General features: G+C 45.8%; 4 protein-coding genes across 4 annotated transcripts; 2 read left to right on the forward strand and 2 right to left on the reverse strand.

The window, feature by feature from the left end:
* The first annotated feature begins 16,273 nt into the window (after window positions 1–16,273).
* On the forward strand, window positions 16,274–17,889 carry LOC120688551 (probable membrane metalloprotease ARASP2, chloroplastic). Its single transcript, XM_039970910.1, has one exon. The coding sequence runs from the start codon at window positions 16,351–16,353 to the stop codon at window positions 17,611–17,613; it is 1,263 nt and encodes a 420-aa protein (XP_039826844.1). The 5' UTR covers window positions 16,274–16,350; the 3' UTR covers window positions 17,614–17,889.
* Window positions 17,890–31,263: 13,374 nt separating this feature from the next.
* On the forward strand, window positions 31,264–32,972 carry LOC120688553 (cytochrome P450 94C1-like). Its single transcript, XM_039970911.1, has one exon. The coding sequence runs from the start codon at window positions 31,289–31,291 to the stop codon at window positions 32,885–32,887; it is 1,599 nt and encodes a 532-aa protein (XP_039826845.1). The 5' UTR covers window positions 31,264–31,288; the 3' UTR covers window positions 32,888–32,972.
* Window positions 32,973–44,711: 11,739 nt separating this feature from the next.
* LOC120688554 (myb-related protein P-like) lies at window positions 44,712–47,699 on the reverse strand. Its single transcript, XM_039970912.1, has 3 exons — window positions 47,093–47,699; window positions 46,255–46,990; window positions 44,712–45,323 (listed from the first exon to the last, which is right to left on the reverse strand). Exons 1-3 carry the CDS (start codon window positions 47,462–47,464, stop codon window positions 45,037–45,039), a joined length of 1,395 nt encoding a protein of 464 aa, XP_039826846.1. The 5' UTR covers window positions 47,465–47,699; the 3' UTR covers window positions 44,712–45,036.
* Window positions 47,700–50,871: 3,172 nt separating this feature from the next.
* Window positions 50,872–55,314, reverse strand: LOC120688809. Its single transcript, XM_039971181.1, has 8 exons — window positions 55,135–55,314; window positions 54,870–54,995; window positions 54,708–54,785; window positions 52,822–52,947; window positions 52,619–52,720; window positions 52,387–52,533; window positions 51,685–51,781; window positions 50,872–51,053 (listed from the first exon to the last, which is right to left on the reverse strand). The coding sequence occupies exons 1-8, from the start codon at window positions 55,312–55,314 to the stop codon at window positions 50,872–50,874; spliced, it is 1,038 nt and encodes a 345-aa protein (XP_039827115.1).
* Between the last annotated feature and the right edge of the window lie 5,634 nt (window positions 55,315–60,948).

A 60,948-nucleotide genomic window follows, 5' to 3' on the forward strand; every position in this document is an offset into this window, starting at 1 on the left:
CAAGTGGATAAGTATAAGTGCCACTCCGATGGCTCTCTTGCCCGTGACAAGGCGCGTTGGGTGGTCCACAGCTTCTCCTAGCGCTTCGTCATCGACTACAGCGAGACATTCAGCTCGGTTGAAAAACCAGCCACGATCTGCTCATCCTCAGCATTGTTGCCTCCCGCTCGTGGCCCATCCACCAGCTGGACGTGAAGAACATGTTTCTTCATGGGCACCTCGATGAGACCGTCTATTGCCAGTAGCCACTCGGCTTCGTCGACCCCGCCACTTCTGATTATGTCTGCCTACTACAGAAGTCACTCTACGGCCTCAAGCAGGCCCCTTGAGCTTGGTACCAGTGCAACGTACATCCGCCAGGTCAGCTTCATCACCTCGATATCTGACACCTCTCCCTTTATTTACAAAGAAGGCACAAGCACCGCTTACCTGCTGTTGTACGTCAACAACATCATCCTCACCGCTTCATCGACAGTTCTGCACTAGCAAATCATCGAGCGATTCCACTCACTACAAAAAATGTCGTAATCCATGACGATCAAAACTTGTCATGTATTGAGCATCATAGATTACACCTCGTGACATTTTAATGAAATCGTCACAGATTAACTCAATCCATGACGTTTTGAAAATGTCATAAAATAGCCTCAAGCCCGCGCATCCCAGCCCAAGCCCATTATTTATAACGATAAATAAACTTCACTGATTCAACTGCCACATCTCACATAGATGACATAGTGTTGTCGGTCAAAACCCACCGGCGAGCAGCGACAGGCAACACGAAGAGCCGGGAGGTCGCCGGGGTGCTGGCAGGCACTGCTCCCTCGTCGACGGCCCACAATTCCAGCAATGCGCCACGGCTTGTGAAGACGCAGGGCGTGCCACCTGACCTATACCCGATCAGGAAGGTGCGGATGTGCTTGTAATGATTTGCATGCATACACAAACACGTGGCAATATAAGTCCAAGCCGTGGTCGGCTCCCCGGGACGACTCTTGCATCAGCTTTAAAGAGCCGATCGAGTCCCGGTGTCATATGGGATCTGTTTGCATCCGGATATTGATGATTAAAGCGAATAACTGTAAAGCTGATTCAATTAAATCTAATTGATCTAATCCACAACGGTAAATGCTTCACTGCTAGATCGGAACATCCTACACGTGACTGGGCCTAATAAACGTAACAGATAACTAAACCATAACCAAAACAGAGGCCTAAGAACTAGCAAGAGCCGATTCCCGGATCAATTCCCTGTTGAGACTAAAGCAAAGCATCTAACACGCCACCGGATCGTCCAACCCGTTTGCAAGGCCTAACCTAGCAGATATTATGCCAACTCTTAAGAACAAGAGCAAACCGTAACAGATCAGATCTACTAAACATGAAAGAAGAAGGGTGTCGTCTTTGTGCAACTAATCCTATATGACAAGAACTAGCATAAGATTGAAACGTGACTGCACAGAGACAACATGATATTCGTAGATGATAAACAACAAGGCACGATAGATCTACTAAAAGCCATGCTACGAACATCAAGATAACTAGCATTACTCGCCATCAAAAACGCTTCAATACGAGTAATACCAAGGTAAAAGCAAGAACAACGCTGCCCTGATCGCGAGAAGCGATCAGGGCAGCATGGCGTTTACTTGGATGAAACCCTAGGATTAGGGGTGGCGATGCGCTGAGATTGTTGTTTGCGAGACGTGATGACGCTCCTTTTTTCATGAATAACATAGGGTACATATTTATAGTCCGGAGACTTGGGAAACAATCTAAACTAATCTTGTCCCGATCGGACTCTATCTCTAATCTTAAACTAAATCTAAGATACATGGCCCATGTGACCCAGGTGCTCACGCAGGAGCCAATTTACAAGTCTTCTTCAATCTTCTGCTTTAAGCCCATCTTGCTTTCGGCCCATAAATTAATCCTGTTAATTTATGGCGATAACACATGCCCCCTGGTTTTGGCAATGATAGTTCCAAAACCAATCCATCGCTCCATCTTCCCGTTAATGCTTATTAAACACACAGCAACCACCAAGGAAGACGCAACGTCTCTGCATATGGCTCCTCGTAGAACGTGAAAACTGCCGATCTGTCTTCCATCTTTTCAGTATTTAATCTCGCCCCGAATCAGCTCTTCTTCACAGTGAACTCCTTCTTCCTCCCAAAGCCAGTAGCACAGAAAAAACCCCAATCCTTCACCAGCCATGGCCATCTCTTCTTCCTCCGACTCCAACTCCTTCGGAGACTCTCCCTCCTCCTCTTCTCCTTCTTCTTCCCCCCTCCCTGCTTCTTCCAACGACTCCATTCCGGAGAGTCGGGAGCCGACGCCGGAGTGGGACCCAACTGCAGCACATGAAGCGCTGGCTCCTCTGCACTGGGATGCAGAGGAGTTCAACTTCGGGGTCGTCTCCGAGGAGGACAAGCCCATGACTGTAGGAGAAGACCTCCGGCTCTTGTTCCAGGAGGAGTCGGAGAACAGCGAAGAGGAAGACCCTTCTTCAGACGGAGTCGATTCCTCCTCGGAAGAGGAGATCGACTCCCCTTCTGACGACGACGAGCCGGTGGGCGGAAATCCCTTTCAGTTCCTCGGGTCCTCCGAAGAGGACAGCGAGGAGGAGAAGAGCGGCGGCGGCGACGGCTGGAGCGACTTCGGGTCCGAAGGCGGCAGCAGCGCCTTCAGCAGCGATGACGACGACGACGACAGCGACGACGACGGCAGCGGGGATGCGCCAGCCCAAAGCCCCAAGCGCCGTAGGTACTAGGTACCTATGAACAGTAGCAGTAGCATTGTAGGGGTAGGATCACAAAGCCGAAGGATTATTTTCTTTGTAAAATCGGCTTTCCTTGTAATGAAATTTCCTTTAATGAAATCGAATTTCCCTTCAATTCCATGTGTCTTCGTTTACTTTCCAAAAAGTCGATGGCAACGCATCAGACCTCTATAAATATCCAAGAGTCGACGGAATTCAAACTAAAAGCAACCCGCACAAGAGTAGAGTATTACTTCCACCTTGAATCGAACTCTTGAATCCGAGCATAATTCGAAAACCAAGCTCCACAAATTTGAGCAAGAACTCTCCAAGCAGCCGGAACTCGAATCAGAGCCTACAGTAATCAAACTCTAAGTCAATAGATCTGGACCATGGCAGATTCTGCAGCTCAGACGACAAACTCTGCAATTGATGATGCGGCAATCTACGGCCTGAAGGTAATATTCGGCCTAATCCTTTAGTTTTCTTCAGCTTACTAAGCTTCTGAAACTAAAACTCTGAAACATGACACCATACACATACTTCTGAATTTCTGAACTTCAGGTGTCAGACATCCTTCTATTTGTCTAATTCTAACTCACTCTGTTTGCAGCAACAAGATGGTCCAAAACCTATGACCAACAACGGAGAGCCATTCCACTTTCTTCCAACTGCTCCTAATGTACTCTTCTGCAAAGGATCACCAACAATGAAGAAAGTGATAATGACTGTTCAGCCAGACTTACTTCAGTCGGCTTTCAAACGAAGACTTCTGCAAGCGTTGCCCCCCGAGTCTTGACCAAGAAAAGGAAAATGATCGCAAGGCGAGTGATCAAGAAACCAGCACCAGCTTCTCCGAGTCCATCAGAGTCCAACACTAACCAGGTAACTCATCTTTCTAAAACTTCTTCTTCATTTCATATATATGTACTCTAGTTGACTGTAATTCTATTCCCAGGATGCAGCTGAAGACATCTCCAATGCAGAAAGCCCAGTACAACATGAGATAACTGCAACTCTGACAAGGGCAAACGAGGAACAAGCCGATACGGTTGATGTTCTTGACATCAACACCAGCTCTAACAGGACGGTTGCTTCTGAACCGCCCAACACTTCTTCAGAACAGGTAACATTACAAAACCAATTCTGAACCAGCCGATAGCTCCATAGATGCATCCTGCTCTAACTCCAGATATGTCCATAGGATTTTGACATTTCAGGTTTACTTTCCTTTGACCCGGCATTAATGGGTCTGACTGTCCCTGGAGCAGAGACATCATCTTTGCAGCAATCGGCTAACTTGGCACATCAGCTTCAACTCATCAAGGATCTACTATCTGCTCCGATCACTGCTCTGGTTGATGATTCCAGCAAGATAAAGAACATCTTCGAGCAAATAGAAACCCAACTCCCGGAGCCGTTGCAAATCAAGCTCTGGCCAGCCAGCAACCTTCCATTCTTTCGGATAGAAGTGAATAAAGCACAACAACGGATGGAAGCACGTCGCTCTCAAGCTTCTCTGAAAGCTGACATTACCCAAAAGTGCAAGGCCCTTAACCAGAAGAAGGCAACTCTAGATATCAAAGCTGACGTGTCTGCCAACATGAACCGACTCGACCTCCTGAAGAAAGAACTGGCGGAACTCGAAAAAAAGGTCCGTACCACCAAGAAGCTCATCCAGGCCGAAGAAACTTCCATCGCAAACTCCGAACAAGAGACCCAGGAAATAGCCGAGTAGATACAAGCAGAGTTTGCAGAGATAAGCACCTTGAGTCGGTAGATAGTAACAGGCGATGACAAGGATGACGAAGCAATCATAGCACGAGCAGACGCCGTCCGCACAGAAGCCATCCATGTCATAGAAGATTTCCTGAACCAGTAGATAGACTCAAGATACAATTAGTACTGCTTGTTAACCTGAAACTTGTAACTGTTTTAAAAACATCTTAAGTCGATGGTTAGACATCGGCTGTCTTGCTTTTATATATATTTTATTGGCCAACTCAACGTGTTGGCCCCTTCTCTCCCTTTTTTTTACTGGCCAACTCAACGTGTTGGCCTGTCATCATTTTTTTTACTGGCCAACTCAACGTGTTGGCCTATCATGATTTTTTTACCGGCCAACTCAACGTGTTGGCCTATCTCTTTTCTTTACCTCTTTTTTTTACTGGCCAACTCAATGTGTTGGCCTGTCATGATTTTTTTTGCGGCCAACTCAACGTGTTGGCCTATTACACTGCAGCCAGATGGATCTCATCGGCTTTTGTCACTCGCTCTCCCACATGCTCGGGAAATACTTCTTGAGGTGTTGGCCATTGACAGCGACAGTGATGTAGACGCGGCCCGATCTTCCGAGAGGTAGGGTAGATTCGATTGATGGAGTACGTGACGTTGGCGATCCGACTTCTAATCAGACACGAATTCGAAGCCTACAACCGTTACACCACCGCTCCGCTGGTTATCAACCAAGCACAACTTGATTGACCTCGTCGAGAAGGCTTTTCCTGCAAGCGAATCGAAGAACACTAGCAAGAAAGGATAAACACGCAATCTAAAATTGCAGATGTGAATGAAGCGAAAATCAAAGTGGGGTTCAAGAACTCGATTCCAAAGGGCTAATCGACACAGTGGAGGAGATCAAGAATGGGGGCCCTGGATCAATGTATAAGGACTTGTCGCCACAGATACAACGATGCAATGTCTGTTCCTCAAAGGAAAACTCAAGACTAAACAAAACCCAAGTCTAAAAGGCGGCATCTACTGAGTTTATATCCTAAGGGAGGTGCTAGGGTTGCTGGTAGAGGCCAAGGGGGCGTCCACCACTTGGGCCAACATGGTACACGAGCGAACAGCCCAAAAGATGGCGGCGCAGCGCCCTGACAGATTCTGGATGTCATATTGTTTCGGCGATTCCTGGCGACTCCGATTGAATTTGGGCCTCAAACTAGTGCCATTGGAAGATCCATGAAATTATCTTTCCATCCATATAAAGACCATCCAAAACGGACTCCGTATTCAGCCTGGGCGTTGATTTTGGTGCGGCCTGTTCCTGGACTCCGAAGAAGACTCAAACTCGACTTGGATTGGGCCTCCAACTCGGCTTGGCTGCCCTTGCTGGTCCACCACGCCTCCAAACTCCTCCCCAACATCCTCTTCATCATCTCCATGGTTTCTAACAATAATTAAATCATTAGGTAGTAATTTATTCTCAAATCCAGATGACGAATTTATTTGGAACGAGCTCACCTTATAATCAATGGTCATATCCGAAGGTGTCGTGCTCTCATCAGACAGGAAACTTGACACCGTCCAATTCCTCGAGCATGTATGCATTCCCAGGCAAAACCTGATCAACCTTGTATGGCCCGTGCCAAGTTGGAGACCATTTACCAAACATTTTATCTTTAGTTCCCAATGGCAATACTGCCTCCCAAACCAAGTCTCCAACCTGAAAATTCTTAGGCTTGACCCTCTTGTTGTATGCATGAGCAACTTTAGCCTTATTTTTTTTGATCTTCTCCAGCGACCAAAGCCTTAGCTCTGTCAGGTCCTCCACGTTGTCATTCATCAAGGCTGCATACTGTTCAGTTGTCAGATCATTCTGGAACTCGACACGCTTTGATCCGGCCGTGATCTCCCATGGTAACACAGCGTCTTGGCCGTAGACTAGATGGTACGGCGACGTCTTGGTGGACCCATGACATGAAATACGATATGCCCACAAAGCTTCTGATAACACCTCATGCCAGCGCCTAGGATATTCATCGATCTTTCTCTTTATGAGCTTGATGAGGCTCTGGTTGGATGCTTCAGCCTGTCCATTAGCTTGGGCATAATATGGAGATGATCTGATCAGCTTAATTCCCATGTCATCGGCAAACTTCCTGAATTCCTCTGATATAAAAACCGATCCTCCATCGGTCGTAATGGTCTGAGGAATTCCAAATCTGTGAATGATATGCTCTTTGACAAAGCCGATCACATCTTTCGACGCTACTGACCTCATGGGCACTGCTTCTACCCATTTTGTGAAATAATCTGTAGCAGCTAGAACCCATTGGTGTCCCTTGCTAGACGACGGGTTGATCTGACCAATCATGTCCATGGACCAACCTTTGAATGGCCACGGTTTGATGATAGGATTCATCACTGATGCTGGCACTATCTGAATTTTGCCAAACCTCTGACATGCCTGACATCCTTTGTAATACTTGAAGCAATTTTCAAGCATAGTGGGCAAGTAATAACCCGATCGTCTAATCAGCCACTTCATCTTATGAGCCGATTGATGAGTACCGCAGGCTCCTTCATGAACCTCATGCAAGAGCCGATTTGACTCTGAAGGTCCCAGACATTTAAGTAGTAGTCCTTCCAAGGTCCTGTAGAACATGTCATCCCCTATCAGAACATACTTCATGGCCTTGAGTCTTATCCTTCTGGGTGCCCCCCGAGCCGAATCCTTCAAGTAATTGAAGATATCGGCTCTCCAGTCTCCGGGTTCTAGAAACTGAACCTCCACGTCAACTCCATTGGCTGTTTCCCTGTACCCGGAAGCCATCTGTGCCAGATCATTGGCTTCATTGTTCAGAGTTCTGCGTATCCAGTGGAAATTGATGTACCTGAATTGTGACATCAACTCACGACACTGCATCCATATCGGAAATAGAGCCTCGCTCTCACATCTATATTCTTCCGTGAGCTGAGAAATCACCAACTTTGAATCTCCAAAAATTTCCACCGCTTCTGCACCAGCTTCGAGGAGCAGTTCCATCCCTTTGCGAACGACTTCATATTCCACCAAATTATTGGTGCACGGGGCAGTCATCCTGATGGAAAAAGAGTAAGTCGCCCCTCGAGGTGACACCAACAGAATTCCCACACCGCATCCATCATCACAAGCCGATCCGTCGAAAAACATAGCCCAAGCACGAATAAATAATGCAGCAATATCCATGCTGATCCTGTCTGCAACAAGATCCGCCAGTGCCTGTCCTTTAACTGCTTTTGCAGGCTGATACCGAATATCGAACTCTGACAACGCAAACATCCATTTCCCAAGCCGGCCTTTCAGGACAGGAGCCGACAGCATATGCTTTATGACATCCGATTTGCATATGACAATTGTTTTCGCCGAGAGCAAAATATGACGAAGCTTCATACATGTAAAGAATAAGCAAAGGCAAAGCTTCTCAATTTCAGGGTACCTGGTCTCGGTGTCTAACATGCGCCTGCTGAGGTAGAAAACCACCCTCTCCTGGCCGTCGTGCTTCTGGACTAACACCGAAGCAATGGAAGCGTCACCCACGGATAGGTACACGTAGAACGACCTATCTTGCTGAGGAGGAACCAACACTGGAGGCTTGGACAAATATTCTTTAATTTCATCGAAAGCTTGCTGCTATTCTGCCCCCCAGCGAAACTCATCATCGGATTTGATCTTTACTAAACCCATGAACAGTTCAATACGCCCAGACAGATTAGAAATAAATCGTCTGACAAAGTTAATTTTACCGATGAGCTTCTGCAACTCTTTCTTCGTAGTTGGTGGCTTCATCGTCTTCATAGCTTCTTGACTTTTCAGGCCGATCTCGATTCCCCGTTCATGCACCAAGAATCCCAGAAATTGACCGGCCGATACTCCAAAGGCGCACTTCTTTGGGTTCATTTTAAGCCCAAACCTTCGAGTCCGCTCTAAAACTTGACGCAGATCTTCTAGATGTCCCCCAGCTGATTTGGACTTGACCACGACATCATCAATATAGACCTCTACCAATTTACCGATGAGATCATGAAAAATGTAATTCATAGCACGTTGGTACGTTGCACTGCCATTTTTCAGTCCAAAGGTCATCAACAAATATTCGAACAAGCTGACCGTGCCTGGTACTCTGAACGCGGTCTTGTTCACGTCTTCTGGGGCCATGAAGATCTGGTTGTAGCCGGCATTACCGTCCATAAAACTCATCATCTTGTGTCCGATAGCTGCGTTGATCAATGTCTCTGCAACAGGCATCGGGTACTCGTCCTTTGGTGTCGCTCTGTTGAGATCTCTAAAATCGACGCAGACACGTCATCGGCCATTCTTCTTTTGCACCGGTACCACACTGGAGATCCATTCTGCATACCGGCATGGCCTGATGAACCCAGCATCCAACATCTTCTCCACCTCTTTCTTGACTTCTTCTAGGACTTCGGCCTTCATCTGACGTGCTCGTTGCTGAAATGGCCGAAACCCTTTCTTAAGCGGGAGCCGATGCTCGACGATGCTTCTATCCAGACCGGGCATCTCGGTGTAGTCCCATGCAAAACAGTCTCGGTACTCTTTCAGTAGTGCAATCATCTCCTCTCGCAAGGCCGAATCCAACTTCTTGCTGATAAATGTCGGCCGTGGCTTATCCCCAGGACCGATGTCAACCTCTTCCAAATCATCAGCTGACGTGAACCCGTATCCGAGTTTGCCGTCATCTGAAAAACCAGCAGCGAACGCAAGCGAGTCTTCGTTATCCACAAGATCAGCGGCAAACACAGGGAGATGACAGGAAAAATTATTTGGCCAACCGCACGGGCTGGCCGCCTCTATAATTCCATTATCATTCGAAACCAAATAGTCGATGAGTGGCCAACTGCCAGAGCAGGCCATCGTGTGTACATGATGTAACAATTCCGAACCCACACAGGATTTTTCTATTTTTTGGGGCCGATCGCTGGGACCGGCCTCTCTATCTCTATTACATCCCGTAGCATGCCAGGATGCGTCTACTCTATTAGGCCAGTGGATAAGACCAGCCTCAGTCCGTTTTTTGTCGCCTCGATCCGATCACAGTCTTCCAGGGCGATCCCTGAGATCGGCTCCTGCCCTTCCGCATCCCAGGCGTTCATGTCTGCGAGCGAGACCTCGCTAGAGTCATCTGCACTGACCACCTCCACTTCATCGCCATCCCATTGGATGAGATACTGATGCATTGTAGAAGGGATACAACAGTTGGCGTGAATCCAATCCCTCCCAAGCAATACCGTATATGTACTTTTGCTGTTGACGATGAAGAACGAAGTTGGGATCGTCTTGCGGTCCACTGTCAACTCCACATTAAGGACCCCATTGCCTCTGATGGTTGTCCGTTGAAGTCATTGAGCATCACATTGGTCTTGATCAGATCGGCAGAAGAACGACCCAATCGGCGCAGCCCAGAATATGGCATCAGGTTGACTGCGGCACCAGTGTCGACCAACATCCTGTTCATAGGCTTGCCATTGATGAAGCCCTTGAGATACAATCCCTTTAGGTGCTTGTAGCTTTTCTCCTTGGGCTTCTCGAAGATGATCGGCTATGGGCCCAGATCCAGCTGTGCGATAGCCGATTCTTCCGGTTGGGGTGCCCGAAACTCTGATGGGAGCACGAACACCATGTTCACATCAGCCGATGGCTTCTCGTCGGCTTTTGTTTGCTTGGGGCGCCACTCTTTTCTCGGAGGGTGCCTTTCCTCCCTTTGCGGTTGCCTGACTTGCTCCGCGAGATCCGGACGCGTTTTCCTCAGCACGTCGAGGTACTTTGCTTCTGCCTCTTCCAGATTGCGCAAGCGCTGCAATCTGCGCTTCTGCGAGCGATTAAGCCCATCAGGACACCACCGTGGACGATGATACCTGTCTTCTTCTTCTTCTTGCTTGGAATCACCCCTGGTTGGCCTCCTCACACGGTCATCATGACGTGTTCCGGGCCCTAAGCGCCGGAACACTGATGTCTCGTCCTGCTGGTGTCCTCGAGGCCTGCACTCCAAGTAATCATCTATAGTAGGCAATCGGCTAATGCCGGAATTCCAACAATACCTGAAGAACGGGCAATGCCAGTGGTCGCGTATAGCCTGGCGTCTCCCCAGTGTCCTTCCTGAGCGGTGCTCGTACTCGTCTTCTTCCGATTCGTATCGGCAGCGCAACTTGTACTAGTATTGGTACTTTTCCAGAAGCTGATTAGAAGCTGGAAGCTGATTGCGGATGTGATGCACCTGCTCTTTAGTCACATACCGTTGTTCCAGCTCACGTTCATCCTGCGGCCGTTTGCCAGAAGTGGCCTCTCTCCTCTACTTGTCATGGCGGCGCATGGGTCCCACCATGTTGATCTGGAATGCCAAATCCTGGCCCTTGGATCCGAAATCTGACAGCTCCACCATATTAGCTTGTGGGAAGGGCTTTGTGTCAACCTTCATCGTGTGTTGAGCCAGGATTAACCGGCCTTGCTCGATAGCCGATTGTATCTGACGACGTAGCTCCTTGCATTCACCCGTGGAATGAGTGAACGAGTGGTGCCATTTGCAGTACAGTCTTCCCTGCAGCTCTTGTGCTGTCGGTAACTTGTGATTCTCTGGGAGCTTCAGCTGTTTTTCTTTGAGGAGCAGATCAAATATCTGCTCTGCCTTGGTCACGTCGAAGTCGAAGCCCTTCACAAGCCCCTGCTGTTTGACCCACTTGCACGGGACAGGGTTTACCCCCCGAGTCCACTCTGCCACGGCCACTTCTTGCTCCTCGCCAGAGTCATCAGATTCATCCGCCTGGGCCATGTTCACATGGCGCTTGAACTTGTCCTGGTACAGCTCAGGATGATAAAGCTCATATGCCGTAAGCTTCTGCACCAGGTGCGCCAGAGATGTGAACTCCAACTAAAAAGCCGCATCCTTGATCGGCTTAGCGAGTCCCAGGACAGCCAGATCGACTGCCTCCTTCTCTGTGATGCGCGACGAGTAGCATCAGTTCTTTACTTCTCTGAAGCGCTGTATATACTCTACACAGTCTCTCCTCGCTTTTGCCTGACCTGGGCGAGGTCGGCAATTCCAGCTTCAGCAGCCTCTAAGTGATACTGGGTATGGAATTGATCTTCCAGCTGCCTCCAGTTCGAATCGAATCTGGAGCCAACAACGCGTACCATCCAAAAGCTGGGCCAGTAAGAGATTGGCCGAAGAACCGGACCCTCAGCGGATCCGATACTGAGATCATCCCAAGCTGTGTTAAGTATCGGCTCACGTACTCGATGGAGCTGGCTCCTTCTAACCCGTTGAACTTGGTGAACTCAGGAAGCCGATACTTGGGTGGCAGTGGGATCAAGTCATAGTCACTTGGATACGGCTTGGAATAGCCGATCGTTTTCCTTTTGGGCAGGATGCCCAACTGGTCTCTCAGTATTGCACTGACCTGCTCCACACTAAGAACTCCTGGGGCCGATGGCTCAGCACTCGGCCCAGTAGCGTACTTTGCCAGCCACGCTTGTTTCTCCGCGTCTGCTCCAGAAGCTCCTGGGTTTACCATCTGCACCGAGCGTGTTGGATTGACGCTGTCAGGGATGTAGGCGCACGTGTAGCCGTGCGGAATCTCCTTGGGTGGCTCGGTGAGGAATTGACCTTCTCCAGGATCGCCGCTGATCTTGTGGACGACGTAGATCGGCGAATTTTGTGGTTTTGGAGCCGCAAATGAGAACGGCAATACTAGTCTAGAATGCAGTGCAGCTTCCTCTGTGTGACTCCCCAGAGTTGGCCCCGATGGAGAGTACTGGTTCTTGATTATCTCCTGGATGACGCGATGCGCCATGCGCTCGAGTTCATTCATCAGGCTCTGAGAGTGCCGATGAAGCGCATGGGCCACCATGTAGTTCATCTCCTGACGCAGGGCTCTGGTGCGCTCTTCTGATGGCACAAACAGATCTACATTGTCGAGAGCGCCTTCTGGTGAGAACCACTTCCACCTGATGCCATGGTTGCGGGTCCTCTCAAAAGAGCCGATGAGATCGGCTTCCAGCAGAGCTTTGATCTCATCATACTTCTTCTTGTGTTCAGGAGAGAGCTCTTCATACGTGACGGGCTTGGGAGCGGGTTCTTGATCTTGAGCTCCAGTCATTGTTGCAGTGGACGTTGTTGCCGAGAAGGGTCCCACCGGGCGTGCCAGAATGTGTTGTCGGTCGAAACCCACCGGCGAGCAGCGACAGGCAACACGAAGAGCCGGGAGATCGCCGGGGCGCTGGCAGGCATTGCTCCCTCGTCGACGGCCCGCAATTCCAGCAATGCGCCGCGGCTTGTGAAGACGCAGGGCGTGCCACCTGACCGTTACCCGATCAGGAAGGTGCGGATGTGCTTGTAATGATTTGCATGCAAACACAAACACGTGGCAATATAAGTCTGAGCCGTGGTCGGCTCCCCGGGAAGACTCTTGCATCGGCTTTAAAGAGCCGATCGAGTCCCGGTGTCATATGGGATCTGTTTGCATCCGGATATTGATGATTAAAGCGAATAACTATAAAGCTGCTTCAATTAAATCTAATTGATCTAATCCACAACGGTAAAGGCTTCACTGCTAGATCGGAACATCCTACACGTGACTGGGCCTAATAAACGTAACAGATAACTAAACCATAACCAAAACAGAGGCCTAAGAACTAGCAAGAGCCGATTCCCGGATCAATTCCCTGTTGAGACTAAAGCAAAGCATCTAACACGCCACCGGATCGTCCAACCCGTTTGCAAGGCCTAACCTAGCAGATATTACGCCAACTCTTAAGAACAAGAGCAAACCGTAACAGATCAGATCTACTAAACATGAAAGAAGCAGGGTGTCGTCTCTGTGCAACTAATCCTATATGACAAGAACTAGCATAAGATTGAAACGTGACTGCACAGAGACAATATGATATTCGTAGATGATAAATAACAAGGTACGATAGATCTACTAAAAGCCATGCTACGAACATCAAGATAACTAGCATTACTCACCATAAAAAACGCTTCAGTACGAGTAATACCAAGGTAAAAGCAAGAACAACGCTGCCCTGATCGCGAGAAGCGATCAGGGCAGCATGACGTTTATTTGGATGAAACCCTAGGATTAGGGGTGGCGATGCGCCGAGATTGTTGTTTGCGAGACGTGATGACGCTCCTTTTTTCATGAATAACATAGGGTACATATTTATAGTCCGGAGACTTGGGAAACAATCTAAACTAATCTTGTCCCGATCGGACTCTATCTCTAATCTTAAACTAAATCTAAGATACATGGCCCATGTGACCCAGGTGCTCACGCAGGAGCCGATTTACAAGTCTTCTTCAATTTTCTGCTTTAAGCTCATTTTGCTTTCGGCCCATAAATTAATCCTGTTAATTTATGGCGATAACACATAGAGGATGACGTGGTTGATGACGCAGATGGCAATGTTGACGTGTCTGGTGACGTGGCCAATGACATGGCTGCTAACATGTCGATGATGTGCATTGAGGGGATGATGTGTACGTTGACATGGCCGATGATGTGGCTCCTGACATGGCAATGATGTGGAAAGTGGTGATGACGTGGTAGATGATGTCACCACCGCAACCCATTTGTGGACGGTAAATTCAGTAATACTACACAACAGCCCATATAAAAAATTAGCCCACCAGTTTTCCTAGCCCATATATCAAAACAACACAATAGTTCCATCCCAGAAATCACATCAAACAAAAAATAAAAAACATTTTCAAGACAACGCATCAATTGCTTAATTAGTAAAGTGATTACTAATTAATTACAACAGTACATAATAATTATATTTACATATTGAACAAATATTAGGCAGGCACAAAACGACACGTTTGTTGCACTTTGTAGGCTAGCAGCAAATTTTTTCCACTCCAAGTGATCCGGTAGGTAAACTAAATCTAATTAGTACATGGGAAACATATAAGCATCGCTAAATAATAATAAGGTATAGTAGATTTCAGATTACATAGGACCACACTGGTTTATAAACATTTTGTAGTTTGCAGCATTTTATAAACAATTCAGAGGGATCTATTGCGCTTTAATATCTAGGCCTGCTAATGGGGACATACCCGCCCATTCCCCGCCCCTACCCGCAGCAGTACAATTAATTTTTGCCAACCCGCCCCAACCCAAATATTTAACTAATCAACCCGCTCCAATCCGCCACACCAATGGTGGGTTATGCAATTTCCTCACCAAACTGATCGATGTAACCACATATGCTGTTGTCCTCTCTGATCCCCAAGCGAAACCGCACCACGGCGATGGAATCCGACTTCGGCGTGGCCATGTGACGGTGCCGTTCCCGGCGACCGAGACCTTGGGCATGATGATGGGGATGTGGGTGGTGTAGATGGCGCCGACGACGCCGGGGATCCCCGAGTCGGCCTGGAAGCGGGCCTTGAAACCGGCGGCGGCGGCGTCGGGACAGCGGAGGAAGCGGCGGTGTCGCCTTCTTGGCTTCTTGCGGAGCAGGCGATCTGTTTCTACCCCACCCCGCCCCAACCCGTGAATACAGCCCACCCCGCCCCAACCCGTTGGCCTCTAAACCCATTACTACCTACACAAACGGATCCCCATTCAAAAAGCCGCCCCAAAATCTCCATCTGACCCCGCCCCACTAGCAGGCCTATTAATATCAGTCAAGGTGCAGATGCTTCACTAATCAGGGGATGCAAGGAGAAGAGATCCTCCTGGGGGAGCTTGGCCGCCGCCGGTTGATTTACTGTTCTTGTATTAAAGGTTACCAAGCTATCGACTGGTTGAGCTTGCAGGCATACGTTGCACTCTTTGCGTATACTGATGTGCCCAAGTTTTCATGCCTTTCCAAGAGAAGAGTAATTTTGCTTGATGCCGTATGTAACTGGAACGATTTTGTATAAGACCACGATGCAATGCTGCCAGTGACCTTGTTGTGCAATTCAGGCTGTGTTTAGTTTGTGAAATTTTTTGGATTTTGGTATTGTAGCATTTTTATTATTATTTGGCAATTAATGTCCAATCATGAACTAATTAGGCTTAAAAGATTCATCTCGTTATTTACAGTTGAACTATGTAATTAATTATTTTTGCAATTATATTTAATACTCCATGTATGTGTTTGAAAATTCGATGTAACCGCTACTGTAGCAAAAATTTTAGGAACTAAACGGAGCCTCAGGTTGATGTTACCGGCCCAAGAAAACCATTCTTCCAATGTAAGGCCCTGTTTAGATCACAACCCGTAAACCCGTAAACGCAAAAAAAACGTCACATCGAATATTTCGACACATACATTGAGTACTAAATGAAGTCTATTTACAAAATTTTTTGCATGAATGGGTTGTAAATCGCGAGACGAATCTAATGAGCCTACTTAATCCATGATTTGCAATAATGATGCTACAGTAACCATCCACTAATTATAAATTAATCATAGATTAATTAGCATCATTAGATTCATCTCGTGATTTACAACCCATCTGTATAAAAAGTTTTGTAAATATACTTCATTTAGTACTTCAAATTAGTAAGATTTCATCACAAATTTTTTTTTTTACAAAACATCTAAACACGGCCTAAATGTTCGACTGCATGGGTGCAGTCAGCAGTTGTTGTGCATAGGATCTGATCAGGTTGGAATTCAGACAGGGAGAGGAGGCAGCTGGGAAGCTCTGAGCTCTGCTCCGCCATCCGCTCGTCGTCCACACCACACAGCCTCACTCTGTCACTCACTGTCAACCAACCCCACAGCCAGCCACACCTCAAACTCCCTCCCTCCCAAGAATGCCAGATTATCCACTGCGGCCTCCTCTTCCTCCTCCTCCCTTCTCATCATGATTACCACCCATCTCCATCCCTCCCCAACCCCCATGCCCCGCTGCCCGTCCCCCCTCCATTCCTACTCCCACCACCACCACCTCGCCGTGCACCTCCCGCTCCCCCGCCGCCACCGCCACCTCGCCAGGCCCGCTGCCGCCGCGCCGGACCTCCTCGCCAGCGTCGAGTCCGTGGCATCCGCGGCCTCCGTCCTCGCCGCCATCGTGCTGGTCCACGAGTCGGGCCACTTCCTCGCCGCGGCGTCGCGGGGCATCCACGTCTCCCAGTTCTCCATCGGCTTCGGCCCGGCGCTCGCCCGATTCCGCCTCGGCCCCGTCGAGTACGCGCTCCGCGCCATCCCGCTCGGCGGCTACGTCGGCTTCCCCGACGACGACCCGGAGTCCGGCTTCGCGCCCGACGACCCCGACCTCCTTCGCAACCGCCCCGTCCCCGACCGCCTCCTCGTCGTCTCTGCCGGCGTCGCCGCCAACCTCGCCTTCGCCTTCCTCATCGTCTACGCGCAGGCGCTCACCGTCGGCGTCCCCGTCCAGGCGCAGCTCCCCGGGGTGCTCGTGCCCGAGGTCCTCCCGGGCTCCGCCGCCGCCCGCGCGGGCCTCCTCCCCGGGGACATCATCCTCGCCGTCCCCGGCGCCGCGCCGGACCCATCCGTGCCCGTCCTCGTCGACCTCATCAAGGCCAGCCCCAGCAAGAAGGTGCCCATCACCGTCTCAAGAACCGCGCCCGGGGCGGTCGACAGGCAGTCCGTTGAGCTCATCGTCGTGCCGGACACAAGCGTCGATGGCACCGGGCGCATCGGCGTGCAGCTGTCGCCCAACTTCCGGGTCACGCGCGTGCGCCCCCAGAACCTGGCGGACGCTACCGTCCTCGCCGTGCGCGAGTTCACGCTTCTGACCGGGACGGTGTTCGACGGGCTCAGGCAGACATTGCTCAACTTCTCGCAGTCGGCAGAGAAGGTGTCCGGCCCTGTGGCCATCATCGCAGTTGGGGCAGAGGTGGCCAGGTCAAGCGCCGACGGTCTTTTTCAGTTTGCAGCAGTTATTAATCTCAACCTTGCGGCAATAAACTTGTTGCCGTTGCCAGCATTGGACGGTGGGACGTTGGCATTGATCCTTCTTGAGGCGGCCCGTGGCGGTCGCAAGATTCCCCGTGAAGTTGAGCAGGGGATCATGTCTTCAGGAATATTGGTGGTGCTGATGATTGGCATCTTCCTCATTGTGCGCGACACGCTCAATCTTGACTTCATCAAGGAGATTTTGTGATACTTGTGATGAAAACCCAATTGATCAATCGCGAGTGTTAAATTTTTGTTGGCATGGAAAAGGTTAGTAGTTGTTATTCTTTTACCCTTGGATGCAATGGATTTAGCAATCTAGCTTGCTATACTGATCATAGGTCATTGTATTGCTGCTTATCTGAATGAAGCTTGTGAAGGTACAGTTAATCACAGTTCAAGGTGAAAAGGAATGCTTTGTTGTTCATATGTAAATTCGTTCTTGCAAGGCTCAAATAAGTTTTGTTAGCTTGGTGTTTTCGAATCAGCTTGCAATCATTGCATTGTTATCGGATCATAACATCAGTGCTGTCAGTATGATTTTCACAGATTATATGCTGTAGGGGGTGATAATCATGATATCTAGTCTCCTATCTTAAAATGCTTTCATTGACTAGGAAGGTTGAATCTGGTCATTGGGACATCAATTTTGCTGAAGATAGTTATTAGAGTATCAATTTGGCTATGCAGTTGAGGACATAGATAAGATAAGATGAAATTTCCCGATACCTATTTTCTTTCTTGAAAGGTGTTTAAGTGGCTCACACTAGTTCAGTCTGATGAATTTGTTCTCTAAAATGTAAGATCATCTAATTATGCACATCTAGTAAGTTCTTTTTTTCCCATAGTCTATGTCAATATACAATATGAAAAATGTACTTTCAATGGGGACTCTGTCCATATGGTTCCTTGTGAAAAATATGATCTGATGCATAATACTGGTCTACTAGTAAGTTTTAAAGTTTCACAGCTCATATGTTAGACATCTATTTGTTTAATTTTTATGAAATCCAAAAGAGGGGTAAATGTGTTTTCTTATTTCCATCCTGTGGATCTAAGTTATGATTCATTATCTAGGCTATTGGTGTGATTGGAGCATACCTCTAATAGTTACATAAAACCGAATCAAGAAGCACAAAACAGAGAAGCACAGAAAAGTGTTACTAATATCTTGTATTCTTGGCAAGAAATGCAATAGCATGGGTTGCATTTTATTGGGCACATTTTATGGGCTTAAAATTTCCATTCTTTATTGAGTATTGTCTCATTTGAAATGTGGAATTTTTCTAATATTTTTGCTACAGTTAAACTGTTTCATATGTTTTTTTATGGGCTGTTTCATATGTTTTAAGTTAAGGTGCTCATCTGAAACTAGCACAAAATTATGTTTAAATAACATTGTCCCTTGTGCTTTGTTTATGAAGTGAGGTGAGGGATCGAAAGGGCGACCAGAGTGGGGGTGAATGGGAGCCGATTGAAAATTCTCGCAATCGGAAAGATCGACTTAGTCCCGAAGTACACTCCCAACCCTAGAATCCTAGGCACAGTGTGGAGTAGCTATGGAGGAGCTATACCAACACATGAAAGCCCTAGGAACAAACAAGATCCAACGCGGAAGCAAACACGAAAAGCAGCGCGAGAAACAGCACACGGTATACACACCGGTTGAACCGACGTGCACTAGGGGCACCTCGTCGGTTTAACCGATGTGCAGAGCCTGCAGCAGTCAAAAGCTAACACCGGTTGAACCGATGCAGAGACTTTAAGAAGCGTCGGTTCAATCGACGTTGAACACCGGATGATCCAATAAATTCAAATTTAAACGCCGTTGTAGTTGTCCAAAGAGACCCAAAAAGGACGTTGTGAGCACCGGTTAAACCGACGCTACGAAACTTCTATACGTCGGTGCAATGGGCCAAATAACAAAAACCCTAACAGTTGAAAAACCTACTCACCGGTTGATCCGACGCAACAACTCACAAGTGTCGGTTTAACCGGTGATAGGAAGAAATCTGACTGTGCCCAGAAACGAAATTATCCAGCCCGCTACCTTTGGAAATCTCGATGATTTGACGATCAATTCAAGTCCAAAGGAGCTCAAATTTTGGAGAGATGAAGATGATGACTTTAAGAACACATCCCCAAAAGATTTCAACGAAGGTCCTCACGGATTAAGAGGAATCAAAGAAAATCGGAGCAAGAGCAGGGTTTTCTCTAGAACGCAAAAGCTATGAATCGAAAGAGCTCGTGAATCCTAGGCGTTTTGCACTAAGTAAAGAGCGATGGATTCACCACAAAGAGCTCAAAGAAGTACTACTATCCCGTGCTTCATGATCACACAAACGAAAACCAAGAATCGTCACAAACAAGGCACAAGACGTACGGAATCGAAACGAAATCAAACCCCCCGAGGGCACAAGGAGGGAAGGACCTCCTTTCCCATGTCAATTCACGTACAAAGTCTCAACAATCCATGGCTAAAAACCTACCCTAGAGAGGAGAAAGGAGGAACCAGGAAGGAAGAGGAGGTGGTGCACAGGAGAGGAGCAGCAACTCGTTCTTGCGCCAGGGGTCCAGGAAAAGAGGGAGAGAGGGTGAGGGGGGTTTTAACCCCAACAACTCTCAACCCAAAAAGACTAAACTACCCCTAGACTCAATTAAACACTAGAAAGCCCGTAGGGGCAAAACCGGAAAACGATACAAGGAGTCATCCGACGGTCGAGGTTCTTTCTTCGAGTCGAAGTCTTCTCCGCGATGCCGCCGTGTGGATGAAGATCCGGTTCGCGGTTTTGGGGGGTTCGCGAAACCCGGGTAGATGGTCGGTTTTGAGAAAACCGCCAAAACTCCACGCGCGGGAAGATTCCCGTCTCCACGCCGTGGCCCTAGACGTCGTTCCCGCCTCGGCCTTCTGACGGCCCTAGACGCCGCCAGACGCCCGTCACCTCCTCGCCCGCAGCGAGGCCTTAGACGCCGTCGACGCCCGTCACCTCCGTCAGTCCCGAGACCGACGCCCGTGCCTCCACGACTTGGCGTCTTGTACCGCCGTCCGCCTGCTTGGTTTTGTGGCGCAAACCAAGAAACCCGCCTTCCGTCGTCGCTTGCGCCCTCGATCTAGGAATGGACGCCACAGCTACCACCCGGCATGAGCTCCAGTCCCGGCTGTCCTTCACCGCCATCCACCGCACGGTCCATCGGCCACAGCACCTCCACGGCAGCTCTCCGTCGACACTTGACGCCCATGTACCTGCAATCCAAAGACCAAGCGCACGATCACACCGCACGGTTGACAATTCACTCATCACAAGCAGGATAGAGTACTCAACATTCCTCATGAGGTCACGCCCAACGTTTGGTTTTGTGTTATACACATTTAACATCATCAGGGTCTGTTATACACAAGATTATGGCATCATCGGTCTGATGAATGTTGAACTTACCAGATTTCAGATTTAGATCTACCCGGTTCTCTAAGAACAGTATTGCTCTATGCTTTGTGCTATTTAATTTTGCAGTAGAACAGAAGCACTTCTCGTGCGGAAAGCAAGAAAAGATGAGAAATGTGACGATATGTACTGTAACTTGATTGCTTGCTTTTCCCAAAAGAAAATGAAAAGTTGATTATTTGCTGTTGCAAGTTGCAACCGTGGAAGATTGCAGGAAGCATAGCATTGCTTTCGTCTCTGTAGCCAGTCCACAAAAGTCTCGTCTTTCATGGACTCTGTATGCTTCAGGGTTTTGTACTCAGGCAACCGGATGCAAGAATTGCAGAGCATAAACTTAAGACTAGAGTAGCTTTGTGGCATGTAAGATCATAATCCATGATTCACTGTACGTCTGAACCAACAACATATGTTCTTCCATGGAGGATAAAGAAATATATTTTTTTGAAAAAAAATATTAAAAAATTGGTAGGGGTCTCCCTGCTGACTTCGGTGAAAAAGGAAAAAAAAATGGAGATCAGAAGAAACGTTGTTGCGAACTCACAATCCATGTCACCATGTGCCACAGGGTCTGTCAGCGTGTTCCGCTGATTGGGGTGGTAATGGATCATAACCTAACGCTCTCTTCATAATTCAATTTGTTTTTTAATATTTTTAGTTCAAAATTATATAAAATTAGAACTCAATTCTTTTAAGACCCAACTTTTAAATTATTTAAGCTAAAAATTCAAATCATTTATCCCCCACCATACCCACCATGTGTCAGATGGCACGGCGCAGCTGTCCGGACGCGAGGATGTGGACATGTCGCATCCCGTTCTCGAGAGGACTGGCCGCCCCCTTCAGCGGATTGGGTGCGCGACTATCCTTTCGTATTTCCAGAAACTTTTATTTCGAGGCCCTATTTAGTTTTCAATAAATTTTGCATAGTATCTGTCACATCAAATTTTCAAATACATACATGGAGCATTAAATGTAGTTGAAAAAATAATTAATTACACACTCTAACTGATTAACACGAGTTGAATCTTTTAATCCTAATTAGTTTAAATTGGACATTATTTGGTAAGTAACAACAAAATATGCTATAGTACCAAATTTTTTTCACCAACTAAACACACCTTGATTTTTTTAGCCATTGATCTATGAAAAATATTAATAAAAATTAAATTAAATTAATATTTAGTCTCACTTTTTAATACTTGGTCCCACATTTTGGAAGTACTAGTTACTTTATTCTAGATACTTCTAGGTACTTTCTATCTTTACCATCGTAGGATTTTATTAAATGGACGGCTCCTATTTTTCCAATCATGGTAAAATTTCTCTTTTTATTATACTAGTTATCTTGGATTAGTCTATTTATTGTTTGATTGCTTGGAATATTAGGTATTGACACATAATCGAAGATAAGTTATGCATACATGCAGAAGTAGATAAAAAATGGTGATGTCACCCACATGATACAAATCTGAATTTTTTTTAAAAAAAGCTATAACTACTAAAGCATCTAGATTAAATTTGAATTGCACTATTATTTGTCTCATGACATGATCTTTAAAATAAGACCACACTTGCATATGTTTGTACGATATTTTTAAAAATATTTTTTAACACTAAATAATTAATTTTGGATAATGGGAACAAATATTTTAAGAACATGAACAATTGATTATTTTCTACAACTAAAAAGTTAAACATAACGAACAAATAATAATGTACAATGAAAAAAATATTACACATCATGAATATATAATTGTATAGGATAAATAATGAAATATGAATATCACAATCGAATGGATCAGCGTCACGGAACAATTTAGTCTACAGCAGGAAAATTAATTTAATATAATGAGCAAATTAGTTACATGTGGATAAATAATTTTACATAAGGAATTATAAGCATATACACGTACTGAATGCATTAGTATGGAAAAAACAAATCATTCATGTATTTTTCACCATGTACACTCACGTAGAGCATATGCTTAGGGAGACAAAGTTTTAAATCACATATGAGATGTATAATTATTCTATAAAAAATGACGTACCCAGTGTCGTAGGCTCCCGCACTGTGCGGGGTCGGGGGGATATTATTAGCGGGAGATCTTTCCCACACAACGTGCAATGTCCTTCTATAATTATTCTATAAGAGTGAACAAAATGGATTCACCCACAAACAAATAGAATCAAATAAACTATTTGGAGAAGAAAGTTAAGAGGGCTAAAAAGAAAAGAAAAGGAAAGGAGAAAGAAGTCTATCAACGACCTCTCGTGAAGTAAAACCAAATAAAAAAGACAAAAAACATTTACTAAATAATAAAATAGTAAAATAAAAAATAAAAAAATGGAATGAAAATATCATAGAGAATAAGGGGAAAACCATAGAAAAATATAATAAAAGAATAAGTATTACTATATTTATAGCATATAACATAGTCCATCGAAAAAGAAAAATTGAGAATAATGGAGAAAATATTAGAAGAAATGAAACATAAACAATATAGAAAATGAAATGAAAAAGAAATATCAACCAGAGCGCACTAAAAAGTGGATAGGAAGAAAATCAATACAAAAGAAAAAACAAAAAAAAGGATACAAAGAAAAAGAAAGGAAGGTGCGGCTGCTTTTCATGCCAGCGGTCTGCTCACATAGCTTTACATACGGCTATGTGCAACTGGTCTGTGTTCCAAGCATGATGATAGCGCCGGTTCAAACTAGCGTGCAAAAAATCAATGAAGGTTGTTAAATATTTATTGGCATGATTGGTTATGTGCTCCGCACGCGTCCTCCTTCCGGTGACGATCGTGGTTTTGTAGCATACTAGTGATTAGTGATTAGCGCGCGCCCATGCACGCCAGTTGACAATACTTAAAAAGATTGTTCTAATAGAAATATTTTGGAACTGCAAGTAGCAATATATATAGCAAATGCGAGTTTCTTTAGGATAAACTTCTTGTGAAGAAGTACAGTTTACGTATTGTGGAAGATCGGAAGATCCACTTGGATGATAAATGTCCAGACGAACAGCTAACAGAAATCCATCGACCCTATGAAGCGTCTGACCATGGAGCAAACAAATTAGGAAACGGTAAAAAATAAAACGCATATACCCTCATCAGCTTTAGGTGGTCTAAGCAAAAGCAGAAGCACGCGGGAACAACAAATGTGAAAAACCGCAACTGCAGAAAAATATCCCGGTGCAAGTAAACCAGATCCAATTCCAATCTAGGAAATAAAATAATAGAGAAAACTTTAGGCCTAATAAAAATCCTACTTCCTCCTTCCACGTTTATAAGTTATGGTGGAACATGGTACAATTTTCTAAACAACACTTTGATCATTTATTTATCATATATTATATCACATATGATTATAAACTTATAATTATTATAAAATATATTTGATTACGAATCCAATCATACAGAATTTATATTATAAAAATTTAAAATTTACATTATATTTGCTTGGATCTAACAAGGACCAACAAGTAGCACACCGCAAAACGAAAAGGCAAATAGAGGCGTACAAAGGAGAAGACAAAAAAAGAACCAATAAACAAAGGGGGTGAGCACCAGGGATTGCAAGCAGAACCAGCGGCACGTAAACAGCACTGCAATGAAAACAAGAGCAAAGCAGGCATCAAACCTCAGAGATGAAAGGACGAAAGACAGGAAGCAACCAAAAAATTTTGGGCGGGTAAAAATTTTTGACCTTTTTTTACAATACTAATTAGTAGTATTAAATGTAGATTAATTATAAAACTAATTACACGGATGGATAGAAAATCACGAAATGAATCTATTGAGCCTATTAATACATCATTAGTGGTTGTTTACTGACATTGTCTAATCATTGCATAATTATGTTCATTATATTCATCTCGCGATTTTGTCCGAAGGTTATGGAATAAGTTTTGTCAGTTATTTATATTTAATATTCCTAATTAGTGGTCAAACGTTCGAAGTTACTATAGCAAAAAAAAATTTGAGAACTAAACGCACGGTAACAAAACTTACTTTTGAAGGAAAACCAAAGGACCTGAATGCAGAATGAGAACTTATGAACGACCAGGAGAGCTGGGTTCGAAAGCGATAGCGAGATACGGAAGCGCCAACACACCCACATGCAAGCCACGTGGTGAGGTTACTGGCAGCGCAGCACAAGCAGTCAGTAGTCTACCGCGGCGGCTTTTTTATTTTTATATTTTTAAAAACATTTTTTATATAAATATATTTTCAGTTTCACATTTTACAGTTTTATACATCTACCGCCCGGCAGGGGGCGGTAGGGACCTACATGTAAATAAACATAATTTTTTTTGCACAGAGGCCTCCGGCGGGAGCCTGCCGCCCTCCTGCCGGGCAAGTCAAACTGCACCACCTCCAGCACCAAGTTCTGTTAACTGGGATGACGACCTAGATGACTTCATGCTCCCAAACCATAGCCTCCAAGACATGATGTTCCTCCACCTGTACATGAAAGTAGAACCCTAAAAGAGAGAAAGAAAAAATCAAGAGATTCATCAAGTCAAACTGCACCACCTCCAGCACCAAGTTCTGTTAACTGGGATGACGACCTAGATGACTTCATGCCCCCCGAACTATGACCTCCAAGAAATGACATGATGTGTATCATATGGTGTTATGGTGTTGATCGGTATAGATTGTGAAGTAAATTGTGACGGGGCGGCAGACCTCCTCTACCTTTAATTGCAATACTTATATGTTTGCTATGTTTGATTGCAATGATTATATTTTTTGTGAACCTTGAACCTCGTGTGGCTCCATGACTTGGTCAAGTAGAGCTGGCGTTCAGAATTGTTTGATTTGTTTAATTAGTACTTGTGCTAAAGGTGGCCACAAATCATGTGTCCAAGCATTTGGGGCTGACCAATTTGATACAATGAACGAAATTTAAATTGAATGTTAAAAAAGATATCACATAAGATATTACATTGAAGGTTTCATTCATTACAACTAAATTCTATAGAAATACGCACTGCCAACTAATTAAACAAGATATTTAGGCATACTACATACACAATATACTTAGTTTCGTACAAACAAATATATTGGAAGGTGTGTCGTGCACAACTACATGCGGCGAATTCTTGTAAGTGGAGCCGACCCATCCGTTGGATTCCCGGAAGGTCCAGCCTCGGCAGCAGCAGTGGGTACTGAAAGCTGTGGGCACTTTTTGTAAGTGTGACCGTCCGCTCCACACAAGTTGCAACATTTTTTCTCCATTCCAGCCTCGGACTCGTCCATTCCGTTCCGGATACGACGTGTCTGCCGTTGGCCTATGCCCCTCTTCGTAGATAGATCAGGGATGAGCATTGGATGGGGATTTTTTTTGAGTGAATGGACCTAGAATACCGATGCCGTATATCTCATGACACCAAGTCTGTGCTGCGGCTTCTTTTGTGAAATATTGAGAAACATATGACGCAACATCTAACCTAGATACAGAACAAACCGCGATGACATGGGAGCATGGTAAGTGATGCACCTTTGGCTTCTGGCATCGACAGAACACCCTCCCGTCAATGGTTATCAAGACTTCTTGAATTACCTTTTGTCTGCGGACACCCTGTCCGGTCCTGTCCCTGCATGATACCTCAAATCTTTGCTCCTTTGTGCCCATCGATATGACTGAGTGAAATCGAGGCTTTTCAAATTTTTTCTCCATGTACTCATTGACCCTTCTGCAAAAACGCACTCCTGGATCATGAAGTAAGGAAGCGGCTGATGTGTACCGCTCCCTAAAATACCTTATACATCCATACATGATGAACTCAACAATGATAACAAGAGGAAATCCACGAACACGACGCATTACCATATTGTAACACTCAGCATGGTTGGTCGTCTCGATTCTGTAACGCCTCCCATCTATGTCATACAGAAGTGACCACTTCTCTTTAGCCGCATTATCAATCCATTGTGAAAATGGCTTAGTATGTCCAACTACTGAATCTGTAGAACATCTCCTGCTGGATGATGAGGCCTGGCTCTTAAGCAATTCGGTGCTCATATCATCAATTATACCTCACAAAGCATCGAACTTCCTCTGCTGATTCTGAGCGCACAATCGCTTGAACAAATTCATTAGATCCTTGTTCTTGAACCGCTCATAAAAATTAGCAGCCATATGCCTCACACACTACCTACTGACAACATCTGGCCATATAGGAGGTGAAAATGGACTACCTTCTTGTAGCTGCCTTATAGCTGCAAGGAGACCTGCATGTCTATCACTGATAAGGCAAACATTAGGCCTTCCAACAACAACGTGATTATTCAGACGTTCAAGAAACCAGTACCAGCTTTCTGTATTCTCATTCTCAACAAAGGCAAAGTCGATGTGAACTATCTGCTTGTTGCAATCAATTCCGATTGCCGTCAATATTGTTCCCTTATATTTCCGTGTCAGGAAAGTGTCGTCAATACACAGAATAGGAAGACAGTAAATGAATGCTCTCACACATGCTCCAATGCAGAAGAAAACTCGCAGCAGAATGCTTGGCCCCCCTGACAAGCTCGGTACACTGTATGTATCAAAAGCACTTCCAGGATTTCTATGCACAATTGCTTCAAGCATACGAGCTAGGTTGTCATATGATGCTTCATAAGTACAAAACCTCATCTCAAATACTTTTTGTTTAGCCCGCCAAGCCTTTGCATAGCTGATCACATACTCGAAATTCTGTTCAATGTCCCTAATTATCAATGCAGGGTCGTAATCCATTTTGTCAAGAATCATCCCATACATCTTCTTAGCCACAAAAGTTGATGTGATATTACGATGATGTCCCACAACACCTGTCAATCTACAAGTATGTGGTGTAACAATTGAATATTTCCAGTGTGTCTTGAACTTTCCCTTGTAGGCATGCACTCGCCATGTACAGTCTCTATCTGCACACCTCACCTCGTATTCTTTGCTGCTAGATTCAGTACTCTGAATTCCTTCCTCAGAGATACAGCCCAGAGCTTCACAGCATCCTTCACATCCTCAATGGTACGATATTTTGCCCCTTGTACAACCTTATTCACTCTGTATTCAAACTCCGAACTTCTAATATCTTGTACCACTGGATTTCTAAAACCCTCTTCACGCCATTCACCTAGCACTGGGAAGCGCTCATCGTCCTCATCGTCCGATGAGTCCCCACATTGCTCCATTATTCGCGCATCCTGGTCTTCTTTCTCCATGTCCTCCACAATTCCAGGTATCCGCTCGCCTTCATCTGCTAAACCTTTTGGTTCTGGTTCTGGTTCTGGAGCTTGCACGTTCTCTTCTTCTTTATCCTCTTCCATCTATTCATTCCAGTCAGATGTTGTGTGTGTTGACCCTTCACCTAAATCACCGGTCTTCTGGTGAATCTGAATTACCATTGCGAGAGGCCACCCACTTTCAAGAGCTGCGTGCATGTAATGTTGCCATTCTTCCGTACTACTTATAGGCGTCAACTCCCAGAAATCCCCATTAGTTTCCCAGGAAGTCAAGGTATGAACCGTAAGCAAATGAGTCTTTGGATTCACATTGAACTTCCTGTGAAGACATTTCCGTATGGACTCAAAACTCCTCTCTAAGGGTTTATATAGACTGCACTGTCTTCTTTTCATTGCTGATAGATTTACTCCATAGGAATCATGAGTAATTCTATAGAAGTCACCGTAATGAACTTGAAACGCCACCTTGCTCGACATATCTGGCCATCCAAAGACTTTATTTTAATTAATCCAATATCTAGAAATATGGTATGGCTTCAATTATAACCACTAATCCGAACCCTAAGTGCTTGCAATAATAAAAAATACTAATCATAGAATTAAACATACAAAAAATTTCAATGAGAAAGTTGAGAAATATTGGTTACCTGCGGTTCGGATCCAAAATCCGACAGGGCTTTGCCGGTGGAATTACCTCCCTCACCCCTCCTCTCTCCCTCTCCCCTCTCTGGATCTCGTGGGCAGGAAATGAGGGTGCGAGGGAAGGGGCTCAGCTTTTATATTTGGGGGGGAGCCTGCCGCCCCCTGCCGGGCGGGCGGGCTGCCTGCTGCCCCTCCATCCCGCCAGGGGCCTCCGCGCAAAAAAAATTATATTTATTTACATGTAGATCCCTGCCGCCCCCTGCCGGGTGGTAGGGGTATGAAACTGTAAAATGTGAAACCGAAAATATATTTATATAAACAACTTTTTTAAAAAATATTAAAATAAAAAAGCCGCGTCTACCGCGGGCCTCCCCCGCCCCCGCCCGGTTTGTAATAGGAGATAAGCTGCAGGAGGAGGGGGCGTTTGCGCCACGGAGATTGTTGGCTGGTGGGCTTGGGCCTTAGCCCTCAGGAGTCGTTTCACGTATAGGCCGCATTGGCACTGCTGGGTCCAGGATTTCTATATATCTTCCGGAAGGTGGTAAGTCTATCCATCTTCCGCTTTGAGATTGATGCTAATCATAGATGGACAGAAGTGCAGGTGCGTGCCGATGCTTTTTTGCATGAGGTACTTTGACTGAATTACAGGTGGCGCTTACCTATTGGACTATGGATATGGGTGGGTGGGGAGTTTCATACTGACTTCCACTTTAAAATATGTTCCTCACAAATATTTGATGCGTTTGAGAAACCGATTGCTCCATGATGTTTATTACAATTAATGCAATCAAATAAGATCCAATATGAATATTTTATTTAATTTTTAAAATTCAATAATTCCAATATACCATTTCAACATTCTTAATAATCCATTTCAACACTTTTAATTAAAATGTTGAATTAATATTTATAAAATGTTGTAGTAGATTTCTGAAAATGTTGAAAGGGTTTTAAAGTTCTGAGTGCAAAATAAAGATAACAAATCAACCTCAATGGTTATAAGGGGGAAAGGAGGGAATAAAATTGGAAAGGAAACTACTTTTTTTTGAGTCACTGGAAACGAAACCACCTGCAGACTCTCCATGTGGGCGCGCAGGTGTCCTCCAGTCTGATGGGCCTAGCCTTGGCTAGCTTTCTGGGGCGTAGCTGGGCTGTGCGATACTATAAGTTTTTATCTTGCGATAGATAGATAGGAAAGCCCCTGCTGGGTGTGCTGCAATTCTTTTACAAAGGCACTTATTTCATATTCGATGTTTACCAAGAAATATAATGGCCAGTATAAAATAACAACTTGATATAAACAATCTCTAAAAAATAAAATTACATTGATATTTTTTACGGTTGTCCTATTCCTACAAGTATTGTTCGCAGTCCACCTCTTGGTCGGGTTTTCAGGAATGTTTTGTTTTAACGAGCTATAAAGTCTTGATGATGGCGACCTGCCGACCTCCGTTGTTCCAGACTTCCAGTCTTGCAGCCCAAATATCTTTATCGCCAACAAGAACTTTGCCGGCAATGTGATCCTGGCCCTATTCCACGGTGCAGTAAGTCTCCAGTTCCTGCATTATTGACCGATACATGACATCATATCGAGCTTATTATTATCTAGAAACACTGACTGCGGCAGTAGTAGTTGTCTAGTTGAGGGGCCCAGTAAACCCGGATTTCTGAAACTTACCAGCATACTGATGACTGAATTCTTCATGGGTCACCCAAGGAGGGTGATGGCAAATTGTAGTGTGCTAAAAGAAAATATGGTCCATTTTATATACCACACTGAACATATAGTGCTTGGCTTGGTCTCGAAGCATGTTATCACTGACCAACCGCATGTGGATGGGATTCAACAAATCTTCTATTTTACCTCGACGTGCTTCGATTTCTATGGTCAACACATATATATAGCGAATCACATCGATCCAAAATGGTGACCCGAAAGCAATCGTAACCATTATACGCTTTCATTATATAAACGACGAAAGGAGCTGTAGCCTAGTGATTATAGGAGTCTCAGTAGCACCTCAGCTCCTGGGTTCGACTTTCTATGAGCGCGAATATTCTAGGATTTAATGGAATTGTGCATTCAATGGTAGGTGACGTTCCCATCAACAGCGAGAGGATTTGCCGGCTCAATCGGTGAGTGTGCGTGCGTTTTAAGTGTCTAAGTTGTACTGTGTAATCTAAAAAAACATTTCAAAAAGGAAATATATTGTTAAGAGTTAGTTGAGACTCACATGTCATGCCATCGTGCACGGACCAAAACACAATAGTTTTGCTAAGTTGATTGTATAAAAGAAAAACCATTCGAAGAGCCGCCCAAAAAAGAAATACACAACACATCAATCATTGGAAATAAAATGTCAACTTGTCTTGCACCACCTTACGCATGCTCTGGCTTAAGCTACTACTCCTACTGTACTGCTAATATAATTTACTTGTGCAACTTGCAAACCATTGACTTGATCGTCTATCACACATATCATCGTTGATCACCCATAAATGAAACTCATTAAAATCATTCTGCAGCTAGCGCACTCACAAACACAGACCCAAATCGATCGAAATGCCCCTCTCCCTGACCTCATGGCTTTACGACCTTGCCTTCCTGATCCTCCTGCCTCTGCTCCTCCTACCCCTCATCTACCTGCTGTACCAGCGCCGCCATGATCCCTGCAAGAAGCAGCCTCGCGGAGATGATGACCTCAAGGCCTACCCACTCCTCGGGAGGCTCCCACACCTGGTCAGGAACCAGCACCGCTTAGCCGAATGGTCGGTCGGCGTCGTGAAGCGAAGCCCGACGCATACCGCGTCCTTCAAAGCCGCCGGCCTGCCCGGCGTCGTCATCACCGCCAACCAGGAGAATCTCGAGCACGTAGCCAAGACAAGCTTCGCCAACTACCCCAAGGGCGACTACATGCTATCCATGATCAGGGACCTGCTCGGCCACGGCCTCTTCAACTCCGACGGCGACCAGTGGCTGTGGCAGCGCAAGGCCGCCAGCTACGAGTTCAGCAAGCGCTCGCTGAGGAAGTTCATCGCCGACACCGTCCGGTCCGAGGTCGTCGACCGGCTTCTACCGCTGCTGGAGCAGGCCGCGCGCCATGGGCGCACTCTGGACATGCAGCGCGTCTTCGAGTCCTTCGCCTTCGACAACATCTGCCACGTGGCCTTCGGCGAGGACCCGGCGTGCCTCGCCGAGGAGGGCACGGCCACGCCGCCGCAGGCCTCGGAGTTCATGCGCGCCTTTGACGACGTCCAGAACGCCATGGTGGCCCGTTTCCGGCCGCCGGAGAGCTTGCTGTGGCGTCTGAAGCGGATGCTCGACATAGGGTCCGAGAGGCAGGTCCGCCAGGCGCTCGACATCGTCCACGGCTACGCCGACATGATCGTCCGAAGGTGCAGGGAGAGAGGAGAGAGCAGGGACGACTTCCTAGCGCACTTAGTTGCCGCTCGCGGGGATCTCAGCAAAGAGAGCCTCCGGGACGTGGTCACCAACTTCCTCCTTGCTGGGCGCGACACGACGTCCTCCGCGCTGACATGGTTCTTCTGGCTGGTCTCCGGCCGGCCTGACGTCGAGGACAAGATCGTGCGTGAGGTCCGCACACTGCTGCGCGGATCACCAAGATCGTCCTCAAGCCATGGCGGCGGCACGGGCACGACGACGACGACGACGTTCGGCTTGGACGAGCTCCGGGAAATGCACTACATCCACGCCGCCATCACCGAGTCGATGCGGCTGTACCCACCGGTGGCCATGGGCATGCACTCCAGCAAGCGGGATGACCACCTGCCGGATGGCACGTTCGTCGGGAAAGGGTGGCTGGTGAACCACTCCATGTACGCCATGGCACGGCTGGAGAGCTTATGGGGCAAGGATTGTGAGGAGTTCAGGCCGGAGAGGTGGCTCCGGGAAGACGACACGTTCCAGCCAGAGAGCCCGTCGAAGTACCCCGTGTTTCATGTGGGGCCAAGGATGTGCCTCGGCAAGGAGATGGCCTACATCCAGATGAAGTCTATCGTGTCCTGCGTGTTCCAGAGGTTCAGCTTCCAGTTCCTTGGCGGTGAGGAGCGCCCTAGGCTAGACTTATCCTTCACGCTGCGGATGAAAGGCGGTTTGCCGATGCAAGTGACCAAGCGGCCGGGAGAAGCTGCTCTAGGCTAGCATAAAGGAAGGAGGGAGTATCAATTGTTGTTGTGAGTCACTCACTCCCAGGGGCGAATCCAGCAGCAAGTCAAGAGGGGGCTCACTCTCCATTCTCTTTTTCTTTCTCCCCTTCTCTTCGTCTTCCTCCGCGTTTCTTCTTCATTCTTTGGTCCCAAAAATGGAGGGGGCTTAGGGGGTATCCATAGATCTTGGGAAGGTAGCGGGTTTGATCCCCCCTAGCCCCCGATGCAGATCCGCCCCTGACTCCATCTCAAATTGCTGGTCGTTAACTTTTCCAGATATATAGATTTTGCTATGCATCTCGATATATGCTATGTCTAAATACATAATAAAATCTATATATCTATGGAAGATACCTGCTTGAAGTAGTAGTCGCCGGTGCGGAGGAAGCATAACACATTTTTCCTTGGCAATTGAGGAATACAAGCTTTTTTAGTGGTTTGCACATAATTGACACTTTGTACATACATATGCAAAGAAGAAGCAGGTGTATTTCAAGTAGGGATGCAAGTTAGATAATTTTTGGATCATTGAGTCGACCTAAAAAAGTTGATAAAATGAACTAGAATGACATTACGCGTAAATAATTTGAGAGGAGAAATGAACTAGAGTGGCATGCTATCGTAATTAATCAGCTAACCAAAAACAGCAATGGTACCCATTTCCATTCTTACTTCAAGTCAACGCCGGGCCACTGGTAAGCGAATCAACCAACCATGTTATCTCTGACCAAATGCATGTGGATGGTAATCTTCTTTTCCACATAAAAGTTCTCTTGAGGTCAATGCACTCGGTACGCCTGTGTGAATATTAAAGTCAAGCGTGATATATAATCTCAATTATTCAGCACTCACTCTCTTCATCATCTCAATTAAGTAAAACAAAATTAAAAGAAACATCATGTCTTGACTCTTGACCAGCCACCAGAACCCACATATACAACTTGCTTCAATTCGTTTATAGTAGCTTGGAGTTCGTGTCGTGCTTAAACTGCAAATCTGTAGAGTTCAGTTACAACCCTTTGCTGCGTGCTTTGGTTTATGTCGTCACATTCAAACTGTTTCAGTAAATCAGATCCAAACAAGTGACCCAAAAGCAGTCGATATGCGCCTCTATCTCTATCTCTACTATTTCTAAAGCAAGCAATAATTCCAGTGTCCCGAATTTTAATTGGAACCTGGACAAATCAATCGGAATCCTAATCAGAACCCGAACATTACCAATCCGAATCCCCGTCGAAACTTGGACAATCAATACCTCGCACGGTCACGACATGGCTTTTACACATGGTGAAATAGCAAAAAAAAATTGGTGCTCTCATGTAGATCTGGGTTACTCGTAGCAACGACGAACAATGTACTAGTTACATGTAAATGGGCCAAGTCGTATCCTATACTAAGAAAATAACAAAACATTCAACAGTTAAGATGACATATAGGTAAATATGGACATATATATACTAATTAACCAGAGGGAACGGAGCTTACCGCAGCCGTGGAGAGCTCAGAGGAAATGCTGCGGTTGCCTGGGCCGCCGGAGCGCACCTCGAGGACGGAGGCGCCGGCCGGGCCGGCGGGGCGTCGCGCCGGGTGTGCGCTCGCTGCCGGCGGGATCCTCGACCGAAGCAGGGCTAGGCTCACGCTGGCATCGCCCCTTCCGAAACCCTAGACTGCCGCCGCCAAATGAAGAGGAGGAAAGTGCAGCAAGAAGCCGCGGCGTCCCCTGGAGGTGGGGCACGGGTCTTGACCTGTGGGCCCACGAGGGAGAGGCGGTGGAGCACGGCGGGCCCGAGGCGCAGTGAGAGGCGGTGGAGCACGGTGGGTCGCGCCGTGGGAAAACACGGCGGTGCCAGGGAAAACACGGCCCGCATCGGGCGTCCACTCCAGTCACGGCACGTGGCGTCCCAGGAGTAAAGGAGCGCTGAGGGAGCTCCCTCTCCACGGTGTATAGGAGTTAGAGTATTCGGTGGCGCGGGGGCATTCTGGAAATTATGTAGCCAAGTTTGGGGAGTATAAATAATATCCCTCCTTTTTCACTCTACCGTAATGTTTTTTTGGCGAGTATAACATATATTTATACGTTCCCACTTTGTTGTGCTAGCTCTCTATTTCACTTTGTTCTTGGGATTGATTAGTTCGAACTTGATCTGATCATCTATCGGGTCGGGTCGGGTTCGGATCGGGTCACTTTCAGTTTCGGGTCAAAAATGTTGGCCCATTCCTATCCCATGACATGGTCAGGTCGGGTCGGATTTGAGTTGGGTCGGGTTGGCCCATAATTTTGTGTGTAATTTTCGGGTTGGATCGGATTTTTTTGAGTTTCGAGTAAAATATTTCGGCCCGTATCCGACCCGTCACTTGGTCGGATTGAATCGGGTTGGGTTTTCTTCGGACGGGTCGGGTCAAGTTTATCAGGTCGGGTGACTCATGATAAGTCTAGTTCTGAACCCAACAAGAAGTTTCCCGGCCGTATTCTCGATATTGCCTTTTTTTAATTTTTCTTTTGAAAAGCTCCCTTTTTTAACAAGAGGAAAATTCACGAGGTGCAGGTTGCCCAAACAAGCAGCACGGCACGGCCAAATGCCCGCTCGTAGACGGCTGAGGACCGGACCTGATCTTTTTCTTGGGCTTGTCCACAATGACTCGAGCAAGCAGAGCACCTCCGATGGCCACAAGAACATTCAGGAATCGACGCAGAGCCTGACAACCGGGACTGGCCCATGATTCGCTGCTGCTGCGGCACACAATCTCCTGCTGCTCTTCGTACCGGTGGAATTTCGCTTCCTCCGTGCTAGCCTTCCCTTCAAAATTTCAAAACTTTACAAGATTTCTCGTCACATCGAATTTTTGAACACATATATAAAATATTAAATGTAACTAAATAAAATAACTAATTACACAGTTTGTCTATAAATACAACCGAAAGGGCTAATTCTTTTTACGCATCTAAACAAGGGCTAGAGCTAGCTAGCACTACCACGAACAGGACATTAATTCCAGTGTAGTGTAGTACAAAGATAGGCCACGACTCGAACAAAGGCAAAAGAAAAATTGTAAAAAGGAAAAAAAATAAAAGATAAACACGTTTACAAATTACAACCCCTACAGGCTAGGAGCCCAGCTCTAGGTGAGCGCATAGCAGAATACCTAAGCTAGCGGCTGCGGCCTATCGGACCCGTCCATGGCGGTGCCGCTGCCAATGCCAAGGGCGTGGCCACCCACTGACCCACCCAATCGCCCGCTCGATTCGATCGGGATGATGATGCCATCATCCAGATTGGCCCCTGGCGACCGCCGGCACAAGTCACCGCGCGTGCCGCCCCGGCGGCGCACGTCTCGTTTGCGGCGGCGGCGCTGACGCGCGGCAGGTCGTCCCGTCGGCCCTGGGAGGGCGCGCGCGGCCGCGCCGGGTGCCGAACGTGTCGCCCGCGCGGCTGCGGGCCGCTGGCGCACAAGCAGGAGAACGGCTACCGTCGACGCTAGGGTTTTTTTTTCCCGACCGGTCCGGTGATATCGCCGTCCTCCGGTAGCGGTTTACCGGACTGGTTTGACCGGTTACCGGTGGAAACCGGTTGAATTCAAATCCAAATTCAAGTAAATTCAAAAGCTCCCGGACAACCGGTTCCAACCGGTTTACCGGCCGGTTTGACCGGTTTATCGGTCGGTTTGACCAGTTTGAATTCAAATTCAAATTTAAAAGCTCCTGTGCAACCGGTTTACCAGCCGGTTTTACCGGTTTACCGACCGGTTTTACCGGTTTACCGGCCGGTTTGACCGGTGGGTCTTAATGGGCCGGCCTATTTTTTTCTTTTTTTTTTATTTAACTTTAAATCCCCGCAAACTATACTAAATGAACGAATTTTTGAGAAATTTTGACACCATTAAATTCATCGCACCTTGAAATATTTTTAGGAATTTTTTGAAAATTTTTCATTTTTTGAATTTAAATTTAAATTTTAAATTTTGGCCGGTTGGGTACCGGCCGAAACCGGAACCGGCCCGGACCGGTTTGGTTAACCCTGGTCCACGCATGCAAGCACGCGAGAGGTCGTTTCAGTTCGTGTGGGTTACGCGCGTCACCGCCGGCACCAGCGCAGCCAGCCTCTCGTCGACCGTCGCCGTGTCCGTGCGCGACCTGCCTTGGATTCTGCCGTGCCGTGTGCCGGCCACGCACCCGTTCGAGCTGTAACGTACCTGTGGGGGCCGGCAGGGTGGCACGAAGCGACGACCCGGCCGTTTTCGTTTTGCCCAGTACCAGCAAAGCTCTGCCCCCTTCCTCCAGCAGTGAGCCTGACGAGCGCCGCGCCTCTGATCGTTCGTTCACGCGCCGATCCCCTAACGTTGTGGCAGCCACGTTCTTCCCCGGCGGCGGCGGGAGCAGGACGCGGCGGCAGGGCCTCCTCGTCCTCGGCGGCGTAGGGCAAAGCCGCCCTCCTGGACCGCGGACGACCACCCGCGCGCCGCGTCGTCTTCGATCCCCCGCTGGGCCAGTCCCACGTCGCGGCCCTGGTTCGCCACGATGGTGATGGAGCCGTCGATCGCTGCGGCGAAGGCGCTCGCGCGCAGGAGCGGTGTCCCGTGGCCGGCCATCCTTCTTCGGCGCGGCTGCCGGGGACGGGATCGGGGCCGGAGATGCCGCGATCGCAGAGAGAGAGGGAGACGCGAGCGGCTGAGCCGGAGCCCTGAGCGGCGGCGGTTGGCGAGGAGGCTGGAGGCGGGAGGCAGCGCGGTTGGAACCTTGGAGGAAGGGGATCCAACATTCCAACTAAATAGGGGCCCACTCTCAAATCGGACTCGGAACTCAAGTTGGGCCTTCGGAATCGGCGATTCGAGAGCGTAACAACTTGGGCCTTCGGAATCGGACTCGGAACTCAACATTCGCTTTGGTTTCGTTAAGCCAGTGGGGAGGCGCATTCCAGAATTTCTGCCTTTTGCTTGTCGTGCCTCTTAGCCGTGGCCTCCGCCGCCGGCTCCGCCCGTGCCGCGCTGCCAATGCGTCCGCGTTGTTGTTCTCCACAGTGGCATCTTTCCTCTTCAGTCCTCATGCTCGTCATGGAAGGAGACCATCGCGCTGTCCTCAGTCCAGGCGCCACGGCTCCGCTGCGGGAGCCTGGGACTGCTGCTTCGACAGGAGAGTGGGGAAGCAGCTGTTCGGACGAGCGGCGCGTGGACGGGTGCGGACGGCGGCGTGAGGCTAGCTACTGCTCCCTCCGTTCCAAATTATAAATTATTTTAAGAATTTTGGAAAGTCAAACTATATCAAAGTTTGATTAAAATTATAAAGAAAAACTCAAAAAATTATGACATTAAATAGGTGTACAATGAAAATATAGCTAACAAAGAATCTATTAATACTTAATTGGTATCATAAATATTAATATCTTGTTATATAAATTTGGTTAAACTCGAAAAACTTTAACTCTCCAAATTTCTTAAAATGACTTATAATTTGGAACAAAGGGAGTAGTAGCGACGAAGCATAGCGTGAGGAGATGGACGGTGGCAGGCTCCGGAGAGGCACGGTAAACGACGGTGGATCTCAGCCACCGTATATTTTCAAGCCGACGGAACAGGTAGCTCAGGAATAAGTTATTCGTCGCCTATCGTCTTATCTTCTGAGCGCACGACACCTCCGTAATCATGATGTTCTTACGGGAAAGCCACTCGCCCCCTCGGGCTCTGCACTGAGCCAGACGGCTGGGCGCCATAACTAACTAGTTGAAGATCTTTTTACCAAGCAGGTGTTTTCGAGGGGAAGGAAACGTCCTTCCACGGCTTCATGTGCCGGGTCAGGCCCGGTCCGCTCCATGTGGGTGCCCACCTCCGTGGGCGGTTGCTCAGGGCGAGGGGCCACAATCGCGCTCGGCTGATGTTGCCGGCTGACGCAGCTGGTGGGTCCCTACCTCCTTAATCGCGCATGAAACTGAAGTTATGGGGACTCCGTTCCCATTACGCTGACAATGACAAACACATAAATATGGACATATATACTAATTAACCAACCATATGCGGTGGTCACTGCTCACCAATATATATATATATATATACTAGGGTCTTGTTTAGTTGCCTCGTGTAAAGTTTTTGAAAAGGCATCTTTCTATATTTGAAGTACTAAACATAGACTAATCACAAAATAAATTATAGAACTCGTCTGTAAATCGCGAGACGAATATAATGAGCCTAATTAATCTGTCATTGAGGTTGTTTACTGTAGCATTACTGTAGCAATTTACCATCTAATTACGGTCTAATTAGGTTCATTAGATTTGTCTCGCGATTTACAGGCAAACTGTGCAATGCATTTTTTTATTTCGTCTAGATTTAAGTCTCCATGCAGGTGCCGGATTTTTTTTTTGGAATTTTGAATTTTGCAACTAAACAAGGGGTAGGTATCCTCGCATTGGCACTACTGGCTGTGCTGTATTTTTTTTGCAAAGACTTTTTTTTCATATCTGATATTTTCTAAGAAATATAGTAGCCAGTACAAAATGGCAACTTGATATAAACGATCTCTAAAGAATAAAATTACATTGAGGATTTTTATGGCTGTCCTCTTCCTACAATTGTTCGTAGTCCACCTCTTGGTCTGTTTTTTAGAATGTTTTTAATTTTTTTTTAAGAACGAGCTATAAAGTCTTGTCTGGCGCAACTTGGTACAGAAGTTGAACGAGCGCAGCCATGCTGTTTTTGTACCCTACATGCTCCTCTGACATCCGAGCCCATGGGTCAGATGGGCCGGACCGAACTGTACACTCCAAGCTGTAAAAAGACTCTCTGGATAGAAATATTTGGGGAAAAAATCTATATCACTCCCTCAACTATAGAGAGTATACTACATAATTCCCCAACCTATAAAACGGTCTATATCACTTCCTGAACTTTCAAAACCGGTCAAATTACATTCTGGGAATCATGTAACCAAGGTTGGAGAGTATAAATAATACCCCTCCTTTTTCACTCTACCGTAATGTTATTTTTTTATGGCGAGTATAACATATATTTTTACGTTCCCACTTTGTTGTGCTAGCTCTCTATTTCACTTTGTGCTTGGGATTGATTAGTTCGAACCCAACAAGCAGTTTCCCCGGCCGTATTCTCGATATTGCCTTTTTTTTTATTTAAAACAAGAGAAAAATCCACGAGGTGCAGGTTGCACATACAAGCAGCGCGTTATGGCCAATGCTCGCTCGATCTTTTTCTAGGGCTTGGCCACAATGACTCGAGCAAGCAGAGCACCTCCGATGGACAGTGTCGAATCTAACAAACACATCTAGAGTGGGCTAATCTCCCTTCTCATCTTCTTCCTTCTCTTTTTTTTCTACTTCTCTTCTTTTTCTTCATAATTTCTTCCTAAAAATAAATGGAAGGCTTAAGGGGTATCCATTAATGTTGGGGAGGTAGCCCCCCCTGCCGATGGCCACAAGAACATTCAGCAATCGACGCAGAGCCTGCCAACCGGGACTGGCCCATGACTCGCTGCTGCTCTTCCTACCGGTGGAATTTCGCTTCCTCCATGCTAGAGCTAGCTAGCACTACCACGAACAGGACATTAATTCCAGTGTAGTGTAGTGCAAAGATAGGCGGACGACTCGAACAAAGGAAAAAATAAAATCGTAAAAAGGGAAAAAATAAAAGATACTCCCTCCGTTCGGAAATGATCTACGTATTTTGACTAGGAAAAGTCAAACTTTATAAACTTTGACTAATAATTAGTTAAATTATATGTATAATTAGTTTATAAAATTTATGTCAATACATATGTATTCAAAGAGGTTTTGAGATGACATTGAGTTATTCGTAATTGACATTATATTCTGAGTGATTAATAAAAGTCAAACTTTACTTCGAATGACTTTCTCTAGTCAAAATATGTAGATCATTTCCGAACGGAGGGAGTACACGTTTACAACCCCTAGACAGACTAGGAGTAGGAGCCCAGGCTGACAGGCTCCAGGGCTTCTACTGATGACTATATACTGCTAGGTGAGTGCCTAGCTGTTACTATACGAAGTCTTTGTTTAGTTCTCTTCCAAATTCCAAAATTTTATAAGATTCCACAAATCCGCATTATATCGAATCTTTGAACGCATGTATAAAATATTAAATATAGCTAAACAAAATAACTAATTAAACAGTTTGTCTATAATTTGCGAGACGAATTTTTTGAGCCGAGTTAACCCATAGCGGAATAATAATTACCAAATACAAACAAAATACTGCAGTACTTTACAGACTCATTTTTATGCATCTAAACAAGGCAGAAGTACTCCTACGTGGGCTAGTAGCAGAATACTAGCTAGCGGCTGCGGCCTATCGAACCCGTCCATGGCGGTGGCGCTGCCAATGCCAAGGGCGTGGCCACCCACCCAATCGCCCGCTCGATTCGATCGGGATGATGATGCCATCATCCAGTTTGGCCCCTGCCGACCGCCAGCACATGTCACCGCGCGTGCCGGCCCGGCGGCGCACGTCTCGTTGGCGGCGGCGGCGCGGCACGTCGTCACGTCGGCCGTGGGAGGGCGCGCGCGGCCGCGCCGGGTGCCGAACGTGTCGCCCGCGCGGCGGCGGGGCGCTGGCACACAAACAGGAGAACGGCTACCGTCGACGCACGCAAGCACGCGAGAGGTCGTTTCAGTTCGTGTGGGTTACGCGCGTCAACGCCGGCACCAGCGCAGCCAGCCTCTCGTCGACCGTCGCCGTGTCCGTGCGCGACCTGCCTTGGATTCTGCCGTGCCGTGTGCCGGCCATGCACCCGTTCGAGTTGTAACGTACCTGTGGGGGCCGGCAGCAGGGTGGCACGAAGCGACGAGCCGGCCGTTTTCGTTTACTGCCCAGTACCAGCAAAGCTCTGCCCCCTTTTCTCCAGCAGTGAGCCTGACGAGCGCCGCGCCTCTGATCGTTCGTTCACGCGCCGATCCCCTTGCGTTTCCTTGGAGCATCACACGATTCGGTCCCCAAATTCCCAGACGGACCAGTTGTCTCCTTTCACAAACATCACAAAATTCACCGTTGTTGGTAAAGCACGCGTTTTTTTTGGGTCAAGAACGGAACATCTTTTTACATTATTCCTTTTCCTTTCACAAAAAAACCAAACTTTACTAGTTGTAACGTGCCGGATCAGTTTATTCAATTTACGTTTGCTTGGACCAGTCACTCAGTCAAGAACGGACAAGCTAGCTAGAATGATTGCGTCGCCTGCTTTCAATTTTTTTTTGAATGACTTCTAACGTCCCACAGGTTGGAGCGGACGGAAGGGAAACAATTACATGTTGGCTCCTTGTGAAATCAGTAACGCAAAACAGACGTGGGTTGTTCCAAAGTGCCGGCGATAGGGAGCGCAAAAATTGAAAATTGGCACCTTTAAAATTTTGACATGGAAGATTTGTTAGGATTCTTTGAAATCAACAAATTTTAAAATCAACCGGTGCTATTATTCTGAAACACACATATCTCTATACATACCAATACCATACTGCTCTAAAAGCACACTTTTTTTTTCTTCAAAAAAATTGCTGCTGAAAGACATGCATACAAAAGGATGTACAGTACAGCTACAGCACAACCCAAGTTTAAGCTCAGGACGTGGCCCATCTCTTGCTCCGGCTCTCTGACTCTCTCTCAGGGAACAACTGTTAGAAGCTTCTTTTACCCAAAGATTATGCCCGGACGCAGAGGAGCAAGGAGTCACAACAAGAGGAGCCGCTCCAGGGGGAGCAACTTATGGCACAAAGCAAGGAGCAAAGAGTGGGCAACACGTACGTAGCATGGACAGGAACCTGTTCATGCAATCCAACCGCTCCATGTTCTTCGATCGGCCTGTGCTTCATGGGAGACTGGAGACAACCAAACACCTTTGGCATGGTTCGTGCTATTTTCACGACGGATTTATGAGTTATGACCATTGTCCGGCCGGGATTGCGATGATTTTGTTTGGTCTTGTAGTAATTCAACCAGAGTCTTGCTAACTGTTTTCAAATTTTAATGTATCTTACTAGAAATCAGTGTATTTCAAATTGGGAAAAGTCTAATTTTCACCCTCGAACTATCGCAAAAGTCTGATTTGCAACCTTCAACTACGAAACCGGACAACATAAGCCATCCAACTGTCAAAACCGAACAAATTTGGCCCTTGGGTGGTTTTGAAGGTGGTTTTGCATTTAAAAAAATTAAATAAATCTAATTAGATTTGAAAAATCAAAACTAATTCACTTTAAATCAGAAAAATATGAAACTAGTACCATTTTTTTTTCTAAAAATATAACATATCTATTATTGCTCCATTTGAATCTTAGTTATTAAAAATAATATGCATAACTGCAAGTAGCCAAACATTATGAATATAAAAAAATTAGATTTGAATAGCTCACAAGTCATGTGACAATAGATATGTTACATTTTTAGAAAACTTTTGATACCCATCTCATAATTTTTTGACTTAAAATGAATTACTAATAAATTTTTTAGTGTAAAATTGAATATTTATAATTCTCACAAAATTGAAAACCACCTTCAAAACCACCCCAGGGGCCAAATTTGCCCGGTTTTGACAGTTGGATGACCTATGTTGTCTGGTTTCGTAGTTGAAGGTTGAAAATCAGACTTTTGCGATAGTTCGAGGGTGTAAACCGAACTTTTTCCTTTCAAATTACACCAGTATTATAGACCTTGTTGAGAACATAATTTCTTTGATTTTGCAATACACTAGTATAAAAGTACTACTAGTATTTCAGCTATGTTGGCACACAAAGTTAGGCTATAGACATTTATCCAGAATGTTCAAGGCCAGAACTTTTCCTTAGGCCTTGTTTAGATCCCAAAATGTAAAATGCAAAAATTTTGTAAATCGCTTGCATGGTGTACTAAATGTAGTCGAAAAATAAATCGCATTACACAAATGGATTGTAAATCACGAGACCAATCTAATGAGCCTAATTAGGATGTGATTAGACACTAAATTACTACAGTAGCGCTACAGTAACATACTCTAATGATGGATTAATTAGGCTCTTTAGATTCGTCTCGTAGTTTACAGACGATATCTGTAATTAGTTTTGTGATTAGTCTATATTTAATACTTCAAATATTGAAAATTCCCTCCCAAAAATATAAAAATGCAAAATGCAAAATGAATTAAACAAAACCTTAATCTAAAAAAATGTTAGCACATAAAGTAAGCATAGCAGACAACAGGAAAAATAAGCACAAACTGTCTTGGAAAAGGCCTTCTCCACACGGATGTGCAATGTCCGAAGTCGATAAGGATCGTCATGATTAGTGATCCCATTCTCCTATGATCCTATCATAAGGAAGGTAGGTCTAGGTCCTACTGGGATGGCCCTATTCGATCTCTTGACTCTTGTACCTGATCCTACGTACGTGGTTTCAATTCCTGCATTGCCTACGCCCTACGAGAGGCAGCACCTGCAAGCCTGCCAGCTACTCTACTCACAATTGTAAAACTTCAGGCCTAGTTTAGGATGCAGGAATTTCAGACTGATAATGCATTTTTATATCTTGGGAATCTGATACTAGCTTGGGAAATTTGGCTTTCTTGCATTGGGATCAGATTGCTCTAGCCGGAGAAGCAACCAGTCCCAATTTCTGAGAGTTTCAGGTGCCAACCGGATCTCCCCGTCTCCAAAAGACATGGATCACTACCTAGCTCAGAGATATATTCCCTTGTCAGGCTCCATTTTTGGGTAAGTCACCTGAAGGAGACACTGCCTACACCTGAAGGGACCATACTCTCTGGAGAGAGCAATGATAGATGCTTTAGCACCTCCAAAAATTAGATCCAGTAAAACTTCAAGGAAACCTATCTGTAAATAAAAATCTGCCATTGATGATCATTACAAATAAATTGGAAAGAAACATTACTAGACGCTGACGCAAATTCTGATAGATTGCGCAGCTGAGATTGAGTCGGTAGCCAACCAACATAGTCGTCAAGAACGGATCGGAACACAGCAAACAGATTTGTCCATAATGCCTTGGCATCTGGCAGCATCAAGAAAGATTCAGAAAAAAAAGGGACTCTCTCATCAACGAGTTCTTAGAATCATCGGATGTTTTAAGGGCAGCCTCTACGACCGATGGTCTGACACGGCTGCGTCAGGTCGATCCTGCTCCTGCAGTTGCTGCGGGCGATCAGCAGATCCTGGACATGTTGCTCCAGTGGCAGACGCCGTCGAGGCCCCAGTCCTGGTCCGACGGGCTGGCGCCGCCGGCGACCGGCGGCAGGTCTACGCCGAGGTCGACGGTGGACGGGTCCTGGTCGTCGCTGCTGTGCTGCGAGGTCGAGCCGGAGTGGTTGGGCGCAGCTGCCGCCGGAGGCAGCGGCACCGGCACGGTCTCCGCCGCGTTGAGCCTCGGGATCATCATGTCGAACAGCGTACCCATGTCGTCATCCCTATGCTGGCCATCCAATTTGTTCTCTGCAAGAAATTTGAAAATTCATGATGAGCTTTCTTGGATAAATTCATGATGCGAAATGCAGAACAAAGTGGCATGGGTTTTGCAGCTCAATTTGCTCCATGAAAGTTCATATTTGCACCAGAGTGTGCATATTCATGCAGAGGATAGATAAATTAGTCCTGATTTGATTCTATTCTTCACTGATCATGAGAACCTCTCTAGTTATTAGTTAATGTCCAGAAAATATTCCTGGATATGATCGTGCTGATTTTGTTAAAAAAAAACTTGTGCAGAATATGACACCAATGTGACGTGGTGATATGGAAGTTAAGAAGCAATCATAGAAGCACGAAAAAGAAGCATATTAAATCTTGATTAGGTAAATGATAGATAAAGTGGTAGATGAAGTGAGGAAAGAAGAAAGGAAATAAAGGTGTTAAAGCACTTGGCGAGATAAGGTAAAGTAATGATGGAACAAGATCAAAGGCAGTCACTGTCTTGCAAGGACAAAAAGAAGGGAAAGCCCTCTGTAGACTGTACCCGCAGAAGCTTCTCAAACCTTAAAACTACCAAAAAGAAAAAAAAACAATGAAGATTCATCAGATTTTGCCCAGATCCTGAAGTAGTTTAATTCATCAGAGTTAATTTCACCAAGGCACACACACATTTATTCCTATCACGGGCAAGTAAGTGAAATCAGATTAACCAGATGGCGACACTATGTTAAAACTTTGTCCCTTCTGGCTTTTTCAAGAAGTTGGTGGCACCTCGCAAGAGAAAACAAACGGTGATTTTGGACGCACGAACGAAAAGACTCACGCTAATCTGGCGATTCACATCATAATCATGAGCATTTGTTCTCTTCTCCAGCAAAGCAACAAATCGAACTCCGAGTGCATCCAAAAAAGGGAAGGTGTGAGGAATGCTTCACACACGGCATGCACTACTCACCTCTGCCACCATGCCGCTCCAGGACAGCGCCGCCGCCATGGCGCTCGGCGTCTCCGTTCGCCGGGGCCAGCGATGGCGGGTCGACCTTGATGGCGTCGTGCAGCTCCTGCAGCATCTTCTCCAGGCTCGCCGCGTTCTGGTGCTGATGATCCGGCAGCGCTGCGCCGCCGCCGCCGGCGGCGGCGGCCGAGGTCGGCGGCATCGCCTGGCCGAATTGGTTTGAAGGGAGCTCCACTCTGGGGCCAGGGGACGGCGAGAGCGGCGCGAGCCTGCTCTGGTCGGTGCTGCGCACGCCGTAGCCGAGGGAGAGGTCCGGCGTGGCCGGGTGCAGCGGCCTGGTCGGCGTGGACGGGGACACGGGCGACGAGTGCGCGAACTGGAAGTACTGCGCGTTCCGCGCGAACGGCTTCGCCCACGGAGACGACGGTGCCGAGAAGGGCGGCGGGGGGAGGAACTGCACCGCCGTCTGGCTCGTCGCGGCGAGCTGGCGAGCCAGGTCGAGCGGCGCCGGCCGGGAGCTGGTGTACCCGGTCGAGGCGGCGTCGAGCGCCTGGACATTGGCCGCGCCCGGCAGCTGCGGGGACGCCAGCGGCGAGAAGTCGTCGTAGCGGCAGCGCTTGGCGAGCGCGAGCTGGAGCTGCACCTCCGGCGGGTACACGGGCAGGCCGGCGCGCTGGCGGCGCTTGGTCCTCGTGTTCCAGTAGTTCTTGATCTCGTTGTCCGTCCTCCCCGGCAGCTGCGGGCGCGCACCAACCAGAGACAGAGACGCACGCGACACCGGTCACATCAAGAACTCGCAATAAACTAATCGAAGACGAAGTGGGTAGTGTGTGCTTACATGCGCGGCCATGCGCGCCCACTTGTTGCCGAGCTGCGCGTGGAGCTGGGCGATGAGGATCTCCTCGTCGGGGGAGAAGGAGCCCTTCTTGAGGTTGGGGCGGAGGTGGTTGGTCCAGCGGAGGCGGCAGCTCTTGCCGCAGCGCAGCAGGCCGGTGAGCCTCTGCACGGCGTTCCAGTTCCCCTCGCCGTGGCGCCGGACGTGATCCACGAGCATGGCGTCCTCCGCCGTGGTCCAGGGCCCCTTCTTCAGCACCACCGGCGCAGCCTCCTCGTCCTCCTGCTCCACGGCCTCCTCGCCATGGCCGTCCGCCGCCTTCTCCTCCTCCTCCTCGGGTGACGATGTCAGCGCCGCGCCGGGACTCCTCTCCATGGGCGAGGCCGCGGCGGCGCCGGAGGAGGGTCGAGGAGGGAGGAGAGGCAGAGGCACGGCTGCCTGCGGGAAGAGAATGATGGGGCGTGGCCGTGGGGGTGTGCAAGAGGAGATTTAAGGGAAAAGTTGCTAAAAATGGAGGCCGGCGAGCTGGCGTTTTCGGTTTGTGTGGTTTGCAAGTGGTTTTTGCAGGCGAGTCCGTGAGGGGCTACGGTGGCGTTTTCATATTTGTTTGCACTCCACCTCTTTGCTCTCCAAAAGGGCTATATATGGACTGCATAGATTGGAGCATCTGATGCCTGGGGTTTTTGGTACAATGCTTGTGTTCTTGTTGTATGTGGGCGATGGCCGGAGATGGAGGGGATCAGATCGGAGAGCGCCGAAACAGATACGGTGCGCCGAGGAGAATGATTAGGGTTCAATGGTGTCTGATAGTGCCTCCTTCTCCCTGCCAACCATACTAGGACTCAGTAGGAGAATGATGTACAAAAATCTTGGTAGTGAATTTGTAATAAAAAGGTTACCAATATATCAGTCATGCATCTTTGTGTTGTTCATGCATCTGAAAATGTTTAGTTCAAGTGAAATATGTAGTGCAGAAACCATGGAGGACAAGGACCTAAAAGAAGATTCGTGACTCCGCTGTGAAGCTTTGCAATTCAAAATTGAAGTGTGATGTCATCTTGGTGACACGTACGAGCAGTGCTTAAGATGTGCTTCAGTCAAAGCTGTTATTCAGAAGAAAGTATGCTCCTATGTGTCTTTATTTGACTATCAACTGCATCTCCTGCAGCCCATGTGAGAGCAATGGAGCCATGAGTGAAGCAAATGAGTGCACGGCTAATTCAACTACAACCAAATAAGCCTAGATTAAACTTCGCTAAACAGCAAGAATCCAAGACTGGCACTTTATATGCGCACCGTTGTTTAATACAAATTTAATGGTTTTCCTTTAAGCATGGAAACTTTTCCTTTGTTTCATCATGGGGTACAACAAAAGATCTGGCAATATACCAAAAAACGGAGCCGACTGTTAGTGAGGTATTTTTTAGATAAAGGATGAACATCATCCGGCCTCTATGTTCAGGGACGCACACAGCCAATTATTACAAAGTTTTAATACAAGAACCAAAGAGCAAAACCAGTCTCAAACAAGAGAAAATGAAACTAAAGCAAACGGTAATTGTGCTTCCACCCTCCTTGCGCATGTTCTAGAGCGACCATCTCAATCTTTGTAATCAGCGAGGAGAGTGTGTTCTTGGCCTGCTCGTTACGCTGCAACTGCGCCTAGAAACGTAACCAATACGTCCCCTTGAAAATAACCTACATAATCGAATTAAAATTGGTCTTGTTGAAAACAATGTCGTTCCGACTACTACGCCAGATAGCCCAGCAAACCGCAGCAACCCCTACCCAAATCAATTGTCTAATATTAATATGCTGATTAGAGAGCCAGGAACTAAACATCTGGCTGATCGATCTAGGCGGTGTTAAACCGGTAGCAAAAAAGATAACCCTCCAAACCATCCTCGCATAATGGCAGTCCAAGAAGAGATGATTGATAGTCTCATTACTATTACATCCACAATATTTTTGACTTCCTGTCCAATTTTTCCTAGCGAGGTTATCTTTAGTTAAGATTATGCCCCTTTGTAGATACCAGAGGAAAATCTTGATTTTTAGAGGGATCTTTAATTTCCAGATGAACTTATGTCTAAAAGGTGGTTGTCTATCGATAAGATGCAAATACCAAGATCGAACCGTGTATAATCCAGATTTGGTTAAGGTCCATCTAAAGGTATCTGATCCATCCACCAGATTTACATGATCGATCTGGGCTACCAGATCCTGCCATTTGACAAGTTTATTATCCACCAGTGCCCTTCTGAAAGAAATATTCAAGGGTTGTGTAGCCATAACTTTTGCCACAGTAACGTGAGGATCACGTACAATATTAAACAGGGATAGATATCTAACTCTGAATTGCAAAGTGCCTACCCAAATATCGTCCCAGAAACGAGTGTTGCTCCCATCTTTGATATGAAAGGAGCCGCTAGCCAAAACCTCATCTTTAATCATCATAAGACCCATCCAAAAATGTGAGTCATAAGGTTTGGCCTTGACCTGAGTCAGATATTTGGATTTTAGATATTTATTCGCTAGTAACTCCTGCCACATCCCATTGGTATTAAGCAGGTTCACTAGCCATTTAGCCAAAAGGCATTTATTTTGTAAACGATGATCTAAAATCCCTAGCCCCCCTGGTCCTTTGGGCGACACAGGATGTCCCACTTGGCAAGTCGATACTTATGCTTTTCTGAGGATCCTTGCCAAAAAAATCTTGATAAAAAATGGTCAAGATTCTTAAGCACCCCTTTGGGGATCTCAAAAAAGGACATCATAAACATAGGTAAGCTACTAAGTACCGAATTCAGGAGAACAAGACGACCTCCATACGAAAGGTATTTAGCTTTCCAGCAAGAGAGCTTCTTCTCAAAGCGTTCTTATATTTTGTGCCACTCAAAATTGAGGAGTTTTCTATGGTGCATAGGGATCCCCAAGTAAGAAAATGGGTATTCCCCTGCATTACATCCAAAAAGATTGTTAGTGAGGTATGATCAAACATCTAATCAATAAGAGACGACATATATATATATATATATATAAGGGTTACTTGTAAACAAAAGCAAACATCAAATAAAAACCTTATTATAGTTCTTACTTACCCATCACTAGCGCATCAGTCCATGCTCCCATATGGACTTGCAATTTTAAGAGAGATAAGCACTAGAAATCTATAGAAAACAAAGCAAGCAAGTGCTAATGTTGAAGGCAAAATGTATCTTGTCAGTTTCATTGGGTGCTTTCTTTTTTTTTCCCCTCAGTATGCAAGCATTTCCACCCTATAACATTCAGCTTTATTCTACATGAAGGAAAAAAAATACTCTACCCATTGTATCATCCAAATGCACACATGTTTTGTTGCTTATTACACCATCATTTTTTTTGGAGGGGGGGGGGGGCAAATAAAATGTAAGGACTATATGCATGCGTCATCAAATTTTTAGCTAACTAAATCCAACAAACACAGCCACAACTGCCTATGAATGATAACTGCACCGCTTATCGAATATGGTGAACACAGAGTTACATATTATTTAGGTTCGTACTGAGTTCAACAGATCGAAGCATTAATCATCAATCACAGAACCACATGACTTCATACTAGCTTAAACTTTAAATAGAAGCATTAACCATGTCTGCAGCAACACATGACTTGATACTAATTTATCTGACGATCACAGATAATTATTTTGCTGCTAGTAACAGCACACTAAGAAATAGAACAAAACAACACCATGAGTGTTGCTGAAATCTTATTGTGATATCTTGAGTGAGCAGTTTGTTTAGTCTGCATCCTGATTTTCTGTCACCTCCTCCTTAATCCTCAATTGTGGGGGCCTTCTTATTGGACGATTGGTAGTCCTTGAGTCGGTTGCTTCTTTACCTTTAGCCTTCCCACTTCCACTGTTTTCTTCTTCCGGCTCATATGGCAAATCTGAGTCAGAGGTGTCATCACCATCTTCCGCTAGCATAAAGCACACAAACACACACGCACAATTAGTTATCAAAGCATGGAAGCGGAAAACACAACAAAACATAGGAACACATGGTGTCACCATCTTGTGGTAGCATGCATAAAGCACATAAAAATTAGTTGTCAGAGTATGTGCAAAATTGGTCCACTTATACCATAAAGCTATTTACTAACACAAGGTAAATGGTTGGAACAATGACATGGTGATGATTGAATAGAGAGTACATATATATGTATACATGAATTAGTACGTTGTTTGACTTCTAGGCCCACTTAGTACATAGATGAGTGAAAGTGGGCATCACTTAGCCCTCATGTATGGAAAATAAGTACCTTAAAGAAAACACCCTGAGAGTAAGAGTAAATGTATATGCATGCATTATCTAGTTCACTTTGATTTATGTCTACTATGTGTATCCATAATACAATGTAAGAACTTCATAGTTCCTAAAACTACGAGGAAAAAAATCATAGAACCTAAATGAAATCATGAGAATACTCAAATTTGATTAAGCCTATGCATGTTTGCAAATTTGCAGAACATAAATAAAGTAGTATAAATCAAGAGGAGTGAACCCACATATTTAAAATTTATGACACTAGCGACAAGTGTAGAACTTACAGCTGTTCATAATTTGACCATACTCTATCTGTGATACTCCTCTAGGTCGGGATGATCTTCCGTCATTTATTGTCAGCCTACTGCGCAAACTTTCATGCTGCCAGGAGAAGCACATTAATCAATTATTTTGAGGAACTTCATAAAGTGTCTCAACTCTCAAAACTGCTACTCCCTCAAGTCCAGACACAAATGCTAGATATTGTAGACTAAGATATCGTCACTAATGTATAGCTTTGATTACTCCAATTTCTATTATAATATTCTCATAAAATGGAAGGATAATGATACATGAAAATATTTTCAAAACTGAATAGTGTATAAGATTTTTTTTTCAAAACTTAGAATGGGCGGATGAAACCAAATTGAAAGAGTTCGTGACTGGAGGGAGTATATAGCAATCTAGTATATATGAAATTGCCAACACAGCATGACTTTAAAAGAAATTAGTGATACTTAGTTAATAAAGTTGCGTTCCAATTAATTCTTAACCTATCCATAATACATTGGAAATGCTTATAAAGAAGAGATGGAAACCATTTGAAAGCTAGAAAAGCGAATAAATAGTTCTTATGAGATGGTGAAAAAAATTCTCAGTATCTTTAACTTTATTCCCATGATGATGTGAAGAACGCAAGTAAATAACTGGGGGTAATGATGTAGTAAATATTTTATATAGATAACAAAAATCAAGAGAACAATTACCAAATCTGCAGGGTTGTCAAAAGAGTACAAGTCATGAACACTTATCCTTTGAATAAAAGCACGCTTGGATATTTTTCCAGTTTCTACGAAGAGCAATGCTGATTTTAGAGTACGGAATGTGTAGGAGCTCGCAGAATCAGTGTAATACTGCATCATAAGACAAACAGTGAATTTTAAAATTAAACTATGCCCTCTTATCAAATGATGAAAATTCATGAACCATATTATTTACCGGATCTCTCCTGATAAGTCCGTCCTTTGTCTTTCTAAATACTAGCTCCTTTACCCATCCTTTTGGCAATCCACTTGGGTGAAACTCCACAATTGCAAGAAGCTGCAAATGTGCCAAATTAAAAGAGTAAATTGGAAATAAAAAATCAATAATTCAAAGACGCTATGTGTTCTATGAGTAAGAAGTTTAAGCATGGGGCCCACATTGTCTTTAGAATTTGTGTCACATTGTCCATTTGTATCACACTTGGAGACCTTTTCCTCATTGATATATAGAACAACATCCTGTTTGGATAGCACTCGGACTCCAGTCTTTTGGTAAACATAAAACTGCAAAGAAACAATATCAATGGTTAAAAATATCTCTCAATCTAAAATTATTCCTAGCAAATAAAATTCTTTGCACTGGATGCTCATATTCATTCCATTAGTTATGAGTCCTAAAACATATAGTGTTGTTTATAGCAAGTTAATTGGTTTTAATCTGACACAGTGAGTAGGAAAACAATATTTGCATGAAGTATCACAATGTATTTGGAACCATTAAATAAATACCACATGTAACATGTTGTATGTAATGTACAAAGGATCAAAGAGATTATTTTTTTCTAAATTAATACTATTTTGAGTTCAGAAATATGACATTGCAATGGCTTCATACATTAACATTCTCTACGTCGATCTAGCCTTCAGAAAATTGCCTATTTATTAGCACAAACCCATACAAGATAAAAAATTCTAATGACATATTTGTAGCATGCTACACGACTAGGTGCAATTACCAAAAAAATAGCTAATTCAAATGCCTGTTTTATGAATCAATTAACCAATGTATTTTCCTATTAAATGGTAAATTCCACATCTTAGAGCTAGGGAGTTATTTGTTTGAACGTAGCAACTCAGATCCAAATAAAGAGGCATTCACTACTACAAAAACTGGTTTACCACGACCTTTTTTTTAACAGCTCCGAGGCGGGCAAAAATTTCAACCGCCTCCGTTAATGTCAGGCATTAACCAAGGCGTTCATTTTCTATTAACTGAGGCCGTTAAAAAAACAGCCTCGCAAAATAGATTATCCGAGGCGGTTGTTCTATTTACCGAGGCAGTTAAAAATACCCGCCTCGGTTAATCATTTACGGAGGAGGACAAGTATAAGGCGTTCCTAAAAAAATCGGGCCCAGCCCACAGCCCACTACCGCACTCGACTATATAACAAAACCGTAACCCTAACCTACTCGCTCCACTCTCTTCCTCCCTCACTCCCCATCCCGCGCCTCTCTCTCTCTCTCTCTCTCTCTCTCTCTCTCTCTCTCTCCAGCGCCTCTCTCCCTTCTCCCTCTCCCCTGCAACCGTGGCCCTTCTCCCTCATCCCTCTCCACTGCAACTGCACCCCTCACCCTCCTCCCTTCCCTTCCAACCTCCGGCGCAGGCGGCGGCCATGGTGGTGAGCACGAGCGGGCAGGAGTGCCGTGCACGTGGGTGGCCGGCCGTGTGGCGTGGATGCGAGCGGCCCGAGTGGCACGGACGGGGCGGTGCGGCGTGCGGCGGCCGGCCGGCCAGGCTGAGGCGGCAGCCCACAGTGGGCGAGGCTGAGGCGGCGACGTCTTCCCCTGAGCTCCCCTTCCTCTCCCGCGAGCAGGTGCCTGGATTCGGTGACAGGTTCTCGGATCCAGTGGCTGCTGCCTAGATCTGGCGAGCAGCTGTGACGACGCATGGATCTAGTGAGCTGAGGTCGCGATGGAGTGTGGATGGGCTTTGCAGGCCTGTGGATGGGCTCGACAGGCCCATGGATGGGCTCATCAGGCTTATCCATGGGTTTTTTAGTTTTCTTATTTGATTTACCGAGGCGGGTATCCAACCGCCTCAAAAAAGGTGACATTTACCGTGATCTTTGCTCCGAGGTGGTTGGGGTTGCTCGCCTCGGTAAATCGTTTCTAACCGCTTCCGTTAAGTTTATTGTAGTAGTGATTCCAATAATACACATATTTTTTTCTTACTGCAATTAACTAGTACACTAGAACATTCCAATTATACATATGATATATTACTCTACATGAAAAGGTACGAAGTAAGCAAATGCCATTTTTACCTTGTACATCTTGTCCATCTTCTCCCCACCAGCTCTGATCTCCATCACCCACCCCTTTGGAAGCCATTCATGTTCTTTCTGGGACACAAATATAACAAATATATATAAATAAATATATAAACACAGCAAAACTTGATGATATCAAAGATTGTAGCTATGCACCTGGAAGGTGTTTTCTGCACCACTTTCCTTTGATTCCAGTATACGCTCATCTGCTTGAGAAAAAAGGTACTCCAGCACCTCTGACTTCATGTTGAATGTATAATCCGATATAGGAGAAGTGTAATACTGCATTAGAAATATTTGAGAAGCTTGAAAACAAATCCAAAGCGGAAAAAATTGTGGCTAAAGATAGAATAATCCATAAGATATTTTTATTTACTGAATCACAAATATAATATAACCTAATATTGGAGATAAGATATACCCGATGAATGGTGCCATCTTCCTCACGGTAGACTTCCATTATCCATCCATCGGGGAGCCAATCTGGTGGCTCCGCTAAAGCTTCAATATCCTCCTCCTCCTCCTCATTCGAAACAATCTGTTCATTTACCTCCTCCACCTCCTCCTTAATAGGTACAATAGTCGTAGACTTGCCATCCATTTCTCAGGCTTTGTTCACAATCTTCTTACCTATGCGTACCCCTTGTTTGGGATCTCGCAAAGCAAAGGATTGGGTATTTATATTTATCAAGGTAACACCTGACACTAGCTGTCATCGCCCACCACAGCTGGAAATTGTGTGGTCGTTTGATAATGAACAGCTCAAAGATTCTTTTTGAAGATATGACAGATTGCATAATATTGAATTCATTTAATGTTGCAGATACTCACAATTTGAGTGCATTTTATTCATCAATATATGGAATGTAAAACGGGAAGAGGGTGAGACAACACGTGTTGTGTGAGCCTCTATGGTAAGTTAGTGGAGGACAACTCATAATGCTAGCTGGCATCCCTTGCACATAGTTGTACTATATTATGGCAATATATCACGAATAATCAATAACCTTCCTGTTTACAGCCTAAAAAATAATTGATTTCTACAACATGATCTCACATATTGTTATGCATTGATCTGTCTATGAAAATGCAGAATTTTTAATGATTTGGTATAATAGATGAGGTATTGAAATTCAGAGTTATGAAAATGTCAAAAGTATGTGTTGTCGTTCGATATCGATGATTTTCGCCGCCAACGCTCCGTCTAATTTCATGAAACATAGGCCATAGCTATGCCATAACCATTATTAATAATGGTTCCACAAGTTTTGGTGTTTATTTGACTTCAGGAACAACATATCCAAAGTTGACCCAAAACGGACACTGTTTGGATCGGAAGGCCCGAATCCGACCAGCATACGTTCTGTGGAATTTTGGCATGAGATTTTACTAGTATCATCCAGAGAGAGAAATCAAGCCATTCCAATGGGTAGGACCTCAAAATATACAAGTTAGACCCGGAAGGCTTGAACCCATATCCAAAGTGAAGGCATCCTGGGCCATGATCAGAAGGACCGTCTTCGTCTCGTCTGCACCTTTCATCTTCCCGGCGGCTCCCGCACAGTACGTATTTTGTGATCAGATCTGTTTCATAATCATGTTTTCTGAGATCATGTTTATGATATACGTACTGTCTAATATGTTAGAGTCATGCATGCTAGGTTTAATTCTCATCATGATAAATCTAGTTCGGAATTTAAATTTACAGTTGTCTATTTTTCCAACAGAGACCACCAAGGGCGATCTAGGTACGATCCATCAGGCACTGAAAAGTGTTCTGTACTCTTTAAAACAGTGGAGCCTAGTAAAATTCGGTTCAGTTAGGAAAGAAATAGCATCTCTGCGAAAGAAATTGGCTGACCTACAGGAGGAAGGTACTGATGAGGAGGCGATCAAGGTGGCAATCAGAAATATGAACGAGATGTTATACAGAGAAGAAATGCTATGGCTCCAACGGTCACGAATTTCTTGGTTGCGGGAAGGAGATCGTAACACAATGTTTTTCCATCAGCAGGCGGCCTGGCGTGCAAGAAAGAACAAAATCAGAAAACTGAAAAACTCTAAGGGTGAATGGGTTACGGATCATTCAGGCATGGCGGCCTTAGTCAATGATTATTTTGGCACGCTCTATACCAAGGACCCGGACGTGCAACCACAGGATGTGGCGTCCCTGTTTGAGCCTAGCATCACCGATGCCATGAATGAGGCATTGTGCAAACCGTTCTCGGACACGGAAACTAGTGATGCCTTGTTTCAGATAGGGCCTCTGAAGGCTCTCGGGCCGGATGGTCTGCCGGCACGCTTCTTTCAGAGGAACTGGTGATGTTTCAAGGATGATATCCTACATGCAGTAAAGTTGTTTTTTGAGAGGGCAAAATGCCAGAAGGAGTGAATGATACAGCTATTGTCCTAATTCCAAAGGTACAATATCCAAAAACACCGAAGGATTATCGACCCATTAGTCTGTGTAATGTTATCTATAAGATAGTGTCTAAGTGCTTGGTTAATAGACTGAGACCTCTACTTGATGACCTTATTGCTGCAAATCAGAGCGCTTTCATTCCGGGGCGGTTGATTACTGATAATGCTTTGATAGCTTTTGAATGTATCTATGCTATACAACAAGATGCTTCAGACAGGAGTCATTTTTGTGCGTACAAGTTGGAATTGGCCAAGCCATATGACAGAGTGGATTGGAATTACTTCCAACAAGCTATGGAGAAGCTGGGCTTTCAGCGAAAACAGATCCAGTGGATTATGGAGTGTGTTACCACTGTCCATTACATAGTTCGCTTCAATGGTGTTCCTATGAACACCTTCCAACCGACTCGTGGTTTAAGCCAAGGTGATCCTCTGTCGCCCTATTTATTCTTGTTTGTTGCTGATGGGTTGTCTCGAGTTTTGCAGCAAGAATCGGACCAAGGAAATATTCAGGGTCTGCGAGTGTGTCGTCGAGCTCCAGAGATCTCACATCTCCTGTTTGCAGACGACAGTCTGTTGTTCTTTCGCGCTCAAGCTGATCAGGCCGCTAGAGTCAAGCTAGCACTAGACAGGTACTGTAAAGGCACTGGTCAACTGATTAATCCTGACAAGTGTTCTATTTTTTTCAATGCTAATCAGGACCAGGCGGTGGTGGATGATGTAAGATCTCAGCTGAATGTCGGGAGCGTCACTTTTGAGGCGAAATACCTGCGTCTACCGACACCGGAGGGCCGCCTGAAGGCTGATAAATTTCAGTCAATTGTTGATAGACTCACTAAGAGATGTAGTGCATGGGAGGAGCGGCATCTCTCGGCGGGGGGCAAAGATACTCTGATCAAGTCTGTTGCACAAGCAATCCCGGTCTACGTCATGAGTGTTTTCCAGCTGCCGGCGTCTCTCCATGAGGCACTGGCTAGATGCATCAGGCGTTTCTGGTGGGGAGAAAGAAGTGGACGTCGGAAAACCCACTGGCTATCGTGGCAGAAATGCACTAAGATAAAAGGAGATGGCGGTCTTGGCTTCAGAGACCTAAAGCTTTTTAACCAAGCTATGCTGGCTCGGCAAGCGTGGCGATTGGTGGACAAACCGGAGAGTTTGAGCGCACGAGTGCTAAGGGCGAAATACTTCCCGAATGGCAACCTCCTTGACACAGCCTTTCCGACAAACCAGTCACCTACATGGAAGGCAATCATACATGGGCTTGAACTGCTGAAAAAAGGGATCATATGGAGGATTGGGTCTGGGAACATAGTACGAATTTGGTGGGATCCATGGATTCCTAGGAGTTGGTCTCTCAAGCCAACAGGATAGAGACGACCTAATCGCCTCAAGTGGGTTGCTCAGCTAATTGATCAATCTAGAATGCAATGGCGTGCGGAGGTGGTGCATGATCTATTTCATGCACATGATGCACAACTGATTCTGAACACCAGGCTGCCCTCAAGCCTTAGCGAGGATTTCTCGGCATGGTTCTATGAGAAGTCGGGGGTCTTTACGGTGCGTAGTGCATACAGACTTGCTTGCCGCTTGCATGAAGAAGAGAATGGAGGGAGACCATCAAGTTCCGGGGATCAAGATCACAGGCCTATCTGGAAGAGTTATATTGGAACCTACCCATACCCCATAAGATCCTTGTGTTCGGGTCATCGGGTGGAAGGTCATGCATAATGGATTGGCCACACAGGAGAACAAGCACAAGAGGCGTATTATAAAAGATGATCGGTGTGAAATATGCGGCAAAGAATCTGAGTCGGGTGAACATGCTCTATTTCGTTGTGGACACACTGGTGCTCTGCGTGAAGCAATGCGACAATACTGGTCCTTGCCGGATGAGGAACAGTTCCTCTCGCTTACTTCTGAAAATCTGCTCACTTTCATCGACAGTTTGGGGATGGATGGAGGAGCGAGGGTGCTAATACTTCTCTGGAGGAGTTGGCAGGTTCGCAACAATCTAGTTCATGAATCGGAAAAACTGTCGGTGGAGGGCTCAGTAAAATTTCTGAAAAGATACTGGAGTGAGTTGTGTGACATTAGGCATCAACGGCATGCTTTTGATTCAAAAGGCAAAAGCCCTGTCAGTGATACCCTTTTGCAACAATGTGGCAAAGGAGAGCAGGTTCAGGAAAAATGGAAACCACCTGATGAAGGCTGGATCAAAATTAATGTGGATGGAACTTTTGACAGCACGACCAATGAAGGTGGACTGGGGATCATTATCCGTGACCATTTGGGCGTGGTTCGGCTGTCTGCATGGGTCTATATGCGTTCTGGGAAAGATGCAGAGGAAATGGAGGCAATGGCATGCCAACGAGGCCTGCGTTTGGCTGCGGATTGGTGTAATCAACGTGCTGTGTTAGCTACTGACAATAGCGCCATTGCAGGAATTTTGAAGTCAAGGGAACTTCGGCGAACGCAGCTGAAATTCATCCTCGAGGAGGCTTTAGAAGCGGAAGATAGCCTGCCATCATGACGTTTCCCATACGAGAAGGGAAAGTAATGGAGCAGCGCACAAGCTCGCGCAGCTGGCCAAGCGGACCAAGCACTCTGCAGTGTGGCGTTTTGCTTCCCCGATGTGTGTTGAGCAAATTATTGGTCGAGATTGTAACATTCTATCTGAGAAATAAAGATCACTCTCTTCTCCTCGCAAAAAAAAAAGGTTTACTCCACCGCTGCATCCTGCTATGTGAGACCCGCGAGATTCTTGAGCATACTACTCCTTACCATAAGGATGATACTGCAAATATTCCGTATCCATGCTTTGGGTCTGGCAGAATGTACAATTCTAGCCAACTGAGTTTTGAGACGCTAAAGAATCTGTGCGGTGCCCAAGATGTCAGATGCTACACCACTGAAGGGCAACCTTCAGTTGGAAGAAATCGACATATGGGGAGTTCACTTCGTGAGTCTTTAACTATGTCAAAGCAACTTAAGTACATCTTAGAGGCCATGGACTATTTGTCCAAATGGATGAATCACTACCTGTGTTGCGGCTGACTCAAAGAATTCAAAGAAGATGGTTCAGGAAATCACATTTTCTTGCTTTGAATTTCCAAGAGTCGTGTTTGGTAGTGATGGCTCACACTTCACAAGACAAAACCTACAGGAAGTGTCTCAGCAAGTTGAGAGTAAAACCACCGGGATGCTACTTCATACCACCCCTAGACCAATGGCCAGGCAGAAACATCTCACAAGATTAGAAACATTTTGCAGAAGAGAGTGAATGCCATGGGAAAAGGATGAAATAGCATGATACCCGAGGCACTCTGGGCATATTGAACAGCCTTCAAGACGCTGATAGGACAAACACCACACCAGCTGATCCATGGCAAAACTTGCCATATAATAGTTGATCTTGAGTTCAGATCCCATGGGGCAATTAAGTGGTAGAAAAATGGATCCCCAATCAGCCGAGGTTAAAAGGTAAATCCAATAGGCTGAATTGGGCGAATGGAGGAAGAAGGTTTACCACAGCTCCAAGCTCTACAAGGAGCAGATGAAAAGATAACACGATAAGCGGTTCATGATCAAGCATTTCAAAGTGGGAAATAAGGTAATGCCCTTTAATTCCCACCTTTGTTTGATTGGTCATGATAAGCTTAGAAGTAAGTGGAAAGGGCCTTGTCTAGTGAATCCTCCAGGACAATGACGGGAATATCTTCAATCACTGAAAATGTTCCTCGAGCCCGAACTACCGAAAGTCAAAGAAATAGACATCTACGAGTTATCCGAGCTAGAGCCCCCGTCTATGGTCATC

Source organism: Panicum virgatum, chromosome 9N (genome assembly GCF_016808335.1).
Source record: "Panicum virgatum strain AP13 chromosome 9N, P.virgatum_v5, whole genome shotgun sequence".
NCBI classification, from domain to species: Eukaryota; Viridiplantae; Streptophyta; class Magnoliopsida; order Poales; family Poaceae; genus Panicum; species Panicum virgatum.

Coding starts and splice junctions, on each gene's coding strand:
- LOC120688551 (XM_039970910.1), top strand. CDS start 16,351: ATGATTACCACCCATCTCCATCCCTCCCCAACCCCCATGCCCCGCTGC.
- LOC120688553 (XM_039970911.1), top strand. CDS start 31,289: ATGCCCCTCTCCCTGACCTCATGGCTTTACGACCTTGCCTTCCTGATC.
- LOC120688554 (XM_039970912.1), bottom strand. CDS start 47,464: ATGGAGAGGAGTCCCGGCGCGGCGCTGACATCGTCACCCGAGGAGGAG. Junction 46,991..47,092: donor GGGCGCGCATGGCCGCGCAT/GTAAGCACACAC, acceptor GCGCGCCCGCAG/CTGCCGGGGAGGACGGACAA. Junction 45,324..46,254: donor GGAGCGGCATGGTGGCAGAG/GTGAGTAGTGCA, acceptor AATTTCTTGCAG/AGAACAAATTGGATGGCCAG.
- LOC120688809 (XM_039971181.1), bottom strand. CDS start 55,314: ATGGATGGCAAGTCTACGACTATTGTACCTATTAAGGAGGAGGTGGAG. Junction 52,948..54,707: donor AGATGGACAAGATGTACAAG/GTAAAAATGGCA, acceptor GTTTCTTTGCAG/TTTTATGTTTACCAAAAGAC. Junction 52,721..52,821: donor ACACAAATTCTAAAGACAAT/GTGGGCCCCATG, acceptor GCACATTTGCAG/CTTCTTGCAATTGTGGAGTT.